The following is a 72,089-nucleotide window of genomic DNA, read 5'->3' as shown; positions in this document are numbered from 1 at the left end:
CTGTGCTGGCAGGATATGAAGGACAAGAAGACAGGAAGCACATTGAGATGCCATCTGTTGTCCGGCAAGAATTCAGAGGAAAGTGTCAATTTCACACAGACACACACAAATGATATAAAGGAGCTAGCATGCAGAAACCAAGTGTATATTCAATGTACGGATTAAAAAAGTGAGAAAATAATTCTAATGCACTGGTATAATTGGAGTTAGATAAATATTTGGACAATTTCAGACTATTCATGCCTTTATCTTGATAAATTACTCCAATTGATTTGAAATGAAACAATACAAATGTGATTGAAGAATAGATTTTGATCTTTATTCTTGGAAGTTTGACAAAAATATGGAATTTATGATCTTGGAATGGATTAAGTCCTGTATCATTCCATAATGAGAAAAAAGCCAAATTTATAAATGATTGATCGTGCCAAAAACTCTGTTAACAACTGTTGAACGTGTTCAGACAATTGCCAATTAATTGTTTTAGGAAGATACAATTAATGTTTGTAAGTTTGGCAGGTCTGGATAAAAGTATTTTTTCTTAGAATAAAAAATCATTTTTATCATTTTGGAAATGAGCTCTTCACTTGTTCAACTTGATTTTCATCCAGGTTGTGCAAAATATAGTCAATCTTACAATTATACTCACTTTGTCTTAAGCTCTTGTAAGTTCTAAATATATTTTTGTGTAACCTCTTAAAATCCAAAGGCTACATTTCTGAAATAAACACAAGCTAACTTTTCAACCACAAGCCCAATTTTTATTTCATATTATGTGCATTCATTTTACATTATTGTATAAGCTTACTAATACTGTAAAGTCCAGGAAGTAAGTACGAATATAATAATAGTGAACCACGGAACAATAGTATTGATTAAATGAGCCCAATACAATGTTTATGAGATATATTCCTTTACTTTAGCAAGATAATGACTCATACTGAAGAGGACTATATTGAAATAGATCATTAAAATTCTATACAAAAACAGTTTACAAGAAGTGATTGGGAAGTTCTATCCTTTCAGACACCAATAAACTACAAAAGAGGCACTTAATAGTATTACACAAACTCTCACATCCACATATACAGCATAGGTAATGCATCCATCCATCCATTTTCTTTACCGCTTATCCTAACTAGGGTCATATCCACATAAACAGTATAGATAATACATACAGTATGCAAAAAAGTGAACCAGTTTAGCCCATGTGAACACATTTCACCTGAAACGTTTTTTTTTTTTTTTTTTTTTTACAATTTTATCAAATGCATGGCTGTGGTCCGCCAGCCAGCAGGAAGAACACTACGGGAAGTCAATAAAGGCGTCATCTTTACAAACACTAGCATCTGCCAAATTATATTTAAAAATGAATTTGCTAAGGCCTGTCTGGCTGAGCAAAAGACACTCTTCCTGCGGTGCTCTGTCTTATTTGTAGTAAAACCCAAAAAACAGTGATCTTGCCAACCTTATGCAGAATATACAGTACATTTAGACACTCAACAGAGCCTAGGATATAAGACTACTATTTTCACTCTGGTATAAGGCGTTGCTCACGTAAAACAAATAAAATAAGAATTAAGTCTGTTAAGTTTTTAGTGCATGTTCATAATAGAGTATGGAAGACTCACATTTATGGGCTCATAGTTTACATACAATTCACTATCACAGTCAGTTTGTCATTTAGCCTTGCTGAAAACTACCTATGTGTATATTCACTCTTGAAATGGACATATATTAACTATAAATATGTGAATCCTGCAAAGTATAGCTTGCACTTGTATATACAGCTGTCTTGAAAGTATATCGGCATTTTGAAGTAATCTTACAGCGCTTTTAACGGGAAGACACAGATTGTCCAAAAAAAAAAACAAAAAAAAAAGTTCAGCACACATATTATTCAACTGTTATTTTTTAGCCAGTTGGGGAGTCCAAGTGCACCGTTTGCCTCAACAGATCTGAATGTCACATGTTCTCCTCTTTGCTACTTTACAAAGGGCCACACTGGAAATAAAATAAATGTAGAATTACAGAAAAAAAAAAAAACTGGAGTATCAAATGGGAAAAAGTTCTGTTACGAGGGTAAAATGTACGATGTAAAACAACAATGTAAGGATGGTTGGAATCTGTGCTCGCAGCAGTTCTGATTGTTTACGCTCATTCTACAACTTTATTCTCATAACATTCCAACTATTCTCTTGTAGTAATACTTTCTTATTGTAAATCTGAACTTATTGATATTGTTTGGATACAGAATTGTACGACTTTATTTGCATAATCTATTTTATTTTCAATGCAGCCCTCACACGCCATATTAGCCACAACACATGACAGACTGTAGATTTTAAAAGTACAATTGAAACTCCTCCAGTAGCAGACTTGACTTTTCTATTCAGGCAAAAAAAAAAAAGATACTGTCTATAGTCTTTGACAAAACAGAGAAACACTATTGATAATGTGTTTGTAATTAATATTTAGAGGTACTGTACAGCATACTTGACATATGAGTGTCATTATTAAGGATCTGTAAATAGTTTATGGTTACAAATTTGGTGGTTAACCCTTGTTTATTAGTTGGTTATTTAATGAATAGATAATTATGTAATGTATAATTGTAATTCGTAACAAATTTACCTACCAACTATTTTCAATCATAAAAACAATAGTAGATCCTGTAAGCCATGTACTCAAATTTTGATCTTGCGGAGATATTAAGTTTTAGATTAATCAAGACCGGAACGTGGAAAGTTTCATGAGCCGCAAAAATACATTTGGCCATTTTTGTGTCATTGACCTGCAGTTATTTATTGCATTAATCTGTTTAGAATGAAAGTAGCTAACTCGCTAAAAATGCATGGCCGATCTTAAAAGGCTATATAAATACCAGTGAGCCACATTAATCTGTCTTTACTAGTAGGTGTGCAATGTCTTTACAAGTAAGAAAAAATATAAGTTTCAACTTGCACCTACTATTTTAACAGGTCTCAGGGACAAAACCTGAGTTTCACATTACCGGTACTCTAAAATATACAGAATGGATAAAGTATTGCTATATGTTCTTAGCCTACTCAGGTTTGTTGTTTTACTGAGTTTTAAAAGTAAGAATAGAAAGGTTCTCCCTGAAATCCCGCTTCACACGTTGTTATACAAAGTAGGCTTTGTCCAGGTTCATTCTGGTCCCTACCGTGGCTCCACGTTCAGGATTTGATTAACTGTATCGATGGCAAGCACCTGCTTCAGGAGTGCTCCAAAACATCAGAAATCAAGTCGGCTAAAGCTCCAAATCACCAAAAGATATAAGGGCATCTTCAGTCTTGTGTTCAAATGTCCCTGATTTCGGCCTGAACAGGTTCACATGGTTGGGGTATTCAGTCCATAACATTTAGTTTTTCTTGTCCTGTCCTCGCTAACATTCTTGAGTACAGCTTAAATTAATCAACAGCAAATACTTTATGTCTTTATCATAAGCCCTTAGGATATTCTACTATAACTAATAATGATAAATACAATAATCTACAGTATGTCTTAGTTTTATCTTTAATAATATGGGGTCCTAAAAAGCTACAGAACAAGCAGCTTTTTCTTCACGTTAATGCCTGTATGTCTACTTTACCTTACAAAGGAACAACCTCGCTGTAATCATTCCTCCCTAGCATCATAATAAGTGCTCCCTCCAGTCCATCCATGTTGGAGCCCAGTGGTGTGTATCCATTCGGGCTCTCTCCAGCCACGTCGCGGCATACCGCAGCATCGTGAAAAGACACAAGGGTCCCGCTACATGCAGAGGAAGGGATGAAGTTCATCTCCTCCCTCCTCTGTGGTTCCGGTGTGGGAGCAGGTGCTCGGATCCCGCTGCTGCCAGCCCCCACACTAGCACCAACATCTCCGCTTCTAGGTTTGAATCTCTTAGGTGGCGGACCCCAGAGGAAGGCGTGAGCAGGCCTGTAATGTTGGCGGGCGTAGCGCAGCAGCCGTCTGCGGGCGGCTGGCCGACGGATGGTGTATACAAAGTATTCCAGGATGCTGTGTTGCATGTTGGGAAGTGTGTTGTGGTGTAGCGACTCCTCCAAGAACAGGCGGACCAATGGAGCTTTGAAGGCCTCGTAGCCGAGCTCGCCCAGCGACTTCAGAATGCGGGTAATGCGCAGGTAGTTGTGCTGTGACCTTCACAAAAGAGCGACACAAAGACTATTGCATGAGTCCATGTTTTTCGTTCTTGCATTACATGAATAACAGGGGCAATTCTGGATTTGGAGCAGGGGGGACCACAAAACTGGTCCGGGGTGGGGGAGACTATTTTTGGTTGGTAAAATTTTCAAAAGAGGGACAGAAATATTGTAGAAGTAGCAGCAGTAATAAAAGTAGGGGCAGCCATAATTGAAAAAATAAATAAAAATAAATAAAAAAATGAAATTCTGAATACTGTACTGTACTTCCAAAGGTATTAGACCAGTGACATGGTCCAACATGAACAATTACCTGGGGCCACTATGGGACTATAGTTTACATGGAGACTTTTTTTTCATTCAGATTGAAATCAATCCGAATGAAGACCTCTGGTCAACTGTTTACATATGGCGTGATCTTTTCCAATCGTGTGCTCCATTTAATCAGAACAGCTGTGTGACGTGCGCAGATCGACGTAGATGTCACGGCATTTATCAAGATGGAGGTGCGTCATCTATTTTGCACAGTAGTTGGGATTGGTTGGCTTGATAAAAACAAGTTACAAATACCATCCTTTCTCGTGTATAATGCGCATTTTATCCCCCAAAAAATTGTCAAAAGTCAATAGTGCGCATTATACATAGGTATAGGGGCGAATGGGGGGGGGGGGAACTTTCACATTTTATAAATGTATGCCGCCATCTAGTGGTTATGAAAAAGCTGTACACTTTCATTCCCACATGACAGGGGTACGTATGACTGCATATATGTACAGTTGTGCTCATAAATTTACATACAATGGCAGAATTTGTGAAATATTGTTTTTTTTAAATATGACTGACTGAACAACAATCATCATTCATTTCTTTATGGTTATGTTTTGTTTAATGATAATGCTTTTCTGAAATGCTTGGGTAATCAAACATATCAGCACAACTGTGTGTTTTCTAATTTACAAAAAGGTAGGGCTGTTAATTTCAAAATAAGAGCAAGTGAATAAAAACAGGAGTAGGTGTTCAAATAAAGTGCTAAACTTCAGAATAATTATTTGAAAAAAAAAAAACTAACAAAATACAGATAGTTCATGTTTTGATCATATGGGTAGAAGCAAAACCATGCATTGTAAGAATGAATTATATAATGGTAGAAGGGTTTTCCACAATTTTGAGGTCAACTTTGGGGGTGCGTATTATACATGGGTGCGCATTATACACGAGAAATTACGCTAGTTAAAAACAACATCTCCGTGGCATACGAGCTCTGGTCGGAAGCCGCCATATTAACCTGCGTAAACGATGACGTCACTGCGCATTTACGTCAAGACAGAGCATGCGCAGACTGCGCATCCCGGCACAATTCCGATTCACAGTTTACAATGACGAAAATGTTGTTCTGATCGCTTTGGCAAAAAGGAGAATTCGACCCTGGGAAACCTAATGAAATTCCATTCGGATTTGGCCTGTTTATTGCGATTGAGTTGTTTAAATTTTCATTCAGATTGGGCTTCTAAATATAATCGGAATTGACGGCTCCATGTTAACCCCCCTTATGTCAGGCCACCACATAGTTTACAGATTTTTGGTTCTTTAATATTTAATATTTTGAGTTTTATCCACTTAAATCGATCAAGCCATTTTATCACATTGCGTGCATTTTTTGCACATCAGGTTAAATCCTTCCCACTAGGAAGAGCTTTAACAAGATATAAAGCCCGGAAAAACTAAATATCGGCGTCTAGATCTGTACTTTGCCACTTTCACAGTCAGCTAGCTGAACTAGTACTGCTTGCTTTTTACAAAGGAGAGAGTGTGGACATTTTGAGGGGCTTCCTCGATCACCCGCATTCAATGAAGCGTGGTTCAATGCGCGCTGTGACATGAGCGAACATTGCTCATGTCACAGCGCGCTTATCTGGTTCATCCACAGGTACATTATGACCAGTGATGCCGGTAGCGTGTTACTCCAAAATTCCGCCGCTTTTTTTCCTTTGATTTTAGCGTTTTTATGATCGTGAGTGGCCAAAATCAAAATCAGGATTAAATTTCAATTAATCGCCCAATCTTAACCAGCAAAATATGAGGTAGGATGAGGGGCGGAGCTGACTTGCATGAGACAGCCAGCCACTAAAGTTCAAAGATGTTGAGACAGAAAGAAAAATGGTACATAAATATGCATGTCATTTTTTATTCTTGGGGTATTTTGATGAAAGCATGTCACAGACATGTTATTAAAAGCGTTATAAAAGCTGACATAACGAGAAGAATGATGTTTTTTTCCAGTTTTATGCCCCCCGTCTGTGGAACAGCCTGCCGGAGCACATCAGTACGCAGAGAACGTTCATGTTTTCAAGAAGAGGCTCAAGAATCACCTTTTTAACTTAGCTTTTAACTAATATTTAATTTACCTTTTAACGTACATTAGAACTGTTTTATTTTGTTGTTTTCAATGTTTTAGTATTATTTATCGTATTTTATCTTTATTTCTATGGTATTTTTTACAGTCTTAGGTCTTCATTGTACGTTTGGGTTTTATGTAGTGTGTGTTTTTATGTATGTTTATAATTATTTTAGTATCTTTCAGTCTTTCCTCAGAGGGAGCCCTCTGCACTGGGAGCCAGAAAAGACCGTGGCCATGGTCCTGTCTCATGGGGTCCTCAGTCGCCATATGTGGCTCCCCTTGCGCCACTACACTGGGGCTCCATGCTGGTGTCCCGTGGCCGCGGTCTGCTGTCTCCTCTTAGTGCAGACGCCTACCTAAGATGCGTTTCCCACTTGCTTTCTCTGTTCCGAGCCATAGGTCATTGCATTATATTCTTAGTTTTTAACTCTGTGAGAGTGTGTTTGTGCGTGCGCACGTGGAATTGAATTTAACTTTGTCTAGCACTTTGAGATGCACATCACTGTATGAAAAGTACTACTTCTACTATAAGTAAGGTTTGATATGATTTGATAAATTGTGGGGGGGAAATGCTTGATATGGTATGTCTCCTTTAAGGTTCAAGGTTCAGGTTGCGCAGGAAGTAGAGATGCTGGTGAGCTTTCTTGGCCAGTGATGAGGTGTTGCTGGTCCAGGAGAGGTCCACAGTTATGTGCACTCCCAGGAACTTGATGCTGCCCACTCTCTCCACCGCAGCACCATTGACGTTCAGGCGAGCATGCTGGGAGTGCGCTCTCCTGAAGTCCACAACAATCTCCTTGGGTTTTTCCACATTTAGGGAGAGTGGAGAGAGGTTGGAGCTGTATGTCAGTGTGCAGTCATAGGTCAGCAGGGTGAAGAGAAGGGGACTCGACACACAACCTTGAGGGGCCCCCCGTGTTCAGAGTGATGGTGCTAGATGTGTTGCTGCCGATCCGTACTGCCTGCGGTCTCCCTGTCAAAAAGTGCACCAGCCAGTTGCACATCAAAGTGTTGAGCCCCAGCTGGTCCAATTTGTAGATCAATTGTTGAGGGATGATGTTATTGTTATTGAATGCTGCGCTAAGGTCTATGAACAGCAGTGTGACATATGAGTCCTTAGAGTCCGGGTGTTTGAGGGCAGAGTGGAGGGCGGTGGAGACGACGTCATCGGTTGACCAGTTGGACCGATATGCAAACTGAAAGGGGTCCAAGGAGTGGGGTTGGGAGGACTTCATGTTGTGCATGAGTAGTCGCTCGAGGCACTTTATCAGGATGGGAGTGAGTGCTACCGGACGGTAGTCATTGAGGCAGGAGGGAGACGACTTCTTCGGTACCGGGATGATGGTGGTGGCTTTGAAGCACGTGTGGACAGCACCCTGACTCAAGGAGGTGTTAAAGATGTCCGTGAAGACATCTGTGAGTTCAGCTGCACAGTCCCTCAGAACGCGACCAGGTATGTTATCTGGGCCCGGGGCTTTTCGTGTGTTGATCCTGTCGAGAGATCTTTTCACGCAGTCCCGGGTCAGTGTCAGCACTTGGTCACCGGGGGGGGTGGAGTCTTGTGTGCAGGAGTGCTGTTGTGTGCCTCAAAGCGAGCAAATAAGTCATCTAGCTCATTTAGTAGGGAGGTGGAGCTGTCACGGGTCTGTGGTGAGGGTTTATAGTCCGTAATGTAGAATTGCAATCTAAATTGTACAGTTTAGATTACATTGGTCTCCTGAGGGGAATTGATTACCATTTGTTCGATTCTGTGTTGGGAATAACATGCTTCATGGGTTTTCTCCGGGTACTCCGGTTTCCTCCCACATTCCATGATAAGTGTAATTAAGACTAAATTGTCCGTAGGTATTCATGTGAGAGGGAATGGTTGTTTGTTTGCCCTGCGATTGACTGGCAACCAGTACAGGTTGTACCCACCTCTTGCCCAAAGTCAGCTGGAATAGCCGCCAGCACACCAAAACAATACTTTGATAATTTTTTTTTTTTTTTCAATTTTTCTGGCTATTTTATGCTCTTTACTTAGAGATCCTATTGACTTTGCAACATGTCCTGCATTAGAGACAATTGCTTCATCTACACAACAGTGTTTCCACCAGGTATAGTTGCATATTACAGAAACGTCCCGAAAGTGCAGTCAGATCCATCGTGTAGATTATGTTATAATGTGAAATCATTTGTGCACTTACTCATTAAGGTGATGGAAGCGCTCCTGCCAGTTGGAAGAACGAGCAACATTTCCGCTCTTGTCAAGTAGTTTGATGCCATAAAAGTCCAACATCAAGGAATAAGCTGCCAAGAACCTCCGCTTGGCTTCTCGAGTGCTTTGGAATTCCTGAGGAGTGAATAATGACAGTTAAAAATGGTAATTTACATTTCTGTCTACATATCAACCAATATAACCATATTAATATTCATGATCGTCATCATATCACTCACACAGGGAGATACTTTGGAAGACTTTTGTTTCTTATGAATTCCTTGAGCAATACAAAACCGTAGACATACTGCTCATACATAATGTGTTGTGTGTGTGCATGTGTGTGTCTTACTTTAATCTCATCCTGAGTCAATTCATGTGCGTAGAAGTTTAGCCCTTGTTCTCGTAATGGGAACAGCCTTCCACCCAACAATTAAAGAAAAAAAAAAAGAACATTTGTTCATAAACAAAGTACAGAATCTCAGGATGACTGTCATTAATTCCAACTTTTCTGTGGAGTTAACAATTTCAATTGGTGCCACACATATGGAAAATTACTGACTGTAAAATATGAAGTGTGTCTTACCACTGAATGTAGGTGTGATTGTGCTCCAGCTTGTCATAGTCACCCTTCCACCTTGTCAAAATCTCTTCTATATAGATACCTAAAAAGACAGTGTACATTATAATCAGAAATGGACATTTAGCTGGATGTGTGGAATCACTTCACTAATCTGCCGGTCTTTCCAAAGCAAACACAACCTTTCGCCAAATAAAACACAATAATGCCTGAGCCAACATCGCCCCTCTATATACAGTCAATAGGTCTTCTGCACATAGTGTATGTGGATATGTGTGTCTGTCTCACCATCGGGTACGAGTGGGATCTTGTTAAGGTAGAAACGCAGGTTACGGTACTCGCTGGGTTGCCGGGACTTTTTGTAATTCTGCACACACAACAACAACAAAAAGTCAAAAAGTGAAGAAATAAATTTGAGAGGGGTACTTTTGAGAGAGATAAAAGTTCTCCTCAAAAAACATACCGAAAATGTACCAAACCGTGACCCAAAAACCAAGGTACGGACCATACCATGGTTTACCTCTACCTTCCCACCTCTCATATATATATACACACGTGTGTGTGTGTGTGTGTGTGTGTGTATATATATATATATATATATATAAAGAGAGAGAGAGAGAGAGAGAGAGAGAGAGAGAGAGAGAGAGAGAGAGAGAGAGAGAGAGAGAGAGAGAGAGAGAGACACACACACACACACACACACACACATACTGTGTGGCTGGATGTAGCGTCATACCCAAGGTAATTTTTGTTGTGAAGCTCACGTGCATTTTGTCCACAGATTCTCCACGCTTCGCTTGTTAGATATGAAATTCTAAATATAGTTAAGAATTATTGTTACACCGTGTACTTTTTTTGTGAAACATTATGTGCTATGACATGGCATTTTTGATTGGCTGTTACATCTGCGACGTTGTGACACCGTTCACCTGCGATTCAAAGTTCCAATCACAGTGAAACTAGAGGCCAGCAGTCACCCACTCATGAAAACTAGTCACAGAACCCCACACACTGCGCAACAATTCAGTCCAGTTCATCCATATCCTCCTTGTGTTCAGACTTTTGCACATCTGTATGTACACTTACAGTGTATTGTGCGACATACAGTAGTTGTGTTGCGTATCTACATTCTAAAACAACCAAAAACAAAGCAACATATTCTCATTGCTGTGTTTGTGTCTGCATTTACCGGATAGCAGTGGCGGTATTTGTACAAGTCTCTGGCAGCATAAAAACTCCTCTTCATCTTTGGAAGAAACTCTGGAGAGTCAGTCAGCTGCAGGAGGAAGAAAAAGAAAAATGCAATAGAATCGTATAAAAGAAGATAATCCAGTTTCTGGGCGAATAAATGAATGACATTTATCGCGATCACAAATCTGGATAAATTTCCCGTCAATCACAGTGGTCTGATCTGTTTGTATTTCCTCAGTCAAACATGTCAGAAATGTGTGTGACAAGAGCCAGTCAGAGTCGACATTTTCCTGCTTAACTTCTGTTTGCAAACTGCGCCTCTTCGGCTTGCCCGCTCCACAGTGAGACGTCTGAGCCTTCCTCCCACGGAGGAGCCCGCAGCCCCCCCTTGCCCCAACTCCGCCACGGCGAGTTCCCCTTTCAGGCTGTCCGTTGAAAACAGAGTTTCTCCAAAAAGTACCACCATAAAATACAAGCGTCATCACAATCATTCACTAATTTATGTCAACACACGTAAGTGCTGTTACATATGTGCTAATGCTAGGTAGCATTAGCTGTTCAGCAAAACAGCAATCATTCGTGTCATCTGTCATATTGTTTTAAATATGACCATGAGGAGTATTGTGGGCAGAAGACTTTTGAGTTGAGTATTCAGTCCTGCTAATTTTTAGATCATTAAATGTATTGTGGATTGTATTATATTTTACTCTGAAACTATGTAATTGGTATTGTTATTCAAAATGATGCAAATTTGCAAGTAGAAAATGTTTTAACACCATATTAAGTATGATATTTTGACATTTATAATATTCACATTTTAAAAGGGACTAGCGGGGTTGGCACTGGGGTATGAAAATTGCTGTGATTGCAATTCAGCATGCGATTTTTGGTGGTAAGTTTGTTGTATTTGGCATTATTCACTAAATACAAGAAATAAATCATTATGTACGATGACCAACACAACATTGGATACAGCCACTACAGACAATAAACAACTCTTTCCAGCAGGCCAGAACTAAATCCATCCATCCATTTTCTGAGCCACTTCTCCTCACTAGGGTCGCGGGCGTGCCGGAGCCTATCCCAGCTATCATCGGGCAGGAGGCGGTGTACACCCTGAACTGGGTGCCAGCCAATCGCAGGGCACACATAAACAAACACTAAATGTGATGAATTCATATGAATAATAACATCTTTTTTATAATATTGAATTGTGATTCGTGGCTCGTGCATTGATGAAGAAGGTGGCTACCTGGCTGCGAGAATTAATGACAATTGCAGGACACATTGACCATCGCCATTTCAAATGTAGATCGAGATATGCTTCAAGCAGCGGCTTTGCTACCACGCAGCTGGCAAAGCCCATTAGCCTGTCTGCTTAGCCAGCAGCAGCTGGATCGAAATGTTTCACGAAGCGAGGGAGAAAAAAACTAAACCATGAACACCGCTCACACACACCAGAATGAGCGTGCTCACTTCAGCTTCTATCAGGCAGCTTTTGACATGGGTGATTTTGAATCACCAGCATGGCTGACGTGGGCAGTATTCGCTTTTCCACATCCTGTTTCAAATAGCCATTGGCGAGTTCATGGATGAGGCTTGCAAAGATGTGGCACTCACCTGGTGTGTTTGTATAATTTTTAATCAATGACACCATAATAAATTAGCCATTTTTCAGCTAGCTGTTGTTCACACGCGATAGCTGTTGTTCATATGATAGTGCAATGATATATGACAGCAATATAAACTAAAATACCAATTTGAACAAAGCAGTGTTTGGAAACTACTACTACTAACAGCTACAATATATAAAATATGAGTTCATAGTGTCACTTTAGTAAATTCCTTTGTCCACACAGACTATGCAGTGTCTCCAGTTGTTTTTTTCCCCCCCAAAGGTTGTCATTTTGGAGGTGGGGGGAGTCCTCCCGACAACGACAATATATAAAATATGACTGATTACTACCACTTTATAGTATTGTACATTAATTTTTCCACAACAGCTATGGAGTGAAGTTGGTTTCCACTTCTGCCTCTGACATCACACCAACACGGTGGCACGTCGATTTTGGCGATGAAAAGAGGGTGTTCCAAATGCAATTAGTTATTTAGCAACTGCTCCAAAATGGATTGGTATTATTGGAAAAGACTGCCATTTTCATTTTATTCAGCAAAAAATACATAAAATCAACTTGTGAGTGAAATATGGACCATTAAGACCCCATACTTCCTTAAAAGCATCTTTATTGTTTATTATGGGTCTTGCATACCTGCAAAAACACTCAGTCATGATTGTAAATTACTTCGCTGTATTATTTTATATTTGCCTACATTTGTTTTTCTGTTGGTTAAATTTTTTTTTTGTATTTTTCTATGTTCATCTTTTTCAATTTACTTATTCCATAGGCTCCAGCACGCCCGCGACCCAAGTGAGGAGAAGTGGTACAGAAAATGGATGGGTGATATAATTGAGATCGGACAATGTGAAAAAAAATCTATCGTGATCTCTTTATTGTGCCAACTCACTGAGCCCTAGTTTCTACTCAAATGTCAACCAGCTGCAATCATCCATCCATCCATTTTCTGAGCCGCTTCTCCTCACTAGGGTCGCGGGCGTGCTGGAGCCTATCCCAGCTATCATCGGTCAGGAGGCGGGGTACACCCTGAACTGGTTGCCAGCCAATCGCAGGGCACATACAAACAAATAACCATCCACACTCACATTCACACCTATGGGCAATTTTAGAGTTGTCAATTAACATACCATCCATCCATTTTCTGAGCCGCTTCTCCTCACTAGGGTCGCGGGCGTGCTGGAGCCTATCCCAGCTATGATCGGGCAGGAGGCGGGGTACACCCTAAACTGGTTGCCAGCCAATCGCAGGGCACATACAAACAAACAACCATTCCCTCTCACAGTCACACCTACGGGCAAATTAGAGTCTCCAATTAATGCATGTTTTTGGGATGTGGGAGGAAAGCGGAGTGCCCGGAGAAAACCCACGCAGGCACGGGGAGAACATGCAAACTCCACACAGGCGGGGTTGGGGATTGAACACCGGTCCTCAGAACTGTGAGGAAAGACGCTCTAACCAGTCGTCCACTGTGCCGCCCAGCTGCAATCAAATACATAAAATGTAATGTTGTAAGAAAAACACAAGCAGGCCAAACATTATAAATCATGTTTCCTGAGCTCTTGTATTATGGAGTACAGTACCTCTATACCGAACAGCCACAACATTTTGGTTGCCAGCCAAACTATATAGTGTACACTATAGCGTCCACACTATATAGTGTAACGATAACAATACAAGAGCTGTAGCTACAGTTTCACCTTTGATAAGGTAATAAACACTAATTTTTTCAATTCAAGACTGTCAAAGAGATATTGTGCTTGTAGTTTGTGGTGGTGTAAAACTGTAAAAATCATAATGATACCAGAGACCTTTTCCAAATTCATGTCTTTGAGGTACTCAAAATATTAGACACAATTACAGTATATTATAATGCAGTACAGTTCTACACCACTGCAAATTACAAAATGCATATTGTTAAATGCATAGCTCTCAGTGTCAATCAAAACTGAGCATTATTATATTTGCAAAGGAAGAATATTTGGTGCAACATCACATATATAGGAGATCAAGAGTTTGTGCAAGCATTATGTTAAAATCAGTCTTCAACCCCAAAGAAGAAATTCCTTAAGAGACCGTTATGATTTGTTTGAGAGGAATGTAATGTGAACAATTTGGGATTTTTGGTTCATATTGTAATGGGTGCCTGTCGTGTTCGGTTTCGTGTTCAGTACAAGGAAGTGCTACTATGTTATGTTTCCTCTCACGTGAAGCGAATATGTAATGTAGGAAGTTCACAACATGAGTATTGCTGTCAATAAAGAAACGTTTGAATTATTATTATGTTTTAAATATATATGACGTAATATTGAACTGCATTGAAAGATCATATCCCAGTTATTGTTCGTCTTGGTCTGCCGACTCTTTTCTCCCGTGTGCTATCGTCACCTAGCTAAACTCAGCCGTACCTTCGGGGGCGAGTCTCCATTGTTTCCGGCGGCCCACTCGTTCTGCACCGGACTCACGCTGTCGGAGATGCCGCTGTCCTCTTCTCCCGCCGGCTGGTCGCTCTCCGAGTCCGACCCCCACGTCGAGTCGCATTCCTCCACGGTGCTCGGCTCCTTGAGTCGCCAGTTGCCCAACAAATTGCCCATTTAAGATCACGCCGCGGCGGCGCCCGCTCCCTCAGGGGGTTCTCTTCTCCTAATATTACATTTTTAATATTATAATGGGCCAAACTAACATTTGTTTGCAGCTACCGAGCGCCGCCGACTTGCCTTGCATTCTCCCCAGCGTAGAAATGCCAAGGACAAGAAGATTTCAAGCCTAGCAACGAGGATGCGTGTTGATATGTGAGGGTTGGTTATTGCGCTTCATTGCCCAATAGGAAAAGGACTCGACGATCTACAATAAATCAATTTATATTTTATGATGTGTGACTAGTTACTATAGCATTATACATATAAAATAACTTAGTACTTTAGTACTTCCAGATGGGGATTGTGTGTGTGTGTGTGTGTGTGTGTGTGTGTGTGTGTGTGTGTGTGTGTGTGTGTGAGAGAGAGAGAGAGAGAGAGAGAAAGTACATTCGACACACGAAGAAAGCAATTTTGGTACAACTGCAAAAACTAAACTATATTTAAAAAAACTGACACATACAGTAGACAAGATGTTTGTTTCTATTATTATAAGATTAAATAATCCTGACCGGTATTTAACGTGATTATTATTGTTTGTCTTCCCCCCCCCCCCCCTTCAAGACGAAGATGCGATATGTAATCCAGTTTCCTGTTAAGGGATTCCTCTCCATCATCCAGCCTGCTGCTGTGTGTGCCATTAATCACTGCCTGTATACAGTAGCTGTGCAGTAACAGCAGCATCAGGACCGGCGCTGCGTCACGTGACCTTACAGTCAGCCAGTACAGTGACAGAAAACTACTCCTACCCAACCCCCACACCACAAACTCAGATTTTGGCAAATCTAACTCCAATAAAGTGCTCTCTCTCTCTCTCTTTCTCTCTCTCTCTAATTTATTTAAAACACATGTAAAGGCTTCTTGAACCTCAAGTGGTCTCAAAGTCGTTGCCATAGCGTCCATCATCTTGGGGCAGGCTGGTGACTTGACTTTTGTTCAGAAGACAGTCATTAATACCTTCCATGAAGAAGGGACCTCGCTCAAGGTTATTGCTAAAGACTAAATGGCCATGGAATTATTATGTTTGGTTGGCTAGCAAATTCAACAGACCTGAACCATGATGGTGTTGAACGCTGAGCTGAAGTCCACGGACAGGATCCTCGCGTAGGTCCCTGCACTGTCGAGGTGTTCTAGGATGAAGTGCAGTCCCATGTTGACTGCATCATCCGCAGACCTGTTCGCTTGGTAGGAAAACTGCAGGGGGTCCAGCAGGGGACCTGTGACACTCTTGAGGTGGTCCAGCACGAGACGTTCAAAGGACTTCATGACCACATATGTCAAAGCTACAGGCCTGTAGTCATTTAGACTCGAGATTGCAGGTTTCTTGGGGACTGGAATGATGGTGGAGCGTTTGAAACAGGATGGAACTTCGCACAGTTCCAGAGATCTATTGAAGATCTGAGTGAAGACTGGAGCGAGCTGGTCCACGCAGACTTTGAGGCAGGATGGGGACACATGGTCTGGGCCTGCCGCTTTGTTAATCTTTTGTTGTTTGAAGATGCGTCTAACATCCTGTTCATGAATGGTTAAGTCAGAGGTGTGATTGTGGTCGGTGGTGCGGCCGGGTGGGTGTGGGGTTTGAAAGTGCCCTTTTCAAATCTGCAGTAGAAGGTATTCAAGTCGTTGGCTAGTGTGCTATTGTTCCCAGCTTGGGGGGGGATCGTCGCTTGTAATTAGTCAGCGATTGGAATGCATGCATGTTCTCCCCATGCCTGCGTTGGTTTTCTCTGGGCACTCCGGTTTCCTCCCACATCCCAAAAACATGCGTGCGAGGTTGATTGAAGACTCTAAATTGCCTGTAGGTGTGAATGTGAGTGCGAATGGTGTTTGTCTCTATGTGCCACCAAGTCAGCCAAGCGCATATATATATATATATATATATATATATATATATATATATATATATATATATATATATATATACGCCACTGGAAGCGCATAACACCCAACAACGGTTATGCAAAGATTCTTAGATATTTCCACATTCAGTGCCAAAAATTCCAGTTGTTTACAGATGGATTCAGAAAGAACCACTGAGACATCACAATGGCAACACTGTTACCTTTTGTAGGCCTTTTCATACGATAAACATTGTAGCAAAATATATCTTCTCACAAACATATAATTGCTTTATACATGTACATATATTACACTTAGTCACACAGCTACAACACTCGCACAATATATCAACAGAGGGTACGTTGGGAAGTTCACTCTGGGCGCACTCTCTGTGACCTGGAATGTTTAGAAATTCGGGACGTTGTTGGAGTGTGCCATTTGTTACAGGAAGAACTGAAACATTCAATATGGCAGACACACTGACATCCCTGCCCAATGGCCAATACGCTCATTCGTAAATTCAGAGAAAATGGAGTGCACTCGTCTCTAAACACCGCACTCTCAATGCACAGTGAGAGCGTCGGACTGAATTTTTGTACGTACCCATGCACCAAGACGAAGCTAGGATTGATCTGTGACTGCATGACGTCACGGTAGTCTCGACTGTGACCGAAGACTTCTGGGGTCTTTTCTGCCCGGAGCTGATCAAGCTGCATGTGGAAGACCTCAGCGCTGAACGTTCACAAAACTTATTGTTTGACTTTCTTCTTCTTTTCCTTTCGGCTTGTCCCTTTAGGCGTCGCCTCAGCGCGTCATCCTTTTCTATGTAAGCCTATCTCCTGCATCCTCCTCTCGAACACCAACTGCCCTCATGTCTTCCCTCACGACATCCATCAACCTTCTCTTTGGTCTTCCTCTAGCTCTCTTGCCTGGCAGCTCCATCCTCATCATCCTTCTACCAATATACTCACTATTTCTCCTCTGGATGTGTCAAACCATCAAAGTCTGCTCTCTCTAACTTTGTCTCCAAAACATCAAGCCTCGGCTGCCCCTGTGATGAGCTCATTTCTAAAACAAACAAACAATCATCCGCACTCACATTCACATTCACACCTACGGGCAATTTAGAGTCTCCAATTAATGCATGTTTTTGGGATGTGGGAGGAAACCGGAGTGCCCAGAGAAAACCCACGCAGGCACCCGGAGAACATGCAAACTCCACAAAGGCAGGGCCGGGGATTGAACCCGGGTCCTCAGAACTGTGAGGCTGACGCTCTAACCAGTCGGCCACCGTGCCGCCCTGTTTGACTTTGTATTTTCAAATAAATTCTTCAACTTTCATCCAGCGTGATCATTGAATAATCACCTCGACCAAAATAAAAGAACAGGGAATTAGAGGTTTGGGCCGCAGCCTTCCTTTGTTGTTTTTACCTTTAACAGTAGCCTGGTAGTACTAGCTGCTGCAGGGCTGGTGGGGCTGGTAGCTGGCTGGTGCAGGGCTGGTGGGTCTGGTAGCTGGCTGCTGGAGAGTTAGTAGAAGCTAGTTGGTGTAGGGCTAGTGAGTTCTAGAAATGGTCCAGACTTCAAACAAGCCAGACACAGCAAAGCCTCAACTTGGCCTCAAACAGTCTTAAGATAAACTGATACTAAAGTATCTAAAATGTAAGTCCCAGAAACCTCAGACTAGAGAGACTGAGAATAACTTCCAAGACATCCACATTCAACACAATCAGCAAACTCTGCTTCAGAACATTTCTGCTGAAAAGAGTTTTAAAATGTAGAGACACGGGAAGATGTCATTTGAAAGGTGAGATAATTACAGTACGGAAGTCTAAAATACTAATATATTTAATACTAATATATTTAATACTCGTCTAAATACAAATAATACAACTGCTGGAAAGGTTCAGAACTGTTCCCAGTTTTCTCCATTTGGGGATAACTACTCTGACTAGGGTTTGCTGGAATCCCAAAGCCTTGGAAATCCATATTGTTAGTTTTCAATTACATCTTGTTTCTCATTTGCTCTAATTGAACATTTACATCAAACATGCAGTACAAAAAAAATGTACAATACTGTAACTGTTATCCCACACTGAACCAATATGCACTGCCGGTCCAGAAAGGAGTAGGAAGAAGTCAAACTTCTTTTACTGTTACCCCTTTACCATTACCCATAAAGAAGTGTTAGCCGAAATACATACACAACCGATAAAAAGTTCTTTTTTGTAGAATTCTTGAAGCACAGTGTAGTTCCTCAGAACAGCATTGACAGCTTGGTGCCGTGACAGCCATCACACTTCGTTCAGAGGCCTGAATGACAGTGTCAGTCTTCTTCATCAAGAATCTTTGCTAGGTCCTCCAATTTGCCCATCTTCACCGTGGACCGAGAGAAAGTAGAATACACAGTTCTAAGAAGAGTTTCCACAACTCGCATTAAAGGTACATTTTTCCAGGCATCATCAATCCCCAAGTCCTGAGCCACACAATGTTGTTCAGTTAGGTGTGGTATTTGGGTCTTTAAGAAAGCCGCAACTCCGTTGTGTTTTCCTAGCATTACTGAGGCACCAGTAATGGAGGTCAACATCACCATTCTCTGCATGTCCAGTGCATGTTTGGAGTAAAACTGAGTCATTGCCTGCAAAATATCCTGAGCAGTGCAAGCTGTCAGTTGAATGATGCCGCCAAACACAGTTTTATGGTTAACATCATTTTCCTCCCTGTATTAAATATATAGGAGTAGTATTTTGTGTACTGATATGTCTGTGCTCTAATCTACTATCAAGGTATGCCAGGGTACATTTTTAACACTGCACATAGTCTCGTTCAGCACTGTTTAATTGATTGAGTTCACAAATTCAAAGGCATAGTTTTTACTTCGCCAGCTTTCTTGTATACTTGCATACTTTGCCATGTGATCGTGTATTTGTTTAACTGACAGCATTGATGCATTCATTTCGATAGCAAGTAAAATATTGTCAATGAGAACTTTAACTTGCTCGGGGGTCAGATTTTGCTTTGTGTGACAGCTCGTTCTTTTTCTCTCTGTCTTTTGCTCTCTCCCGCAATAATGTACTGATCCACTGTCCCATCTTGAGTCTTCGTACAATTCCAACAGCTTTCAAATGAAATTTCTGCTGAATATGATGCTTGAGGTAGTCCAATCTCCATTCTGTCCACATTTTCCCCCCCAAAAACTCACTTGCTACATTGGCTTCGCTGCATGTTTTGCAGAGTACACCTTTCTCACTTGAAAAGGAAAAAAATATCACCCAGTTTCATCGCTTGTCCTTCTATTTGCACGTACTCCGACAGCCATTCCATCTTAAAAGAACCGCATGTATTTTTCACTTTGGCTTGATGAGTGGATGTGTTGCTGCCCGTTCATTTCGCCATGATAAGGGGTTAGCGTTTGTATCTCTTAACTCCGCCACACTGTTGTTAGCTCGCTAACCTGCACGGCGCATATGGGCAGGGCACATATACAAGCATTGTCAATGCTATAATTGGCTGCGTAGCATAAGTGAACCGTATCGTATCATTGGCTGGGCACCTGTAGCTCACTGAGTTACATTGCAAAATGGTACAGAAAACAATATTATTGGTCTAATTAATTAGATTATATCAGGTGTAAAATCAGACATTATTTAAAACATTTCTGTTGAATTTAATTTTTTTTGCGCGACATAGATTTTCTTGTACGCTGAGTATGTCCTAGCAGTGCGCGATTGCGCAGGCGCGCAGCTTAGAGGGATCGTTGGCACCCAGGAACCTCCAATCTCTGCCGCCCTGCTGAGCCCGTCTGTGTACACAAGACATCTAAGGGAGGCCTGAGCCACTGATCAAAAGGAGAAGCACAGGAAACCTGACTTCTCACACAGACGCTAAATTAATTACCAGCCAGTCTGAAGAATCTCATTATCAAAGCTGAGGCACAGGACACTGGTTTCTCACGCAGATGCTAAGTTAATTAACTTTTACCCACAGCCGGTCTGAAGACTGTCACTGACAAAGACGTGTCTCTGCTCAGCCACAAAGTATTTTCTCTGAGGGACCATTTGGCCCTTCTGTTCTGGGCCAGTTGAAGGAGCACAAGTGACACCCACTGGCTATTGAGAGATACTGCAAAATGTTCTCACCGAATGTTTCTGCTTTAATATTTCAAGAACCTTGCATGAATGCCCCCAGTGTCTACTACCACACCAATGTCACTAGTGATTGTATTTCTCCGAATTTGAATGTCTGCTGGTTACATTTGTTTGGCAACCGAATATGCTTGTGTTCATCTCAAAACGAACACAGAAATGTTATACAAACAGTAAGTGTTATTAGCCACTACATAAGGTCGAAACACTAATTGCATAGATTAAACAGTGCGTGTAAACAGTGTATTAGTTGGGAATCATTGTTATTTTATTACACTGGTTTTAAGCCACAAATCATCCTAACATGAAATGCGATTCTAGAGGCATGGTCTGCCTTCCGTTTGGTCAAAAGGGGCCGGCCTCGCTCTCTGAGGCCCATAAAAGGCCGAAGCTCCTCTGTCCTGGGCTCTCTGGCTCCGGCTCTCTCTCTCTCGTTTTTCAACTGCCGAAGCTCCACCTCAGCCTGGGAACCCCACCAGTCACCACGAGGTGGGTGAGGCTGAAAGAGACTGAACTTCCCCCCCGCGCTGCCAAGCGTGGACCGCGGGAAGCACCTGCCAACTCCCCGAAGCTACCCTTTTTGGGTGTGTGTTTACAGACAAGGCTCCGTTGGGAAGGAATTGTGGTGCAAGTTTTTCCCTGACCGCGTGGCAAACAATACCACTGCAAGCGCGCCGGCCATCCTGCACCTGAAGTGCGTCTTTTTCTTTTTCCTTTCTTCTTTTTTTCTTCAAACCATCCCTTGTGAGTGCTCTTGCCAATTACCTGAAAGGTTGGCCCGCCTCCCTGAATTGGTCTACGCAATGTAAGTCCAACATGCTGTTACTAAATACCCATTAGTGCATATTTGGGTCAAAGAAATAACAGTCACAGAGATTCACAACTCTCGTACAATCACCGCGCATTCTCATTCCTTTACCAATGTTAGTCTGTCCTTTGTTTTGCTTTCCTCTGCATTGTTCCCCTGTAGATTCCCCTGTTAGATTTCATTCAATTATATATAAAATTCCACTACCTGTATCGTAGACGTGGTGCCCTTTACGAGACAAAAATAGTTTGATTTGTGAAGTTAAAAATGTAAATTGGACTAACCCGGAAGTGAACGCAGGTGTTTACCTTCGACAGATTTATTGAAATAAATTATGTTTTATCCAAATGCCAATACACGCTAAACAATCTATCTATCTGTTGTTACGTTCCGGGGCTAGGGAAAAACTAGAACCTAACGGGATCTGATTCTTACCTTCTTCCCACTCCCAAGTAAGGCCAATGCCACCGATTCATACGGTTTACAATGTTTATTACAACTTCAGAGGGAGAAATATGCCAAAACAATAAACAAAATGGAACCAAACAACTCTGTCTGTCTGTGCTCAAAATAAAAATGAAAGACACAATCTTACCTCACTCCTAACCCAACACAAGAGAAAAAGAGATGAACAAAAATGGCTTCCCACCACTACCAATAGACAATGACAGTTACAAAACTGGTGGCAGGCCATGTTGGAAGGGGAAGATCAGGAAACCCACCGTACTGCAATCATCTGCTAATTCAAAAGACTTCTGGTCCCTCCTTGGCCAATCACCTGGTGGGAATCAAGTTAATGCAGCCAATCAGCAGGTCCCACCTGTTCACAATCAGGCCACACATATCCCTGCACCCACATTCACACCAAAGGGGAACAATCTCTCAAGAAAGAACAATACAACATAAAACCAGAAAACATGATCGTAACACTATCTATCTATCTAGCTATCCTAAAATAAATAAATGTCCCAAGAAAAAAAACATTTTTTTTCAGTAGCGTGTATGAGAGCGTTTGAGATTGATGTGTGAAAGGATCAGAGGATATTTTTTAATGTATTTCAATATGGTGTGTGAATGGATGTGACATACAGTATGTTTATGCAAACATATTTGACCTGGATGTGTACACGGGGTTGATGTGTGTGTGTGTGTGTGAGAATGCAATTTGTGTGTGTGTGTGTGTGTGTGTGAGCGGCTATTTATCGTATTTGAAAATGAAGTTTTTTTTTTTTTTTTTTTTTACTCCTTTTTGGGTATGTCAAAATAAAACAGACATAACCTAACCATAACAAAGTAATTACCTAAGTACAATAGTAAACCTAACCCACGCAGCAATGTTACATAGCAATATACTGTATCGTGTATACATAGATATTTATAATGTATATATGTCATGTACTTGTCGATTATTGTGTTACAATAATGCCTTTCCTAATTGAGTTAATACTGTATGTAGGCCAATCAGAAGCAGTGTACTGTATGATGCAGCGCTAGAGTCGTTTACTCAGAGTTAGACGCCATTAACCGAATACGGACACTGCCAAATAAATGTGCCTTTTGGACTAAAATGCAAACAGATGTGTGTTTACTCCTGGACTCAAGACAAGAGTTTCAACACCGTTGCATTACAATATGAAATGTACAGTGTATGTTGCTGACAGGATGGCCGGATTGAGGCATATTGACACGTTGGAGAGACTATGTCTCCTGGCTGGCCTGGGAATGCCTCAGGATCCCCCTGGAAGACCTGGATGAAGTGGCTGGGGAGAGGAAAGTCTGGGTTTGATTGCTATTGCTATGGCTATTGATTGCACAGGAACATAGTACATTTATAAAGGACATCTCATCTCAAACTCATTGTACTTAGTGCATCGTGACAATAAAAATGCATTCTTTTATTTTCATTATATTACATTAAATATGTTATATACATCAGAATCAGAATCATCTTTATTTGCCAAGTAAAGATGATTCTGATTCTGATTCTGATATATCAAATATTATATTTGATAATAAATTATGATTTTGATTATGATTGATTATTATGATTTTATATTAGTATAATACTATTTTAATTTTAATTATATTTTATATCGATAAAAATGCATTTTATTATACGACCAGTTGGATATAAAACACAATTACTGTATATACAATATACATAAGTAGGATGTCCTGCTCCAGCTTTCCACATTGGTGGTCCTTGTCTTAGAAATTGTTGAAGACCCCTAATACAGACCATGAAAAAAATTAGATTGGTTATCGGTATCGGCTTGGAGAAGCAGCAAGTTATCAGTTATCGGTGGCAAAAAAACACTTATCGTGCATCCCTATTTACAAGGTACGTAGAATAGCCAGACGGCACATTCGCAAACCTAAAAAAGAAGGATTAGCAATGCCAGACTGTTTGACATACTACTGGGCCTCGCATAACTGATTTATAACTTACTGCTTTGGTAAAAATGCGCATAGGTGCTCTTTTACTTTCTCCCTTGCCAATTAAAAAAGAACACTGTATCACGACAATGTTATAATCCATAATACTATATGTATGTTCAAACAAATTAGATTAAACATTAAAATCAAGTCCCTATCTGTTGTTTTTCCCACTTTCAAGCCATCAATCCGAGACCAAACATTTAAAATTTGGAAACAAGCTGGCATCCACAGAATTAGTGACCTGTATCTCAAGGGGTTATTTTCCTCATTTAGGCAGATCCCCTGAAAATATAGGCTTCTAGGCTTTGATTTTGACTTTTTCCCCCCTAAGGTATGTGTTGTCATTGGTTCATTATGACCTCTGCTAATAATCTGAAATGCTCTTGTAAGCGAATAATTTTTGATTTATTTATACATAAGAGTGGTGACCCAGTAGGGGAGCACGATGATAGTTTTCCATCTTGAAACTGAAGTTGCCAGCTTTCTCTTCCTCAAGAAGTAAGTCAACGCTGCATAATTTATCCGACAGCTAACTTTTTTTCATTCAGTTTTGTTTGACAGTTTTGTTGTTCTTTGAGTTTTTATATATATATATATACGACGGCTACCTTTGTTGCAATACATGTTTGAAAAACTGAGGGTCTAGAGCGCATTATTCGTTTGGATACAATACACAATATCAGTGTAGTAATTCAGGGAGTAATTCCCACACAGTGTCCCTTTAAAGTACTACATTGCCTTCTTTTTTCTCAGGCAAGATTACATAGTATCTACCCTGAGATCTCACCCACTGAGAAATGTTCTCTGTCAGAGGACACACTCAGCCATAGTTTTTGTGTGTGTCCGTGTCCGAAGCTTCACAGACATTGGGCAGACATTTTTCAAACAATGATTGAACTCCTTCACCAACAGTTGAAACCTTAACCTTTGGCAATTATTCTGGGAATATTTCCTGATATGGTAAATCTGAATGATGTACCGTGATGTTTAAAATTTGCTGTATTGTGACTGCAAAAAAAAAAAAATGCTTCTGGTGCTCTGGAAGAAAAACGACACTCCATCTCAAAGACTCTGAGGACCTAACAAACACGGTTCATTCTCTCTGATAGACTCTCAGCATTTAACAAAATATGGCAACCATTCCCTGATTATCTCCACCTCTAACACCTGTGATAGGGTTGGGAATCTCTGGCACGAGGCCGATTCGATACATATCTAGATACACAGGTTGCGATTCGATTCAAAAACGATATCTCTACCGGTGGAATGATTCGATAAGATTCGATTCAGTAGGGGAGCGATACGATTCTTGATTCGATTCGCTGCAGAAAAAAACGTGCTAGTTAACATTTGCACGTGCTAATCATAAAAAGCCTTGACTTAACTTAACTCAATTCTATAAAATGAAATTTGTCGAACATTATTTTTAAAATACAGTAAAACACCACTTAACCCTGAGCATTGTTGCTTTATGGCAGTGTAAAAAAATAATAAAATATAGATTACTTTACTTAAATATCAAATTATTTATTTAAATAGACCACAACAATTAATTTTGAAGATTTTCTCTCCACAAAATCTGCACAAACAATATTTAAAGACCCATGGGGGTCTCACTCACCGTACCATTCAAGCTAGGGCCGCCACTGCACACAGGGCCCCGGTCTCGACGGCCGACTTGAGATAAGGTACGTAACGTGACGTCGCATTCAAAGTTTACAAATCCTGGGAAACGCTACTTTGCTTTTGCCGTGACCACAAAAGTAGCTTAACTACTGAAAAGCTATTTGATGTTGAAATAGTGACGCTACAGACAAATGTAGTTCAGCTAGTAGTGTCGCTAGTCCCCAGCACTGCTGAGTTTGGTTGTAAACATAACGTTAACTGCGGAGGAAAGCTTTCCGAAATAAAAACCATAAACCTTCAGGCAACCGATTCCGAGTCTTGCGATATCATTTCCACAGGCCTACAACCGATGTATCTAAAGATTCCTGACGGATTTTGTATCGATAACGGAATCTGCTACCGATACAGTTTTATCTCTTGCCTTTACGAACGGATATCTGGTCGCAATCCTATCCTGCAATATACTTTGGGTGTATGTATCGTAAATGACCTATGTATCGGGACAGACGGGCAAAGTGGATAGGTTGTATTGTTGTTTTTGTCTTGATGTTGATATAGTTAATTCTGGATTTTCTTTTTTCCCCTTTTCATTCTGTTTTGCGCTAATATAAAACTAAGTAGATATTTTATTTATAATTGGAATTTGTACTGTACAAATAAAAAACCCGTTTACTAAAAATATCTAAACAAAAAACACCCCTGACTTTAACCATAGTCATTGAGAATTTTCCATTCTCAAGGACAGAAAGCCAAAATCTACATGCAAAAAAATATATAACACTGCAGTACGCCATCAGACTCCTGAATAAATATGTCATAACAACCTGTGAACCACACATATTTATTTATTTTGTAATCCTGCTCATTTGAACGTTTTTGCAATATTTCTGCAACCCACAATACATCAATACTTGAATGCCTGCATCTTTGCACATTATGTTTTTTTTTTTGCACTAGCAAAACTATTACTACTGCCAAACTAGAATACATTGTCCTTTTTAAAAATGATCATTGTTTTAAAATTGTTACTACATACATTTACTTCAGTAGTTATCTTCCGTTATTCAAAACGGTTCCTTTTTTAATCTTTTATATTTTTGGTAGGTGGAGGGAGAAAGTAAGAATGTCAGTGCTACCATTGTTTTTACCGTGCGTATTACGAATCTTTTCCTTCAGGCTTAATAAACCTTGAATTTAAAAAAAAATAATTCTGTAATCAATGGACAGCATATCCTTTGGTATATGGCGCTATCTATTGGTTATAATGAACAGCGCATCTTAAATTCAATGTCATTGTCGGTATGTTCACTTATTATTATTCACTTGTTTTGAGGTTAATTAAGGGACTCTTTGGAGTATATTTGACATAACACACACAGTGTGTGTATATATATATATATATATATATATATATATATATATATATATATATATATATATATATATATATATATATATGTGTATATATATATATATATATATATATATATATATATATATATATACACACACAGAGACTGTATATATACACACTGTATATATACATACACACTGGACGAAATACGAAATTATTCACACACTATATATATATACACACACAGCACAGCTGCTGAAATAAGTATTTAACCCGTCGCCATTTTTCTCATGAAATATATGGTGAAACTGTCACGTCAATATATTGAGTGAGAAAAATGGTGACCTGTTAAATACTTATTTCAGCCGCTGTATGTTGTCATGTTGTTCAATTATCACTCCAAGAAACTTATTTTCAGACACGCTTTCGAGTAGAATTTATCATGATTTTGTCTCAAGACAAGAAAATATTGTTTCACAGAATAACAGGACTATAATGATATCTAAACTACATGTACCTGATAAAGTCTCCAACATGCAGATCGAGTGGCTGTCCACATCACCTGACCTCCAGAAACAAAGTTTTGCACGGTATAATTTTTTTTATGGCTCTTGCAAACGTTTTTATTTTTAACTCACTGAAACTGGTAATGATAGTTGAAGAACAACTTTTTCTGCCTCAGATTACAGCCCTTTCCCACAATGCGAGCCAATGAATGAGGTCGGTGATTTTTTTATTTTTTTTTGCAAAGCAGAAAAAAAATAAAATAAATTGTCCCTCATGATCAGTCGGGCCCTTATTAACCCAGTTTACGGTAGTCAGAAACTGTTGACTAGGATAATGATTTAGCAAATTTCTTTAGATGCTGAGAAAGCATATTTATATGAAATTATTCACACACACACACATATATATATGTTTATATATATATATATATATATATATATATATATATGGTTAATGCCATTGCCATATACGATTTATTGTGTGGAATTATGGGGCAACGTATAAAACCAACACTGATCCAATCTTAAAGCAAAGCAAAACGTCAGTCAGAATTATTAATTGAGCTGGCTACATCGGTTTATTTAATTAATTTATTTATTTTTGTACTTCTTCTTACTCCCACTGAACATGTACATTTGTACATTTGTACAAGCCACATGCAGCAGAGAGGCCTGAGGCAGGAGGGACTGCCTGGCCTGCCGCTTGGTGCCATCCGGCTAAAGGCTAAAGGCTAAGGGGGCTCAGAGATTGTAATCCCCGGATGATGAAACCATCATGGCTGCCACTCGCTGAGCTGTCAAGCTCTCGACGAAAGAAGAGGTAAAAAAAAACCCGACACAATTATAGCAACAACAACTTCTTTGATTTGGATTTACACAACCTCGTAGCTTTAATTATAGTGTTACCGCGACGCCACGCTAAAATGTGGATTTATCGTAACTTTGTCGCTAAGTTATTTCGTTTATGCGAGCGCTCGGTGCGTCACGTTATTTTTAAACAACCAAAACGCTACTTCACGAAACATGTTTGCCTTTAGCTCGATAGCAAACGCACGAAGCGCGTTTTCCTGGGAAGTGAAAACAGTGACAAGTCTCTCTTGTTTTTAAATCGTCACTTCCCGATTTCCTAAGGGTCTGTCGCTTACAGTCTCGTCACTTTGTTGTGGTTAAGTTATAGTATAGTATAATGGCCGCCCCACTGACCGACGAGGCTTCTATATGACTGCGTTGGTTAATTTAGCGGTCCATTTGCAAATTTCGACAGGCATTTTAATGCTACTACACATTTCCACGGTATATGGTGATTAGTCAGAAAAGGACACAAAGTGAGAGCAAGTGAGCCCAACAGCAGTGGCCCAACACCTGGTTGTTGAAAGTAGTTTCGTTTTTTTTCCGCCATAGGGAAATGATAGGATTGATACACAGAACAAGTTGAACCATAGCAAGCAACAGGTGGACATGCAGCAGAAATGTTGGGCTCTTGAACGTCTCGACACTCTTCTGTTGGGTGAATGCTGTACTGTGTCTCAGCATCAACACTTATTGTGTGCCAAGGAAACTGTACATGAATGCTCAGGAGGGTGATTCTTTCGTGCTAAACATTCAAACTCATGTTTTAGCAATCACCTGCAGTCTTTCAAACCTGTGTACATTTTGTGTGCCAGATATGCATTTGTACCTCAGTCAGTGGTACGATTTGCACCCCAAAACTCTTCAACAGGCATGTAAAGCTGGTCATTTCAATTGTACTCACCCATTACTGAAGAAGATCCTTATGCTCTTCAGGGTGACAGGGAGCCTGACCCTGTCCCAACTGTTTTGAGGCAGAATACACCCAGGAGTTGTCGCCATTCAATCATAGGGCATATAGAGACAGAAAACCATTCTTACTCACATTCACACCGTCCCTCAGTATGTTTTCACACGCTAAAGTAAATTGAACGATGGGAGCGTTCGCAAAATGTCATCTGGATGTAATTGTGCCCATGCCCATGCGCTTAAAATTTAATTGGCAGACTAGCCAACCGCCTCTATATAATATTGGCTCAGAAACCTAGTTTTTGTGGCTTTTTATCGCAGCATCCAAGTTTGGCCTTTTCCTGCTCATAAAGACTTGGCTTGACTTGATCATTGCACTGAAGAGGGTGTGCGACTGGATTTCATAACATGTTTTGCACAATGAAGTATGGCCTCATGTCTTCAGCAATAAACACCCCAATAGCTTTTCTAATAGCTTAAACCCGCTGTCAGGTTGGATTGTGCAGCAAGGTTCTGCTTAAATGCTACGATGATGAGTGATTGTTGGGCAGCTTTCGTCTTGTATTCGACTTACATGACGCAAGATTGAGTGTTTTCAAGTTTCTCTTTTCCTCCACTATGCTAGCCATGACTACCGTCTACTGCTGCACTTGACTAGTGAGGATGGATTAAACATGCTGCCTTCGTGTGAACACGCAAAACCTCTTTGTTTGTTTGTTTATTTATTTATTTATTTATTTTTGCCGCCCGACACCAACCAATTGAGACGGTACGCTTGGAGTGTGGAGTCACCTCAACACATGCGCACGCCACCACTCTGGTCACCCGGGAAGATTTTAGTTTTCAAAATAACTTTATGGACTAGTCACTGATACGTCGCATTATTATTATGCAACAGTGTATCTGCAAACGTAGACATTAGGTCATATGAGCTAACGTTAGTTAATTGTGGGCTGTGAGATCCTTTCATGCTAATGCTTCCAAGGCATGAGCAGAGAGGTTTGGAGGTAGTTGCCAAACAAGATGCCTGATAGGGCTGGGCATTGTTAAGAATGTCATGGTTCATGGTTACATTTTTTTAGGTTGGAATTCGATTTGATACAAATTCTTTAAGGTTGCGATTCAATTTTGATTTGAATGCTCCAATATAAATTCAGTAAGAAGTAGAAATAAACATGAATAAATAAATAATAAACATTTTTGATGCCAAGGTATAAATATGTTGTATGTCATGTCACATTCCTTAAGCAATAAAAAAAATCTGAAAATAAAAATTTGCACATAACTTATTTGTGCACATGGAGTACAAAAGTAAAAAAAAACATGACAGTTGTATATAAACATTGAAAAGATAATTTGAATGTAACCTTAAATTTTTACTTCCTCTTGGAAATTGTAATAAAAATGTGCACAATAAGCACAATAACTTATTTGTGCTTATGGAGTACAAAAATAAACGCAATGACAGCTCTGTATTGAAAAAGTAAACTGCATGTATACTTTAAACTGCGGTATATTTCTTATTAGGTTTAGGGTTACTATTGATATTGGCTGGGTTTTTAAGTAATACCAAATTAAGTACCATGTTTGTGGCATTGTAACAATTACTGGTACATCGTCAAACCCCATTCATTCATTTATTGCCTCTCTCAACAAGTTTGCTATGTTGCTCCCGTGGAAGGCTCTAGTCTGCAGAACATTTGACACTAATTCCCACTTGTTTGAAATTAGTTGAGAAGTGATACTAGTTACGTACGTAGAGGTCAGTTGCTCTTGAAGTCAAACCATCACACGTACCTAAGTGTCACTCTTTCTGCCAACTTTGACTCCAAAACGACTGTCTTAACTGCATGTACAACTTCGGGACGGCGACCTCTAATGTTTTCATGTTGATATTGCATATCGGGGCTCAAGTGTCTTTTGTCCATTTCCTGTGTTCCAGATTCACAGGGGAATCAAGAATGAGCCCAAACGTTAGATTTAAAAGTAGAAATCATTCGGTTTTTAACTGGTGCGATGCTTGCTTATGCCTGGATTAGACTACAAGACAAATTTGGTCTTTCCCGATTGCACTATGTCAGACTCAGACTTTGCCATCAAATCTTGGCGTTTCTCGGGCAGACAGTGGCAACACCACGCAAGATTTATTCCAATAGCAGCGTATCCCATCTTTTACGATTCATGCTCTAAAATTTCGGTAAACGTTTGTGCTCGTGAATATATGTTAACGGCGCGCAAGTATGTTGACAACAGCAATCACGGGAGGCGATGCGCCGGTCACAGTACGCAATCCTATTGGTCGACGTCAAGGTGCACTGTCGGAGAGTTGTCGTTGATATATCACACTAAACGGAAGATATCCAAAAGAATTGCAATGCACTGATGAATCGATATTTTTACCCAACCCTGGTGTCTGACGTAAGCTACATGATATTCAGCACTGAACAATGCAGCCGCAAAACGCAGCAGTGATAGGGAATTTACATGAATTACCTCATCCAAAGAATCCGTCTTTTTTTCCTACCAGCTGTCCTTCAAAACATAACAAAAAATATTGTAGAATCACATACAAGGTGCATAACATGCATTACCTCCGTCAAATTTAAGGGACGGCTCTGTTCTTTTGTTGTAATGCTGAATTCAAGCTTGGGGGGCCGCCAAACGTTGCATACAATAGCTTTAAAAATCAAATAAATGGCACCTTGAACCATCATAACAATTGGAAATGAGTAGCCAAACATATTTTGAGCTCATGACAGCATGTTTAATCCCAAATGTGACTAATCTGGTGAACTAATAATAACATGCAGTAACTCTGCTGCTAATTAAGTTCCAACGTCTCTTCTTCTTTAAACCAGCGTTACACCCAACAACTTAACACATAAAAACCTCATAACATGTTATACAGCCATTCAGTGATCTAGTACTCACCCTTTCATTGAAGTACTGAGCTGAAGTAAACTTCTAGTTTGCACGCACTATAGTCCACAGACTGAGATGCATACCTGGCTTTCCTCCACGCATGTACAGGTTGTAAAACATGGCGGGGTTCTTGGGTCGACGTGTATTTTAGTGTAAAACAATAAAACACGTTTTATTTGAGTGTTATAAATTCTTCTTAATCTTTAAATTTAGAATTACATTAAAATATAGGGCTGGGTGGCACGGTGGACTACTGGTTAGCACATTGGCCTCACAGTTCTGGTGACCCGGGTGCATGTTCTTCCCGTGCCTGCTTGGTTATCTCCGGGTACTCCGGTTTCGTCCCACATCCCAAAAACATGCGTGGTAGGTTGATTGAAGATTCTAAATTGTCCGTAGGTGTAAGTGGGAATGGTTGGTTGTTTATATGCGCCCTGCGATTGGCTGTCGACTAGCATCTCGCCCAGAGTCAGCTGGGATAGGCTCCAGCACCCCTGCGACCCTAGTGAGGATAAGCGGTATGGAAAATGGATGGATGGATGGAAATAGGGCTGTGACTATCTAATCTTTTTAGAATCGATTAGGATTGCACGGTTATGGCCAAAATAATCATCACGATTTTTTTAAATCAATATTGCGATCATGATTATTAGTCATGATTATTCCTCATGTTAGGGAAAAATCTTTATTTGTATTGCTCTACTTTTCAAAAAACAATATGTAACAGTTTTCAGTGCACAATGAATCTTTAAATAAGAATAAATGATAGATAAAAATAATAAATAAATCTACCCCCAAAAAAGTGTACTTTAGCAAGGGTTAACTGAATAAATATGCTATTACAAAGTCCAATCACGAACGGCAACTTAATAGAAGCAAATACAGTTGCCTAAAACGCATTTTCTTTCAACATTTTTTTTTTTTTTACAATAATCGAGTAATCGTATGTATGCAACCCCCTGCCTTACTGAATTAAGGTTCATGCCTGCAGTACCCACTTTCTACCAGTAGAGGGTATTAATACACTGTGAAGGGAAAGTCAAAACAGTAGAATGGAGGTATACTGTATGTCGATACAGTATGTCTGTATGGAAGGTGGTTCGTATTGTACCTGCGGAGCTTCAAGGTGGAGATTTCTGTGCCAACCTATTTTTGAAATTGATTTTTTTTATTTTTTATTTTTTAAATTAATTAAATACTCATTTACTTTCTGAATCCGGATCGAGTCTCAGCAAAGGGATGCAAGAGCCGCATACGGCTCTGGAGCCGCGGGTTGCAGACCCCCGGTCTTGTCAGTAATCCTCTTCCTCCACTTGCTAATGTGTTAAATCAAGACTTTTTTGTTTTTTTTTTCTGTTTTGCGTTTCTCTATTAACAATGGTCAACTTCTTTTTTTGTGAAGGTTGTTGATAATGGTTACATTTCATCCTGAGGAATGGAATAATTCTATTGCCATTATTTCTAAAGAGTAAAATACAGTAAATGTGGAATCTGAACAAATTGAAGTTAGACTTTGTTAGACTCCATCTTAAAAATGTGTCTAATTTGGAATAATTATTTAAAATGGAATAATGGCGTGCATTTCTTCATAGCTGTCTTAATTTAAGTGGTTGTGCCTTGTGTGTTGATTTCTTGTACTCTCTTTCAGAAACATAAAAGCCCATGGATTTGGTAGATATTTGCACAGTTACTGCTGCTGCAAATAAAAAGCAGAGTGCAAGGAAGAAGAATAGAGTTTGGCACAAACGGCTCCGTCGAAGGAAGCGTGCAGCTCAGCTCCCAACTATGCAACGTAAAGCTCAAAATGGTCCAAAGAAGTTACCAGAAAAACGCGAGCAAAGGACAGATTGGCCTTCATCAACGAAGCCCCACCTGGAGGCACAGCAGAGTGAAAGCTGCACAAACCATAGTATTGATGCACTCAGGTTTATGTGCATTCAATGCAAGGACAATTTGGAATATGTTCCCAAAGACTTGGTAAGACACTTTGAGGAAAACCACAGAGGGAGCTCACCTGTTTTTTGTTGTCATATGTGTCCCTTTGATGCACATGACTTCGCCTACCTTCAGGTTCATCTGTTAAGCCACAAGGACACTTTTTCTAGCTGCATTATTTGTAATGATGATGTGAAACGCACATGGTCTGAACTGAGTGCACATCTCACAATGCGTCACTGTCAAAATGGCAAATATTCATGTGAAAAGTGTCAGGGATTCTCCACTGGCGATGTGACTGTGTTTTTAGAGCACATGTGTGCACATCATCTCGGCCTCCAAAGAGCACATGAGATTGGACTTCCCAAGGACAATACTCAATTTGGGTCTATGACAGCAAGTCAAACATTATGTTGTCCCCACTGCAGCTATGAAGCATCTCAGAAGTGGGTACTTGCAAAGCACATTAATGCAAACCATGGTTGCCATAAAGGTAACCAGAGGAAGAAGGAGATCCATTCCATAGCAACAAAATCAAACAACACCCAAATTACACCAAGGTTAACAAGGAGTACAGTGAGGGAAATGTGCTGGTTGACACAGGACTGCCTTTCTCTTCCAGGTAGAGACTTCCTGGAGAAGTACTGCCATTTGTCTGATCCCCAAACTACACTAGAGAAGACCCAGCAATTTTTAATGAAATCTGTTGCAGGCGAAAAGGGTGACCGGAAATGGACCAAGGCTCTCAAATCTGTTCTGTCTAATGTTCCTCAAGACATTAACGTCCATCCAAAGTCTGAGAATGGTATCTTGTCGAATTCAGAGGATCTCACAGTCCTCACGGTCCAGAACAAGATAACAGTAGCTCAGAATGCTATATGCTATGCTAAAAGACTGAAGATGGTAGAGAAGATGGAAAAAGAAAGTCCTACCCCTGAAAATCCTGCTGGCGATGCTCATTATGATGTTGGCCAAAAGGGATGTCAAGTAATTTTGAATGATGATCCACATTACCTTGAGACTGAAACAAAACTCCGTAAAGATTCATTAACTTCCACCCACAATGAACCACTTGATTGTGTCCAGATCATTGAAAATGGAGAGAACCAGGATTTAAAGACCAACTTCAATATTGGGACAGATGTAAGGCCTGAAAATGTGCAACTCAGTTTGGATGGAATCAGTATTTATGGTGAGCCAGTTGTCATAAATGAGAGCCAAGAGCAAAGAACCACTTATAAAGACAAACCAAAAAATAAAACTCTGAGAAGAGGGAAAAGAAAGTCCAGATCAAAAAAGGTGCAGAATGTAACCTCTGAATTAGCCTTAAAGATTGTGTTAAAGAAAAATCCTGTCAAAGAGAGGCAGTGGGTGTCACAAAGCCCTTTACTTACAGTAGATGGTCTTCCAGTGGAGGATCAATACAAAGGACCAAATTCTGATAGAACAGTGAAGGTCTCAATACCGGTGACTGATCAGCAAGACCCCCAAGAAGCCAATGCAGCAGCACATGCACCATCAAGGGCTGAACTTCTTCCACATTGCAGTGCAAATCCAGCAAGGTCTGAAAATGTTCTCATCAACCAGCCTGTTGTGTTTGAAGATTTGCTATTGCCATTTGAAAGAAAACATAATGATGCAAACAAATCGCTACAATTCTTGGAGACCGTTCTTGACAAGAGCATCCTGTCAAAGACTGCAGTTGAGGTGTGTCCTGAGAGTGCTCAGCTCTCTTCCTCCAGTGTTTTCCCAGACTGCAGTCTGTCAGCCATTGATGGAGCCACTCAAAGCAGCCACAGCAAGTCTCCCCCTCTTTCACAACCAGCTATTACGCAAAAGGGTAAGCCTGCAAATTATAGTTCCAATAGAGATAAAAGTGGGTTAAACCCTTGGCCATTTTTATATCTTTGACTTTACATTTAGGTTTCACATGTATTTCTAAAAGAGTGTCGAATTTAATCTCGCAGGTGTGATGAACTCAGGAGGAGCGAGCCTAACAGTGTCTACAGAACAGAGCGACCATTGTGTAGAAGGGCCTTCAGGCTTCAACCCAGAGCTTCTCAACAATGCCGACCCGCCGATGGAGAATGCCATCCAACAGGAATCGTGGCCAGCCTTTGTAGGCGGCCGGGAGCCTGCTCCAAAAAGCCTGCAAAGAACTCTGAAATTGATAGCAATGTACCCCACTCAGTTAGTAAGGCGTCCAGTGAGAGACCAGCCTGTTGTGGTACTCAATCACCCTGATGCAGACATCCCAGAGGTGGCCAGGATCATGAACGTGGTTGGTCGTTACAGAGGAGCTGTGCAGAAGGTCATTCTGTCACAAAGGACTCTGAACGCGCTTTCAACCGCGACCAACAGGACCCATGAGACAAACCATTATATGGCGGCTCAGACCCAAGCACTGTGGCACGGGGAGAACTTGGTCCAGGAAAGGTTTGTTTTAAAGCTTAGGCTGCGGAGACTGAGCAGGAAAAAGTATGAGGTGGTCGGTGCAGTTTCACCCAACAGGAAGGTTGCAAAGAAATTCAGTTGCTGGTTTTGTGGCAGGGTCTTTGACAAGCAGGAGGTGTGGATGGTCCACCGGCAGAGGCATCTGATGGACTGGAAAAGGCCAAACTGTGAGAACTTTTAAATGTCGCGTACACTGGAAAACAAAATACAATACAGCTAAACAATCATGGAAACAGTGACAATCATCTTTTCAGAGTCTTAATTAACCGTTGTCGCACATCCAAGACAATCTCAGGGTAACATTACCTACAATAATCTTTTGTCTTGCCCAGTTTGAGTAACTCCTTTGAAACTTCATGAAATTTCACAATAATAGTCAATAGTCACAATAATGTGATTCCTTTAGTTATTAGTACCCTTTGTGTTTGCCCACGCAATCGCTTTATTTAAATACACTGTCACATTTTAGAAAACACTGTTAATGTGTATTGCCACACAGTGAGTTGCATGGGGGTAGGCTGTAACTAACATTTGTTTTAGGAATGGGATGCCGAGACCCACGTTAGTCAAATATACCAAAAACTGTGTATTTCTAAAAGAAGAAGAAGAAAAAAAGCAATAAGCTGTTTTATTCAACATTTATTTATGATTCGTATGTATAGACTTTATTTTTGGTTCAAAGGAATATTTCTTGTAAATGTTTTGTAAATTCCAAATAACGTTAAAATCTAGTATTATCTGTGATGGATATATTTTCCTGCATTCATGTAATGGGAGCAGATATTCCTGAACACGCGCTACATTTTTATACCTAAAGGTGTGTTTTATATTTCAGCGAATGATAGACTATAGTTTTTTGAAATCTTACCTGGATTGGTTGTGTTGTTTTTCAATTAGTTTACTTTTGTTTGACTTGAAAATGATCTAGTTTTTTTTACTTGCACTAAAGGAGGAGTTCTATTTCCTTTACCTCACCTCAAGCCGACAATCTCAACAGGTGTCCTCCTGTGGTAAAACATCTCCTAAAGCAGCCATGAGATCTCAGTATTGACAGCACAGGAACTGCGGTGTGTGTGTGTGTGCGCGCGCGTGTGTGTGTGTGTTTCTGTATCATTCCACGGCCCTTTCTGTAAGTCACTGTAAATATCAAATCTTCAATTCTGACAAGAGATTTCTTATTGTACATAGTTGAGCTCGTGGTACTGTAAGAATAGTTTCCATAAAGTGCCTTAATTATTATTATTTTTTTTTTGTTATGCAACCAATCTGCATAAGCATTATTTGTTGATCAGAGAATAAATGCAAGTTGTGTGTTCCTGGTGACATGATTAAAGAGACTGAGTTACATATTGCTTTTGCTTTATTTGAAAAATACAACTTGTAAGTTACTAAAAAAAAAAAAAAAAATCCTGCTACAGCTACTGTCTCAGCCTTTTCGTTAATTTGAATACTGAGTGAACACTGCAAAGCATCTCAATAAAACATGTTCAAAGTCTTCTGAGTCTTGCTAATTTAGTGCCACAGATTGACCATGTGGGCATTAAAAACGAGGTGAGAACGCATCAAAAGTCTGGCCTTGATGTCCAGATGTGGTTGGTTGTTTCGTAGGGAAACGCAGCTTGGCAGCATCCTTGCTGTTGCTCTTGCCGTCTATCAGGACCAGAGGATTCTTCTGGTGGTTCTCGATGATGTGAGAGATGCTGTGGAAATACTAAAATGGGGGGGGGGGGGGGGGGGGTGAAATCCATTGAAGCAGTTCTTCTGACTTGATTTTCTTCTCAATAGTTCAGGGTTATAATGCCATTTTAAAATTTTATATCACTTGACATTTGAGTTAATATTCTACACCATGTCATGAAATGACAATTATATAGACATTAAAGAAAAAACCCTTTGCTTCAAATCTTGTGCAAATTTGTGTTTGTATTGTCCCACTTACTGTGCTGCCAAGTTTATGTTGGCCACATGCATCACACCGTTTTTATTTTTATATTTTTTATTTGTTTTTCACTCAGAATTAGTTTTGTAATCGTAAAAATCTTTTTATCCATTTTTTATGATGCCTGTCCTCATTAGGTTTGCGTTTGAGCTGGAGCGTATCCCATCTGATTTTGGGCGAGAGGTGGGGTACACCCTGGACGGTCGCTAACAATCACAGGTCTGATTGAAAAACTTCAGTTTTTGTGTGTCATGCCTCACCTGCTGTGCTGTTGAATGTGTGTGCGACATACCTGCATTACACTGCAACAATTCACAGTTTTACATAAAAAAATATTAATAATACACTTTCAATTCTCGATTTTAATGAAATAAATTATAGTAACAAAGAATATGCATTTAAATAAATGTTGGTTAGTCAAACGTCCATATCTTCTGTAATAATTGGCACTGCCATATGATGAATGAAAAAAAAATTACAAGTGTACCTCTTCTCCTTTCTTCTCTCTTCCCAGTGCGTACTGCTGCCTTGTGTGTATAAACCGGATTGGGATGTTGTACACTCTGCTCTTATTATAAACCACCAATGTGTAGGGCTGATGTTTGTCCTGTCCCGAACTCTTCCTCACCATGAAGGCCCCGTCCTGAAACAACCCAGCACAGTCAGGGAAATGTCAATGACTGCTATAAGAAGTATGGAAGTTGATAAGAGCCATACCTTATTTGCGTGAAACAACAGCTGGTCAGCAGTCTTGCGGTCACATTTCCCAGCAAACCATGGCTTCGCATAGACATCTGCATCCTGAAATAAAGGAGAACGAAATCAACAGTAAATGTCAATTTTAATTCAGTTTTGTGTTATGCATATTGAGCTTTGAAAGGATAACCTTATCTTGGTCTGTGGCTCCATTTTCAACAGTATCACTGTCAGTTTGTTCTGGTACACAGAGACAACTTTATTGCCAGGAAAAAATACATACAAAAGTGGCCAAAATTGTTGGTACCCCTCTGTTATTCATTCATTTATTTTCCGTACCGCATGCTGGAGCCTATCCCAGCTATCTTCGGGTGAGAGGCAGGGTACACCCTGAACTGGTCGCCAGTCAATAGCAGGGCACATATAAAGAAACAACCATTCGATCTCACATTCACACCTACGGCCAATTTAGAGTCCTCAATTAACCCTACATTGCATGTTTTCAGGATGTGGGCAGAAACTGGAGTACCCGGAGAAAACCCACACAGGCATGGGGAGAACATGCAAACTCCACATAGGCGAGGCCAGATTTGAACCCTGGTCCTCAGAACTGTGTGCTAACCAGTCGTCCACCGTGCCGCCAGCCCTCTCTTAATGAACGAAAAAACAAAAGTGGTCACAGAAATAACTTGAATCTGACAAAAGTAATAACAATTTAATGAAATAGAATAACCAATGAAAATCAGACATTGCTTTTTAATTGTTCAACAGAATTATATAAAAAAAAAAATAATCATGAAACAGGCCTAGACAAAAGTAATGGTACCCTGAATATTTTGTTGCACTCCTTTTGCACTGCAATCAAACCATTTATGTGACTTTCAATGAGACCTCTGCACCTCTCACCAGGTACTATGGCCCACTCTTCATGAGCAAAGTGCTCCAGTTGTCTTAGGTTTGAAGGGTGCTTTCTCCAGACTGAGATCAAGCTTTCTGACGCTGTGGTGGAAATTTCCCTCTAGAATACCTTAATAATCTTGAGATTGAGACCTGCGTGAGGATCCTGTTCGTGGATTTCAGCTCTACATTCAACACCATCATCACGGAACTCCTCTCCTCCAAGCTTCTCCAGCTCAGCGTCTCGCCTGCCATCTGCCAGTGGATTTACAACTTCATGATGGGCACGACACAGCAGGTGAGGCTGGGGGACACCACCTCATCCACACGCACCACCAGCACTGGGGCGCCCCAAGGATGTGTCCTCTCTCCGCTGCTCTTCTGTCTACATGAACCACTGCACCTCAACGCACCCGGCGGTCAAACTTCTGAAGTTTGCAGACGACACCACAGTCATCGGCCTCATCAAAGATGGTGACGAGTCTGCGTATCGAGATGAAGTGGAGCGACTGGAGGTTTGGTGCGGCCGACACACCTGGAGCTGAACACAATCAAGACTGTAGAGATGATTGTGGACTTCAGGAGGTATCCTTCACTACAGCTGCCCCTCAGGCTGTCCAACTACCCTGTGTCAACCGTCGAGACCTTCAAGTTCCTGGGAATTACAGTCTCTCAGGACCTGAAGTGGAAGACCAACGTCAACTCCTTCCTCAAAAAGGCCCAGAAGAAGATGTACTTCCTGCAGCTTCCGAGGAAGCACGGCCTGCCACAGGAGCTGTTGAGGCATTTCTACACAGCAGTCATCGAATCAGTCCTGTGTTCATCTATCACAGTCTGGTTTGGTGCTGCCACAAAAAGGGCAAACTCCGACTGCAACTGATAATTAGGACTGCCGGAATAATTGTCAGTACCCTTCTACCCACCCTTGAGGACTTGCACACTCCCAGAACTAAGAAAAGAGCATGCAAAATCCTCATGGACCCTCCATATCCTGGTCACCACCTCTTCCAGCTTCTCCCCTCAGGTAGGCGCTATCGATCAATGCATAATGAAACAAGCAGACATTCCAACAGCTTCTTCCCTCTTGCCATCAAATTGCTAGAGGCTAAGTGACTCATGTTTTTATGTCTCAAAGTATTTACTGTCAAAATGGCTGCCTATTGTCATAGTGGCTCCAACTACCAGAGACAAATTCTTTGTGTGTTTTGACATACTTGGCAATAAAGAGGGTTCTGTGCCTTGCCCAAAAATTCTAGTTTTGTCTCATCTGTCTCTAGAACATTGCCCCAGAAGCTTTGTGGCTTGTCAGCATGCAGTTTGGCAAATTCCAGTCTCGCTATTTTATGATTTATTTTCAACAGTGGTGTCCTCCTTGGTTGTCTCCCATCCAGTCCACTTTGGCTCAAACAATGATGGATGGTGTGATCTGACACTGATGTACCTTTAATTTCTTTGGAGATTGTTCTTGGCTCTTTTGTTAGCATTCGTCTTATGCGTTTCTTTACTTAGTCATCAATTTCCCTCCTCCTGTGGATTATAATATTCCGAATCATATTTGCAATTGTAGACACAGGATCATCAAGCTGCTTGGAGATGATCTTATATCATTTACCTTTTTACATGCTTGTCTATATATATTTTTTTCTAATCTCCCGAGACAACTCTCTCCTTCGTTTTCTCTGGTCCTATGTTTAGTGTGATACATACCATGTCACCAAACAGCACAGTGATTACTTGTCACCCTTTAAATAGGTTGACTGACTGATTACAAGACACCTGTAAGGCTAATTAGAGGACACACCTTGATTGAACATGTCCTTATGGTCAAATTATTTTCAATCTTTTCTAGGGGTACCATACATTTTGTTACATTAAAAAAAAATTGTCTTAAACGACAATTCTAAACCAATGTCTGATTTTCATAGTTAATTTTCATCATAGGCGGCACGGTTGGAAGACTGGATAGAGCGTCAGCCTCACAGTTCTGAGGACCGGTGTTCAATCCCTGGCCCCGCCTGTCTGGAGTTTGCATGTTCTCCCCGTGCCTGCGTGGATTTTCTCCGGGCACTCGGGTTTCCACCCACATCCCAAAAACATGCATTAATTGGAGACTCTAAAATTGCCCATAGGTGTGACTGTCAGTGCGAATGGTTGTTTGTTTGTATGTGCCCTGCGATTGGCTGGCAACCAGTTCAGGGTGTACCCCGCCTCCTGCCAGATGATAGCTGGGATAGGCTCCAGCATGCCCGCAACCCTAGTGAGGAGAAGCGGCTCAGAAAAGGGATGGCTGGATGGATTTTCATCATCTAAAAAAAAATATTATTACTTTTGTAAAATTTCAGTTATTTCTGTGACCACTGTGGGTGTTTCTTTCATTAACAGAGGGGTACCAGCAATGTTTCCCACGTCTTGTAAAAATGATAACCTCTCCTCTCTTTGTAAACCACAAATTCATCTGATTTGGTTGTTTTCTTGAGCGTATACCCACCAAAGTCCCATTATTACTTACTGGGGAAGGTAACATTTGGAAGAGGTATCCTGTACAAAGAGTCCAGACAAATAGTAGGTCACACGAATAAACTATAATGGGTTCACACTCAAAATACTGCATGTGCCTTACGTTGGACGTTTCATGTCCATAGTGAAGGATTTTGGAGGATGTGAGTTACGATCAGGGTAAGTTATCAGATGAATTTGCCCTGTCCAAATTCATCCACACAGACTATCAGAATGTTGTATCCATTACAGTAATTCATTGTATACCACTTCCCGCTTGCCCTCATTGGGGTCGGGTAAACTGGAGCCTATTTCAGCTGACTTTGGGCGAGAGACTGTTGTACATCCTGAACTGCTTGCCTGTCATTGGCAAACGACCACTCGCATGCTGTTCGCAATCAACCTACCATGCATGTTTTTGAATGTGGGAGGAAGCCCATGCAAGCACGAAGAGAGAACATTCAAACTTCACACAGATTTGAAACACGACTTCTCAACTCTTAATTTTGAAGACAAATGCCATGTATCAAGCTGATTAATCTTTACAGTGCGTGGAACGTTCAAAGTCAAACAATGTGTTCTGTGACGTTGTTTGAGTTTCAAGTTCTGAATGTTAGGAGAGTTAATCTGTATTAGTGTCTGCTACATGCTATTTAGGTTAGAATCTGTTTTGTAAAATAAATTGAAAAAAATATATATATATAAATTGATATATGTATTATTACATTGCTTACTACTAAGCAGTCTTTCATATCAACTTTGGAGGTTCCACTGTATTAGTGTCAACTATGTGCAATAATCTGCTCTCACATTTCCTTTGAAAAGATCTGAAAAGTAATTTGTACAATAAATAATTATGCTCTAATGGGACAACGCAATCTTTTAAACTGATGTCTGCTCATTTCTTTTGCAAATTGGCTAGACCTGATTCCAATACTTACGGTCACAGTCTCTCTGCTTTACATCTTGTGCCTGAAATAAGAGTCATGCAAGTGATTTTAGAAACAAACAAACAAACAAACAAAGCGCACGATGAATTAATATTAAAGCAAGGCAATATATTGAGTGATTCAACCTACCAGCCTTAAGGGAGGTTTCAGTGACCTGAAAAAGAAAAACGGGTCTAATGCCTCCAGCATTTAATGTAAAGGTAAAGTGTATGTTTGTGTTACTCACGCTCTCGGCAAAGGTTTGGGTGGGTATGGAGGAGCTTGCTCTGCAGGTTGATCAATAGGAAACCACAATCATAAATTCATATGATCTCTCACTGAGAACCTCGATTGCTTTTATTAAACAGTTATGCATCAATGTGTTTCTGTTGTTCCACTGGCCATACTCTAGATGGCACAACATGCTAAATTACTGTACTACTGTTTAGGTCTATAATTACGGATTACTGGTGTTTCCTCCATTTGATACCCACTATTTTCATGATCCCATATTCTCGAGTCACTTTCAGCCTGCTGGTCCTGGATGATTACAAAAAAACAAAACAAAACAAAAAAAAAAACATAAAGATGAGCCTCCAATATATCATATACTGCATGTTGAGATGGCTTGCTCATTTGTTAACACTTACAGTACAGCGTGATCTCCTCATTTTTACTCTGAAATCAAGATCAGAGCAGGGAAACGTTTACATGCTCTTATTTGGGCCCTTATGTTTCTCTTTTTCATTTAATTGTATCACTGCAGGGTTGAAGTAACGGCTAATTTCTCACTCACATGCATTACGGTAAATAGACTAAATAATATTTTAAGGTTTACCTGTTTGCTGAGACCTGTCTCAACATGGTATCCTGTGAAGATCCCATAAATACCTTTAATGAACATGCTGTAATTCTTGTCACACACAGATTTAAATGAAAAAGCCCACCTCTTTTTCTGGAACTTCATACAAATCTGGAAAAAATGTCAAATTTGTAATTTTGTTAGGTGTTCAATATATGGACATTTTTAATTTAAATTATTTGTGATTATTATTAATGAATTTGGGTGTTCGAACAATGTTTTATTGGTCTAAACACATCAACATACTGTTGACAAGTCTACAAATCATACAAGTCTTTTTCACTTCAGAGCACTGAATATTTGTAATTTATTTTTGCTCCACATTCCAAAAGAAGGATCAACTTCAACAAGGGTGAGAATGTGAGAAATGAAGGAGGATGTAACACACATGAATTGAAAACATCAAAACTTCACCAGTACCATATGCACCATCACTTTTCTTGTTTTTGCGTTTTATTATTTACAGTGACGACATGTTTAAAAGTGAGAGGCATGAGGCGTCTATGTTGTAATATTGATACTCTTTAACCTGTATGACAGTTAAGCAGAGGTAGCAAAAGTACTCACATTCCGTTGAGGTACAGATATTTGTGTAAAACAAAATCGCAAAGTAGAAGTACTGATTGCACTCCTTATCTTAAGCATGGGTCTGACTTCAGTAAAAAAGTAAATAAAATAACAAAAATAGTGTCAATTTTATACAATACCTGTTTTGATAAATTGGCAAAATGAAAAAAAAAAATCTCTGCACGTTAAATAGGTCCTCTTTTATTAACTTAAAGTTAGTTATAATACGAGATGGCCTTTCATGGTTCTGTTTGCATTGCAGAATATATCTTAGGATCTAACGATAGAGATAAAGGAAAGCATTTATACTTAGAATATTTTTGTTGAGTAGTGTTCCCATGGGCTCACCACCTGTGGTAGGGGCCCAACGGGTCGGGTGCAGTGTGAGCTGGGCGGTGGCCGAAGGCAGGGACCTTGGCGTCCGATCGCCGGCTACAGAAACTGGCTCTAGGAACGTGGAATGTCACGGAATGTGAAAAGGGAAGGAGGCCGAGCTGGTGTGTGAGGTGAAGAAGTTCCGACTATATATAGTCGTGCTCGCCTCCACACACGGCTTGGGATCTGGTACCAGTCCTTTTGAGAGTGGTTGGACTCTCTTCCACTCCCCACTCTTCCACTCCCCACGGTGAGAGGCACCGAGCAGGTGTGGGTATACTTATTGCCCCCCGGCTGGGCGCCTATATGCTGGGGTTCCCCCCAGTGGACGAGAGGGTAGCCTCCCTCCGCCTTCGGGTGGGGTCCTGACTGTTTGTGTGTATGCACCAAACAGCAGTTCAGAGTACCCACCCTTTTTGGAGTCTTTAGAGGGGGTGCTGGAGAGCGCTCCTGCTGGGGACTCCATCGATCTGCTGGGGGACTTCAATGCTCACATGGGCAATCACAGTGAGAAATGGAAGGGCGTGATTGGGAGGAACGCCCCCCCGATCACAACCCGAGCGGTGTTCTGTTATTGGACTTCTGTGCTCATCACAGATTGTCCATAACGAACACCATGTTCAAGCATAAGGGTGTCCACTATGTGCACTTGGCACCTGGATACCCAAGGTCGCAGTTCGATGATCGACTTTGTGGTCGTGTCATCGCACTTGCGACCCGCATGTCTTGGACACTGGTGAAGAGAGTGGCGGAGCTGTCAACTGATCACCACCACTGATTAGAAGGTGGGAGAAGATGCTGGTCCAACGTGGCAGGCCCGAACGTATTGTGAGGGTCTGGTGGGAACGTCTGGCAGAATCCCCTGTCAGAAGGAGTTTCATCTCCCACCTCCGACAGAACTTTGCTCATGTTCCAGGGGAGGTGGGGGACATTTTGTCCGAGTGGACCATGTTCCGCGCCTCCATTGCTGAGGCGGCCAACCGGAGCTGTGGCCATAAGGTGGTCGGTGCCTGTCGTGGTGGCAATCCCTGAACCCGTTGGTGAACACCAATGGTGAGGGATGCCGTCAAGCTGAAGGAGTCCTATCGGGCCTTTTTGGCCTGTGGGACTCCTGAGGCAGCTGATGGGTACTGGCTGGCCAAGCGGAATACAGCTTTGGTGGTGGCTGAAGCAAAAACTCGGGCATGGGAGGAGTTCGGTGAGGCCATGGAGAAAGACTTCTGGACGATTTCAAGGAAATTCTGATCCACCATCCAGCGTCTCAGGAGGGGGAAGCAGTGCACCATCAACATATGTGGTTTCGTTGACTTCATCAAGCCGTGATCTCCAACTCTCAATGGTGTGGTTCGCAGCCGAGTGTGAAGCGGGTGGGATGAAAATCAGCACCTCCAAATCTGAGACCATAGTCCTCAGTCGGAAAAGGGTGGCGTGCCCTCTCCAGGTCGGGGATGAGATTCTGCCCCAAGTGGAGGAGTTCAAGTATCTTGGGGTCTTGTTCATGAGTGAGGGAAGAATGGAAAGGTAGATCGACAGGCGGATCGGTGCAGCGTCTGCTGTGATGCAGACTTTGTATCAGTCCGTTGTGGTGAAGAAGGAGCTGAGGAGAAAGGCGAAGCTCTCGATTTACCGTTCGATCTACGTTCCTACCCTCACCTGTGGTCACGAGCTGTGAGTCGTGACCGAAAGAACCAGATCCCGGATACAAGTGGCCGAAATGAGTTTCCTCCGCAGGTTGTCCGGGCTCTCCCTTAGAGATAAGGTGAGAAGCTCTGTTATCCAGAGCCGCTGCTCCTCCAAATTGAGAGGAGCCAGATGAGGTGGCTGGGGCATCTGATTCAGCCTCCCAGGTGAGATGTTCCGGGCACGTCCCACCGGGAGGAAACCCCGAGGATGGCCCAGGACATGCTGGAGAGACTATGTCTCCCAGGTGGCCTCTGAGTGCCTCAGGATCCCCCCGGAAGAGCTGGATGAAGTAGCTAAGGAGAGGGAAGTCTGGACTAAAGCTACTGCCCCCGCGACCCGACCTCGGATAAGCGGAAGAAAATAGATGGATGAATGGATATTTTTGTTGAAGTAGCCTTCAACAACTCTGAGTGTTTTTCCCCACCCTTTACTATTCTCAGGTTTCACATTTATACTTCTTTCTTATATTCAGAAGTGTATCTTACTAGCAGGGAGGTTATCTGCAGGTTCTACATAGTTGCCATCCTCATTACTGCCATCTGGATTGATGTAGTCTCCCTGTAGAACAGCAAAAACAACACAATAAATGATGATAACCCCAAAAAAAACACTAAATTAAATATTAAATAGTGATTTTATTTATTAAGGGAAGAAACTCACTCACTCAAACTCAAGTTTATGCCCCCCCTTGTTAAATCAGGAATTAACTGTAGCTAATGACATTTTTGGAAAGCTGAGTCAATTTTCACACACTTTCCCGATCGCACAATTTGACCACACCCAAACTTGATTACCTCGAGACCTGTCCAATGAAGAAATCACGTAAATAGAACCTGTCTGACAAAATGAAGACAGCCAAAAGATCTCAAAAAGCTGCAACAAAACGCCACTGTCGAAAGAAATTCAAGAACAGACAAGAAATAAATTGTTTGACATCTGTCAGTCTGGAAAGTGTTACTAATCCATTTCTAAAGCTTTAGGACTCCAGAGAACCGCAGTGAGAGCCATTATTCACGTATGGACAAAACACGAAACAGTGGTGAACCTTCAAGGGAGTGGTTGACCAACAAAAATTACCCAAGAGCACAGTGAGGGCTCATTCGGGAGGTCACAAAGGAACCCAGGAAAACAAAGAAACAAGTGCAACCAAACCGACCCAAAATATGTCTTGTAAATTTGACTCATCACAAAAAAGTCTTAACAAGTCGGACAATGAACGAATGGATACCAAAAAAATCACAAAATATGTGAAATCAGGTTTCAAAATGGTCAAGAATTGAGACATTCTTTCAGCTTCCAGACGCTGTGGGCGTGTAGCTGAGATCTCTGAAAATCCCACCTCCCCGAGCCATATGTCAACAATTCAGTACTATATTGTTCTCAGTCTTTGCAGATCTTTTCAGCCACCATCAAACATATTTAATATATTTTAGAACCAAAACAAGAAAATGAGTTTGGTTGCACTTTAAGAACTGCGAGCATCTCTTACCTCAGTTTATGTAATGGGCAAAAATGGCATCCATTGCAGAGTTCCAAGGCCAAAACCCATGCTGACCAAAAAAGAACATAAATGGCATAAATGAAAATAAAACCAACCTCTGAAAGATTCCCAAGATTATTTTAAGGACTGACGAGACAAAAGTTGAACTTTTTGGAAGGTTTTTGTCTTGTTACATCTGGCATCAATGTAATTTCAGAAAAAGAACATCAGTCAAAAGAACAGTCAAATACTGTATGGTGGTGGTCGTGTGATGATCTGGGGCTGCTTGACCTGAATGAGTTTCTGTGATTGATGGAATCATGAATTCTGCTCTTTACCAGAAAATCCTGAAGGACAATGTTCAGCCATCAGTTTTGACCTCAAGCTGGAACACACTTGGGCTCTGCAGCCGGACAATGATCAAATACACACCAGCAAGTCAACTTCGGAATGGCTTCAAAACAAACAGACAAAATAAAAAACTAAATGAAGGTTTTGGAGTGCCCTAGTCAAAGTCCAGACTTGAATTCGATTGAAATACTGTGACATGACCTGAAAAAGGCCATTCATGCTTAAAAGTCCTCCATTGTTGCTGAATTAAACAGTTCTCCAAGGAAGAGTGGGTCCAAAATATCTACACAGAGATGTAAAAGACTCATTGCTAGTGATAGAAAATGCTTGATTTTCAGTTGTTGCTGCTGAGGATGGCCCAACCAACCATCCATCCATCCATCCATTTACTGTTCTGCTTATCATCACTAGGGTCACGGGCGGGCTGGAGCCTATCCCAGCTATCTTCGGGTGACAGGCGGGGTACACCCTAAACTGGTCGCCAGCCAATCGCAGATGGCCCAACCAGTTAAATTACTTTTTCACACAGGGCAAGGTAACTTTGAAATGTCTTTTCCTTAATAAATAAAATCACTGTTTAAAAACTGCATTTTGTTTACTCGGGTCATCTTTGTCTGGTATATATATTGTTTGATTATCTTATCTTAAACAAAGCAGGGAAACTGCAAACAAACCAAAAAAAGTGAGAAGGGGGACAATATTTTTAGTATATACTTGTGTCTTGATTTTAATCTTACGTCATTACTGTCCACATAGGTGGGTTCTGGGGGTAGTTGTTGATATTTTTTGACCCTTTTGAAGGCCTTTCTGTGTTCCAAGTTTGGTCCATTATGGCAGCTGTCTGGAAGGCAGAAGCAGAGCGTCAGCATTTGCATAATGCTCTCTTCTTAATTCCCTCGAGGTGCCGGTTTGACAGTGCTTCTATTTAAAAACTCAACACAAAGCACCTGATTCAACTTGTGGTATAAGAGTGGTAACGTATACTAAAAAACTGACAAAACTACCAATCTTATAGAAAATGAGTCAAATCATGTATGAATTTTCAATGTATCAAGACAAATGATGTGGCCTTAATCTGTTCACTACCAGTGATACATTTTAGAGGGAAAATTATGCTTGAGTGAACTTGAAAACGCTAACCAAGATAGTCCCCTGTTAGAAAAGGTGAAGAAGTGGTTCTGGTGAAGACTTTGCAGCAGGGAGGCGGCTCATAGTTGATATTGTGCCCTTGCAGTGCATTGTCATACGTATCATTATCCTGGGGACAACATGCATTGAAAGGTGTGCTACTTTAGAGGGAACTGTAGCACTGTGTAAATAATTTTGCCATATTTTTTTTTTTTTCAAACTTACATATTCCATTTCAGATAAATCTTCCGGATCCACCATCACCTCATCTGTAATCACCATAGATCATCGTATTGGAATTTGAGGAAAACATGCTTCAATTACGAAACGCCGCAAATTGATCCAATCACTTCACAGATAAATCAGTCTTGTGTGTCTGTTACGGAAGCAGTGAAACATGTCTCGCCTTCATTTAAGTACCAAATGATCTGTTTTCCATCATTTATATAATCTAGTCATCCATCCATTTTCTGTTCTGTTACTCTCATAAGGATCACTGGTGAGCTGGCGCCTATATCCCAGTTGACTTGGGAAGAGAGGCGTGCTACGCCTTGGACTGCTTGCCAGTCAATCACAGGGCACATACAGTATAGACAACCATTTGGACAATTTTTAGAAACAATTGTCAAAGTAAATAACTGTTTTGATTAAAAATATGTATATTCTTCAATAAGGTGTAAATGATGACATTAGAATACCGGCTAAAGTAACCTTCAATTTAATTTTAATACACGATTGCGTGCATAGTATGGTAGATTTATGGTAGATGGGACTGATTGGCAAAAATATTAATGAAAATTAACTACAGAACTGTCATTGACCCTAACCCTTACATGAAAACAGAAAGAATTGTTTTTAATAACACTAAAAAGCTTCTAATGGTGTTGTAGTGACCCTGCTACGCCTCAGTTTGCGCTTTCAATTGCGTCTGTTTCAGAGATGGAAACTGACTGTCTTCATTCAAGTCATTTTAGGTGTAAAGATGCAGATGTTACCTTTGTAGTCTCTCACAGGTACTTCTGGAACTGCTTTGCTTTTCAATCTGCCACATGGAAGGACACTATAAGCAGGGTATCAGACTGAAGTTATTTAACATTTTATTAGCTAACTTTCAATTTAATAACTCACTGTAGGGGGCTCGTTTACTCAAAAAAATATATAATAATAATAATAATAATAATAATATGCATATGGTTAATGAGCATTTAGAGGTGCTGCTGTATCAAAATAATTTGTCTTAAAAATTAATAGGGTTACAATATGTTTGTTTTATAAATCCAATCTATTCCTCTTTTGCTGTGGCTTAACATTTAAAATATTGGTGGTTTAGTCACAGACTTTCCCAAAAAGTGGTACGTTCTCATATATGTGGGGATGAAATTTCATTAACTGGCCAAAACAGTGAAATCGATCTTGCCTGGCCGGGAGCTCACCACCCCTGAACCTGCAATTTGTCCTCTTTTTACACGAGCAACAAAGCCCTATGCTTCCCTTGCAGGTGGTGAGTCCACACACAGTCGTTTTAACTTGGTGTATATATGCCATGAACATAAATGTACAACGTAAATGTGATTTGGATCATTCAAATGACAGCATTTGAGGCATGAGGTTGCATTGTTTCTGAACAAAAGGAGAATCTTAGAATAGTGTTAGAAGGGAAAGACAGCTTTGAACTGAACAGACATGTAAGTAAGTTTAGTAACACAAATCTTGAGTGGAGCAACTCCAAGTGGTTTCTATCCTTCAAGGGATTCATATCAGAAACAGTTCATGAGACAGAGGCCATCTGTTTTAGATATTTTTGGCTTCATAGTGTTTCTTAGTGAAATGACTGTGAAAGCAGAAACATTTTCCAACAACACACACAATCATTTTTTTATGTTCGCGGTCTGCTATTGTTATGGCCAACAAACGTTTCATTGTTTTTGTGGTTGTAGTTAGGTGGCAAGCTGTTAATTTTCCATGCATAAGTAGTCTATTATGGGTCAATTTTGACCTGGGCCAAGAATATCCTCACATTATTAAATTATGAACTACAGATCTTTGCAAAATGTATTAATAGCCTTTCTGACAGTCATAAATGGATGATTAATCCGGAATCAATGATTCAGAGTAAAGGGAAAGTGTATTTTCTATGTTTTACAGCACTAGTTTTTAAATCTAAAACCTCTTGGAAGGTAGCTTAAGCCCGTCTGCCATAACCTCAGTCACGGAAATATCAGCTCATAAAGCTTCATGAGTTTATGACCCAGTTTTGATCGAATAATTGATGGCAGGTATTTTGTTTTTGCAGGTGAATGTCTTGTGCCTATGTCAAGGCACCCTCTGACCTCTGTATGGCATCTGTTTCTTATCTTTTGTATTTATGCTCACTCATTTGCTGTTTTCCACAATGTCTCTTCAAAGACTAACATGGGGATGTTTTTGCTGGAATCTGGTCAAATGTGATTGAAACACAAACAGTTCTCGGGACATTTTCAAATTCGCCTGTGAGCACATTCCCCACTGACACATTAAAAAACTGTACATAAGATGTTTGCGATAATCCTCCAGGACATTTCAAAAACTATCAAGGGCACGTTTTTGTGGGAACCTGTTTCAAATGTTCTCGGGACATTTTGCATTTCAATCGCCTTTTGAACACCATTGTCCCATAAATAACACACACATCACAGTTTCACAGTTTTAAGATTGCCAACATTCCCGCCATTTTCTTTGAATTGACAGAGACTGGTGGTAGGTCTAAAATCTATTTTAGTAGATACGGGTCAAATTTAACCTGGAACAGGCACAGTGTACACAAACTTTGCAGCACATGTACAAAAGAATGACATTTTTAAGTATTTCCATTTTTGTTGATTTTAGAGCACTTGATGAAAAGTCATGAAATTTCAGGCTGAAAGAATGGCTATTTTTATTGGTGTCAAATGTCGAATTGGACTTGGACAGTATTTAAGTGTTAAAAGGAAATATTACAATATTAAATGTACCTTTTTAGTTTATTCAGGTAGCTGTCGTCATTTTTCTGGATGTCCTGAGCAATCTTTTGAAGATGCCTAGAAAAAAGATTTACTTAGTTGGTCAGATAGAACCCGCAGTGTAAATGTGAATGGGGAAAAGGTTGAATGGGGCTTTGCTGTTTTTAAATTTTTTTAGAATGGCAAAGGCACAGCCTTAGACTATAAATCATTTTGGTTGGTCGAGTTAACAGCTGCAACACATTCCTTTAAATGTCAAAATAAAAGTCATGTTGTAGTTCACATGGTGAGAAGAACTCACAGAACTTACCGAATCTTTGCTGTGGCAGAAGCTGCGAGTTTACCGAAAATATCCATGTTTTCACTCAACCCGAGGCTTTACATATGTAAGCGTCATTTATCTCATACTGTACTGTAGGTCTAAGTAAGTCACACCTTTGGAATTCATTCTGGTTGCCCCCCCAACCCACCCCCCCCCCCAAAAAAAGAATCACTTCTCTTTTCGATTTCTTGTCACTCACACACTTAAACTAACACTCACACACACAAACGTTGATTTGTGTGACCACAATTTTCAACACATGTCTTGCATCAGCAGGTGCATGTGCTGGGACCATCTCGTGTTGGTTAGTGGTGTTATTGCACTTCCTTATATGGGCCATTGCCATATAATTTATTAATGATTAAGAAACTTGTAAAAAAAAAAAAAAATTATAATTCAGCAATTGTTTTTATGCCGCCTTGGTTTTATGTGGGTAAATGTCTCCCATGCTAAAATAGCCACGCTTTAAGTTCTATTTTCAAAAAGTTATTGATGATTTAAAATTTTAGGCATTCATAGTAAAGGCAATCCTTATTGACAGTGCAAATGATGGTAGCCCTGGCCCATTGATATACACTTCTTTTTATAACGGTAAAGACATAAACAGCTTCATAAAAATGTGTTGCCCTTTAAATTCTATGGGTACAAGTGCATAAATGATAAACTATTTAACTCTTGTCTTTATGCAATTGTAGCGACGGTAAAGACATGCAATAGTTCAGACACTTTCACAAATGCATACATATTCATTCATATGTCAGAAATAACACCATTTATTTTGTCGTCTGCTATTTTGCGAATGCAAAATGGCTGCCTCATCCTGGCACTTCAGCTCACAGATCCCATGTCATATATTGCAACAACACAATGAGGCTCTCTCCAGTGACATTAACAATAAAGACAGCTTGACTGACAAAGAAGGACCATAATAATAATAATTCAAATACTCATATGAGTAAAAAATTTATTTTCAAAAAGACCTACATTGGGCTATGTCAACTGTATTTGATCAGATTATATATAGAAAGGACCCATAATACTTATTTGACACTATTGCAATCTGGAGGTGTAATGTAAGCACATCTTAAATAATTGTATTTTTTTCGACTCTCTCGTGGAAAACTGTAATGAAGTTTGAGTTGTGGAATGAAAAAACAATGCATTTCCAGTTAAAGTCCCAATAGGATCATCTGTTTCAAACTTTTCTAACTCTTTGTCCGCTCAGAACTGTAGGAGAACAGTTATTAGGAAGCATTTTGGATTGATGGATCCATCCATCCATTTTCTGAGCCGCTTCTCCTCACTAGGGTCGCGGGCGTGCTGGAGCCGATCCCAGCTGTCATCGGGCAGGAGGCGGGGTACACCCTGAACTGGTTGCCAGCCAATCGCAGGGCACATACAAACAAACAACCATTCGCACTCACATTCACACCTACGGGCAATTTAGAGTCTTCAATCAACCTACCATGCATGTTTTTGGGATGTGGGAGGAAACCGGAGTGCCCGGAGATAACCCACGCAGGCATGGGGAGAACATGCAAACTCCACACAGGCGGGGCCGGGGATTGAACCCCGGTCCTCAGAACTGTGCGGCAGACACTTTAACCAGTCGTCTACCATGCCGCCTGGCTACTTTCATTTATCGATAATTGCGTGAGGAATCTATTTTTAGACTTTTGTATTAGACTTCTGCATCGGGTGCCGTTGCTCCAATCTAACTTTTCCACCACTGTGACATTTAACTCAAGTTCACCAATCAAACGAGACAAGAAAGTCACATGTTCGCACACAACTCCTTCTATTGGGTGAGTCGTGACAGCTGCGTGCGACTCATGTTTACATTACAAACTAGGAATAACAACATCTTTAAACATGCAGTGTAGTTTTGTAACTGCACAAACTTTGACATTTCAGCCCACTTTTAACTTGAGAAAACACTGTGGTAAATTGCAGATGTTTTGCACTATTTTATGGTCACAACTAACTGTAAAACATGAATCATGTTCTCTCTCTCTCTCTCTCTTCTCTCTCTCTCTCTCTCTCTCTCTCTCTCTCACACACACACACACACACACACACACACACACACACACACACACACACTTTATCAATGAGTCCTGTCAGCAAACAGCTTCTTCATTTAGTCATTTTAGTGTTTAAAGCAAATAATGTTTCTTTTATGCCCTATGCATGTGTTGTTGTTTTTTTTCCACTTAAAATTTAAATGGTAGCAAGTGTGTGTGGACTCCCATTGAACAAAACTTTGAATGTGATCTGTTACTTCTGAACACAGCCACATACCAGTTATAAGAGGGAGTGCAGCCTTTTGCAACCAGATTTATTTGTATTTATTTTATTTAAACTTTATTTAACTTGGCAAAAACGGAACATCTCTCTTGCAATGGTGAGTCCAAGTCATTCAATCACATTCAAATTTGTTTCAGTTGTTTATTTTTACCTCCCCTCTCAAAAAGATATACAAATAAATCAGTTGATTTTTTTTTTGACGTTAATGCTCTGATTTAAAAAGAAATCAGACGTTACTCACTACTTACTCAGTAGAATTTTCACTGAGTACTTTCTTACTCTTAAGTAGTTTTTACTTTTACTTGACTCATTATTCTAAAGTAAACTTACTTGTGTACAATATTTGGCTCCTCTACCCACCTCTGGTGTTAAGGAAGAGATTTTCTTTTTTTTACATTTTTATTAGTTTGAAGGTGGCTAAGGTGAGTGATAAGAATATGGTCATTGTTACTTACTGCCGATGGAGGGAGCTGAACCTGCTCATGTCGCCATCTGACATGTTCTGTGCAAACAAATAGAGATCAGCTGTAAAGATCTGTTAGGTAACAAGATCACGATAGAGGTGATATTGCACATACAGGATGTCAGGCTAATTACAAACGCTAGATGGCAGTATTTCACAACCATTTTGTTCATGCCCTCAGCCTACATTATAATTTGCTACCTAAACTAACATTTAGAGGTGATACTGCGGTCACTTTAGGGCATTTCCAGGACACACATTTATTTCCATATTTTATTAAGCAGCACTTCTTTGTGATAACCACAGACTACGAGCAACAATGCAGGAGAATGTGCCCATGACTTGAGTGTTACTTGGCATTGTACAGGCATCTTATATTTGCAAAGTATGTAGCTTGTTTACATTTACACTTGATTTATGAACAATTTAGTGTCTGCATGCTGATTAAAAATACAACCCTTTTGTCAAAGTACCACATTACCATGCATCCCTCAATGCATCCATCCTTCTATCCATCCATTTCCTCCTGTTTATCCTGTTCAGGGTCACGGGTGAAATGAGGATTTTCCATCTGACTTTGGGTGAAGGGGCAACCTGGACTGGTCGCCAGTCAATCACAGGGCACATATAGACAAACAAACATTCACACTCACATTCACACCTATGGGCAATTTACGGTATTCACGCATGCTTTTGGAATGTGGGAGGAAGCTGGAGTGGCCTGAGAAAACACACACAAGCACGAAGTGAAATGCAAACTTCATCCTGAAAGGCCCACGGTGAGATTAGACAGTCAGAACCGTGTGAGGCAGACACGTTAACCAGCGGGCCACAGGGATACTATGTTATCATCAGCGTTTGGGAAAAAAAAAAAAGATCTTGTATTTTTTTTGTTGTCAAACTTTATTTCTGTTGAGCAGCAATGTCTTCGTAAATGGAAGGAAAATGATTACCATAAAATATGCAACAATACTAACTAAATTATGTATTCCATTCTTCATTCATAATTCAGTGCTCCAGGTCGTTCCATTTTCCTGCTCGCTCTCTCTCTCTCTCTCTTTCTCTCTCTCTCTCTCTCTCTCTCTCTCTCTCTCTCTCGCTTGCTCTTTGTTTTAAATTGTTCCTGTTATGGAACTCTGTGACAGTAAAATGCCATATGAACAAATGGAGGCAGGCAGTTATTCATTTAATGGGTAATAATAAACAAGAATAGTGATGTTCTTTTATCTAGTCCACCTCAGGGAGGCATTTAAAGCACCTAACATGACTTTTGTGTGAACGTGGGAAACTCCAGGTAACAGACAGCCCCAAAAATATGCACACAGTGAACGCCCTTTAAAGCAGAGTCTTGTGATTGAATCATTTGTAAATCACAGGGTGAGATTGCTTAATATGAAAGGCTTTACCTCCTTCAAATAAAATGAACTTTGACCCCACACTTCATCATTATGCGTCTTACAGTGGGGGAAAAGGTGTCTGTATAAATCAGACTTAGCCTTCTGACACAGAATAAAATATCAAATAATCCACCCCAGTGGATACTTAGGCACCGTTCCGATGTTGAATTATTTATAGGAGAGCCTGTGCTTGTTCAAATGAGACACAACTTCTCTCCGAGCTGCAGACTATCTCTCCATTGTATCACACACTGGAAGCCTTGTTGAGCCTCTTTCAAATCTTAATAACTCACCAGCTGTTAGAATAGTGTTAAATTGGCATTTGTGAACAGTTCTTTTAAGCATGACTTCTGTCTTTATACGACAAGGGTGTGTGGATATAATACAAATCTAGTGCATTTTAAGGGGAAACAATCATCTCAATAACCATTTTATCATATTTCTTTCAGTTTTGTGATATAGTTACATTTTGGGAACTGCACTGATGGCTCACACTGATAAAACCAAGTTCACATACTCTCGAAATTGGGACAATTTGCTTTGCCAGAAGAAAAGATGAAGTGCAAAATGATCAGGGTTCACGTTTGGCCTTAGTTTGTTTGGATGTTGTTGCATTTTTTGACTGGTTAGGGTTATTCATCTTCCGTTCATCTTCCGTACCGCTTATCCTCATGAGGGACGCGGGTGTGCTGGAGCCTATCCCAGCTGACTCTGGGCGAGAAGTGGGGTACACCCTGAACTGGTCGTTAGCCAATCCCAGGGCACTATTCAGGGTAATTTTATACCTTTTTGTTTCTGTGTTGCCTATTTAGGAATTATAATATTACGACTACTTTCAACAATTTTATTTATACAATATGCTACGTATTCAGAGTTGCTTTACAGAGCATAAAAAAAGAACATAATTATTAAAGATAAATAGTTAAAATGTGACGGCACGGTGAGATACTGGTGAGAGCGTCTGCCTCGCAGTTCTGAGGACTGGGGTTCAATCCCCAGCCCCGCCTGTGTGGAGTTTGCATGTACTCCCCGTGCGTGCGTGGGTTTTCTCCGGGCACTCCGGTTTCCTTCCACATCCCAAAAACATGCGTGGTAAGTTGATTGAAGACTCTGAATTGCCCGTAGGTGTGAATGTGAGTGCAAATGGTTGTTTGTTTATATGTGCCCTGTGATTGGCTGGCAACCAGTTCAGGGTGTACTCCGCCTCCTACCCGAAGATAGCTGGGATAGGCTCCAGCACTCCCGCGATCCCTAGTGAGGATAAGCGGCTCAGAAAATGGATGGATGGCTGGATGGATAGTTAAAATGTTACGGGCATTGGAAGGTGATTGTGACCAGGTGGGATTTGAGCAGTGATTTTAAGGTGGTGAGGTATGTGCAGTTGCAGATGAGTTGGGGAAGTGTGTTCCGAAGGGAAGGGGCAGCAATAGTGAAGGCTTATTGTCCCCAAGTTCTGTAGTGGTGGTTGGGGAAAGAAGGGTTAAATCAGAGGAACTGAGCCTGCGTTGGGCAGTGGGGGTTTTGGCAGTGTAGCAGGTCAGTAGGAATGGGCCTGTGATCAAGTGCTTTGAAGGTGAGGAGAAGGACTTTGAACTGGATGCTTTGAGGAATTGTGTGGAGGATTTGGAGTCATTGGTTTGGTCTGCTTCTGTCCCTCCAGTGTGCCTTGCTCCTCTGTCATCCAATCAGCTTCTGCCCTCCTCGTGGCCTTCTTACTTGTATGTTGTTAGTCTCAGTGTATTTACCGCTCGTTCCCTATGTTGTGGTGAGTCTGTTCCCACACTATGAGTGTTCTCTTCCCGTTGCCTTTTTGCATAACTATTTTTTAATTCAGTGATGACTCACCTTTTGTTTAAAAATAAATGTAAAAATACAAAAATGCTTTGGCTAGCCCTAAGCTTCAAAGAATAAAGTGGGGTACTGGTACACATACATAATTTTTTAACATCCTTACCAATTTTTAAAATGTGGGTCACCCTACACATGACAAGGAAAAAAAAAAATATGCCTGTGCCAATTGCTCTTGTATTTGTGGTGTACTCGACATGACCAACACACCACAATACACACATCAGCAATATCGGTACCAAGTACAAGCCGCCTCCCCTAAAGCAGACATCTGTCATAGTACCAAGACTGACCTGTGAGAGGCAGTAGTTTGCCACAGGGCATCCAGACTGCCCGGCAAAAAAACAAAGCAGAAAAAAGGAGTAGTAGTAGAGGAAGAAATAGAAGAAGTTAGGCTAACTCTTAGCTTATTTATACAACTCAATTGTTGTAACTCTTCTTGTTATTTGTATTGTGGTGAATGACTTGAGAGACGTGTTATACAATTATTCAATACAACCAGTTGGTCCCATATTTGTATCCGGCAACAGTGCGAAGCGTCAGGTCGGTTCCTATTTGGCTACTGAGACCATGACCCTGCTGAAGTTGGAGTACTGATTGAACAGGTTTACCATTACAGATTGTCGGCCCCCAACCATTTTCTGAACAGATCGGGGAGGGGAAAAAAATACTCTTAACACACCCCACACAATAGGCTAACCAGTTAGGATAATCGTTTAGAGACGTCAGGACTTTGGTGACTTTGGTCAGAAGTGGGGAAAAAATGCTTAATTCAGTGCCATTATTGATATGTGTGTACTCCCGCTTAAACACAATTGAATCTTCATTCAAACTAAAGCATGTTTTCGGGTTGTGGGGAAATACCAGAATATCTGAAGAAAATCTGCACAAGCACAGGGAGAACAACAACAACAACAACAAAAACCACACATCTTCAAGCGAAGACTATGAAACATGGTGATTCCACGATCCTGCTAATTGGTTAGTATACAGTGCTATATCATCGTTCATCATTTACACCCCTGCTGTAGCGTAGATTTTTAATCAAACATTTTTAATGGGTTTTTACAGTATGAGGCAAGTCAGAATTTAGAGTTGTGTGCCTTTAGTGTAGTACCACGTTGTGCCGTAACATGTCGGGCAGCAGTTAGGTTAAGCGATGCCACGTAGAGAAGCTTCCGAACTAATCTCCAGTAATAGACATATATACACAACAGAGCAGAGAGATATGCCTGTAAGCATTTTTGTATGCTCTGTTTGTACAAGTTGTTTGAAAGTTTATATTTACCGTATAAACCATGCTAATTTCTGTTAGCCAGCCTATAGCGTTTCCCATTGTATGTTAGCATTAAGCTAGTAGACTTTTGTTAAAAAACTATATGGTTTGCCTGAACATTTTGGTGTTTAAATATAGAGTTCAGTTTTTAATTGTCTTTTTGTTTTATGTTTCAGTTTTAAAATAAACTACAACTGTGAGACACTATTAAACAGTGAGAAGCAAGCACGGTGTTCCCTGTGCAAATGAGAGAGTGAGAACAAGGCACCAAGGAATACTTCAAAAAGTGTCTTTAAAACGTGGGGGTTAAAAGTATTTAAAAAATGTTTTTTTATCCTGTGATAAACAGGATTCACTATATATTTATTAGAATCATTATGGGAACGGACAAACGTTTGTATTGTCACAGAAAACATTAACTATTTGTTTATGAAACTTCAACAAAGATGTACCGGGGCAGTGATCTTTCAACAGCCTTTGTCATGTCACATGTAACAAATGTTTAAAGTGGCCTTTTCACATGGCTTGTTTTATAATTGTATTATGTAATTATTTTCCAACCTTTTGAGGCATCTTATATATGAATATCTTCATGAATATGCAAATATATACAAAAGGAGCTCTCAGTGGGTGACATTCAGTGACCAGTTATTTGACCTACTGTGCCCTTTGACACATGCTGAGTTCTTGAGTCAAATGGGAAGTTTCATGATAATGATGTGGACTCATGCATATACAGTAAACTAAGTAAAACACTTCCACATCACATAAATTCACATCCACGCATGTTATCGTCTGAACAGTATTTAATGGTTAACCTATGAACATGCATCATTCTGCATCACGTGTGTGACAAAATAAACAGCTTGGCTTTAAAGCATTTACAAGGGTGCACCAAAATGAGGATGTGATAGAACCACGAGTTCCTGACAGACAGTACACAGTGAAACAAGTGGATCGTTAGATTAACACTTAAATCATGTCTTATCAAAAGCAGATCCAAATAAAATCTGGAGTCAACTCACAGGCAACTCAAATGGCGAAAAGAATGAATTGATCTGCATTTATGTGGGGTAGAAACATAATAACTGGGCCGACTTTTAAGAATTTCCCCTCCCGTCTGATCAAAGTCAGCTGAAGTAAATTTATCGGATGCAGCACCATTTTACACCGACTTTACACCGATCTGATCGGCTTGATCGTATCGGCAGATAATTAGCATTTTATCCTGATCGGCTGTGTTATTATAATAGACATGGCGCGATCCATTGTTGTTGTTGTCGCCATGGTAACGAGTGTATCCGGTCGCGTTCTAGTTGACAAGATAATGCCCAGTGATCATAAAAAAGGGGATGTGGTGGTATCGGAATACAAGATTTTATTGCAGTAGTCTGACATAGTGCAATTGTGAAAGACCAAATTCGTCTTGTCGTCTCATCCATGCATTACGTGTTGTCTGTCTCAGACATATTGACTGTCCCACACTGGCATTTTTTTTTAAAAAATAATTTTATTGGTGGTCAGATATTTACAGTACTAAGTCAAAAGACACGCGACAAGGCTAAAAATAAAATAGCTTTTGGATTCAAATATACTGCAGACGATGGCGACTCGGAGTCAATGACATCATTGATCGGATTGGCGAATTATGACATTAAAGCCGATCAGCATAAACTGCTAATTCAAACCGATCAGATCGGTGTAAAGTCTTGTATACTGTATTTAATATTATTGTAAACCACTGTAATATTTTGCACCGGTTTGAAAAAAACTGTACTTAATTTAAAAAAAAAAAAAATTTGGATTAAAAAAAAAAAGGTTTGAGCCACTGTAACATTATGTACAGTTTGAACATAATTCAGTAATTCTTTCGCATATCACAAGATGAATAGAGGGAGCCCACATACCACGAGTGGTACTTGTTTTACAGTTTGACAACCACTGATTACAAGCAGATTTCTTTCCTTTTCATGTGTGGGGTCGCTCACATTTTTTAAATCGGTTAAGATGTTAGTAATCGGTATGTGTGTACTTTGGTTACGTCCGAGTGGTTCTTCCCACCTCCCACCAACAAAGTTAATCCGAAATCTGCAATGCAGTTTTTTTTTTTTTGTGATGCTGACCAACAAAACAGCTTATCCTTCCTTAGTTTTACATTGGCAAGAAAACTTATAGCTATCAAAACAAATACTTCATATTTGTGCCTGGTGAAGGTAAATATAAAATGTCCTCATGTTAATCACTTTTAAAGTTCTTCAATCATGAGAAACAGAATAAAAGCAATAATTAAGTTTTCCTTGCCTCAGCATTATGTGATTACTACAACTTCCTCATGATTTGAAGGTAATAATCTAGTTTTCCGAGTTTAGTTTAATAGGTTGTAATAAAACAATTTAGACAATGGGATTTTTGTAACTAAAAATTGTCAGTGATAACAAAAGCAGCAGCCCCTTAATTACACTATATTGCCAAAAGTATTGCTCTTAAGTGACATCCTATTTCTAATCCATCCATCTACCCATCCATCCATTTTCTTCCGCTTATCCGAGGACGGGTCGCTGGGGCAGTAGCTTTAGCAGGGAGGGCCAGACTTCCCTTTCCCAGGCCACTTTATCCAGCTTTTCCGGGGCGATCCCTAGGTGTTCCCAGGCCAGCCGAGAGACGTAGTCTCTCCACAGCGTGTCCTGGGTTGTTCCTGGGGTCTCCTCCCGGTTGGACGTGCTCGGAACACCTCACCGGGGAAGCGTCCAGGAGGCATCCTAATCAGATGCCCAAGCCACCTCACCTGGCTCCTCTGTGGAGGAGCAGCGGCTCTACTCCGAGCCCCTCCTGGATGACCGAACTTCTCACCCTATCGCTATCTCCGGGAGAGCCCGGAGACCCTGTTGAGGAAGCTCATTTCCATGTATCCATGTATCCTGGATCTTGTTCTTTCGGTCACGACCCACAGCTCGTGACCATAGATGAGTGTAGGAACGTAGATCGACCGGTAAATTGAGAGGTTCGCCTTTCGGCTGAGCTCCTTCTTCACCACAATGGACCGATACAAAGTCTGCATCACTGCAGATGCTGCACCGATCCGCCTGTCGATCTCCCGTTCCATTCTTCCCTCACTTGTGAACAAGAGTGAACAAGACCCCATGATACTTGAACTCCTCCACTTGGGGCGGGATCTCATCCCCCGAGGGCACTCCATCCTTTTCCGACTGAGGACCGTGGTCTCAGATTTGGAGATGCTGATTCTCATCCCAGCTGCAAAACCGCTCCAGTGAGAGTTGGAGATCACGGCTTGATGAAGCCAACAGAACCACATCATCTGCAAAAAGCTAAGATCCAATACTGAGGCCACCAAACTGGACCCCTCTCATGCACCCTTGAGGACACTGCCAAGTGTGTAGAGCTGGTCTACTGTTCCACGGCCATGATGAAGAAAACCTCCTGAATCTGAGATTCGACTTCCCGACGGACCCTCCTCTCCAGCACCCCTGAATAGACCTTACCAGGGAGGCTGAGGAGTGTGATCCCCCTGTAGTTGGAACACACCCTCCGGTCCCCCTTCGTAAAAAGGGGAACTACCACCCCAGTCTGCCAATCCAGAGGCACTGTCCCCGATGCCCATTTTGCAGAGATGTGTCAACCAGGACAGCCCCACAACATCCAGAGTCTTTAGGAACTCCAGGCGAATCTCATCCAACCCCGGGGCCTTGCCGGTGACCTCAACCCCAGAGATAGGAGAGCCTGCCTCAGAGACCCCAGACTTTGCTTCCTCATGGGAAGGCGTGTCGGTGGAGTTGAGGAGGTCTTCGAAGTATTCTCCCCACCGGCTCTCAACTTCCCGAGTCAAGGTCAGCAGTTTCCCATATACACAGTGTTGATGGTGCTCTGCTTCCCCCTTCTGAGATGGTGGACCAGAATTTCCTCAAAGCCATTCTGAAATCATTCTCCTGGGCCTCACCGAACTCCTCCCAGGCCCGGGTTTTTGCCTCAGTGACCACCAAAGCTGCATTCCGCTTGGCCATCTGTTGCCTCAGGAGTCCCACAGGCCAAAAAGGCCCGATAGAACTCATTCATCAGCTTGACAGCTGGGGGGCAAGGAGTATTCCTACACCTCCTCAGCGCCTCTCACCGTGGGAAAATCCAGAGTGGAAGAGAGTCCAACCCCTCTCAAGAGGACTGGTACCAGAGCTGAAGCTGTCTGTGGAGGCGAGCCCGACTATATCTAGTCGGAACTTCTCAACCTCACATACCAACTCAGGCTCCTTCCCTGCCAGAGAGGAGACATTCCACGTCCCTAGGGCCAGCTTCTCTAGCCTCTAGCCGGGGATTGGATTGCCAAGGTCCCCACCTTTGGCCACCGCCCAGCTCACACTGCAACCGACCCCTATGGCCCCTCTCACAGGTGGTGAGCCCATGGGAAGGGGGACCCACATGACCCTTTCGGGCTGTGCCCAGCCGGGCCCCATTTGTTCAGGCCCGGCCACCAGGTACTCACCTTTGAGCCCCACCTCCAGGCCTGGATCCAGAGGGGTCCCCGGTGACCCGCGTCCAGGCAAGGGAAACCTATATCCATTTATCCTATTCATCATAGGGGTTTTTGGGGCCGTGCTTTGTCTGGTCCCTCACCTAGGACCTGTTTGCCATGGGTGACCCTACCAGGGGCGAGAAGCCCCAGAAAACGTAGCTCCTAGGATCATTGGGACACCCAAATCCCACCACCACGATAAGGTGACAGCTCAAGGGGGGGGGGGGCATTCCTAATCCATAGGGTTCAATATGACATCACTCCACCCTTTGCAGCTATAACAGCTTCAACTCTTGTGGGAAGGCTGTCCACAAGGTTTAGGAGTGTGTTTATGGGATTTTTTTTCAACATTCTTCCAGAAAAGCCTGTGTAATGTCACACACTAATTTTGGACGAGAAGGCCTGGCTCTCAGTCTCTGCTCTAAGTCATCCCAAACGTGTTCTATCAGGTTGAGGTCAGGACTCTCTGCAGGCCAGTCAAGTTCATCCACATCAGACTGTCATCCATGTGTTTTTGAAAATTGGTTTGTGCACTGGTGCACAGTCATGTTGGAAGAGGAAGAGGCCAACTCCCAACTGTTCCCACAACGTTGGGAGCGTGGAATTGTCCAAAATCTCTTGGTATGCTGAAGCAGTCAGAGTTCCTTTCACTGGAACTAAGTGGCCAAACCCAGCTCCTGAAAAACAACCCCACACCATAATCTTTCCTCCACCAAACTTTACACTTGGTACAATGCAGTCAGACAAGTACCGCTCTCCTGGTAACCGCCAAACCCAGACTCGTCCATCAGATTGCCAGATCTGGCTTAAAAAAAAAAAAAAAAAAAAAGAAACTGCCAAACTGCTGCTTTTCCTAAAGTGAATTGCGTTCACTGCCACCATACAGTACTCATATCTCATGATATTGCTGACAAGTCAAAACAAAAAAATCGGCCGATTAATGGCTCTTATCTCAAAAAACGTGTATGTAGCGTCACAGGTATCTCAAGGCACCACTGTATATTTAACACCATAGGCGTAGTAGAACTGCACTGCAACATGCAGAGGGCTGTGTTTAATATTTTGACTCACTCATATACCTGTAAATAAAATGAACTAGGGTATGCACCAAAGATTACATACAATGTGGTCAATAAAGATAAAGTCGTGAGAGACTCATTACTTTTTACAGGAAAGTGGAAGCAGAAGTTCCAGTTCAATGTGAACAATAATGGCCACTGATGAACGTCCTCCAGTAGAAAGGGGGAAGTAATTCAACTGAATTGCTTTATGCATTGCATTTTGAATATCTCATAATGGTCATATTTACAGTGCTACATATACATTTATAATTTAAAATTGAACAAGGTAATAACCGAAGCTGAAATATGTAATTATGAACAGAAAAGTGCAAAATGTTGCACTGAATGTTCAGCATGACAAAACTGACTGTTAATCATTTTTGACAAACAGCCTCTTTAAATGTAATCAGTGTGATGTTGTAATAGCATATTCATATTGCTAGCTAGGATTTGTCCATTTGGAAGTAATTAGAATGACAAACTGCATAGCCGCAGGCCACCAATGTCACTCAGAAGATTAAAACATGAAAAAAAATGGACAATTACAGTACATTCAGGTTGGAAAAAATAAATAAACTAGGAGCTACTCCATGAGTCTCTGTCCATTTATTCTCAGTCCGTTAGCACAATCTTGCATATTGTTCTAGTGGCAATAAACAGAGAGCGCTTAACTAACTTATTAGACCACCACCCAATTTAAAATTTCTGCCAGAGTTCCCCTCAATTAACTGCATTATTCATTCATTCATCCTCCGTTCCGCTTATCCTCACTTGGGTCGGGGGCGTGCTGGAGCCTATCTCAGCAATCTTCGGGTGAGAGGCGGGGTACGCCCTGAACTGGTTGCCAGCCAATCGCAGGGCACATATAAACAAACACCCATTCACAGTCAAAATCACACCCACGGGCAATTTAGAGTATTCAATTTCCCTACCCTGCATGTCTTTGGGATGTGGGAAGAAACCGGAGTACCCGGCGAAAACCCATGCAGGCACGGGGAGAACATGCAAACTCCACACAGGCGGGGCCGGGATTTCAACCCTGGTCCTCAGAACTGTGAGGCAGATGTGCTAACCAGTTTTCACCATGCCGCCGAACAGCATTATTATTATTATATATATTATTATTTCTGTAATCGTTAATACACAAGTTTGTTGAAATTCGAATGAAAACTGTTAATGCAGATATACAGCATGATTGAAAAGTAACTCCCTATTTTTAAGTACTTGTAATTTATTTCTGAACTATAATTCTTACAAGAAACCAAAGTCGTTGGTTTGGTAGAATAGACTTGCTCCTTTAATCACGGAACATACACAAAAATATTGAGAAAAATATTACAACATATGAATATTATAAATATGTGTATTTTAAATTAGGGAGTTACTTTTCAATCACCCTGTATTGTTAATTAGTACTGTTATCATGCATATGCAAACTCACAGATTTACAAAATAGAGAAAAAAAACCACCAAAGCAAATGATCATTTCTTGATTAAGATGTCAAATTATATTAAATTATAATTAATATTTACTTGCATTCCTGAACAGGAAAAAATGTTTTAGTGGTTGAATTGTTTGCTTATTTATTTTTGACTTCTCAGAGAATCTCAGTGAGCAGGCTCAAATCTGGCTATGAAAAGGTGAATTCAGTTTGAAATTCCTCATTCTTTCTCAAAGTGAAATCAAAAGTCCATATTAAAGCTCTTCATGATGCTAGATGGTCTATTTATGTTTTTTTTTAATGACAGATATATAAGAATTTGTTAGTAACTGCTTATTATTTTTAATGCTGGCTATTACAAATTACCCCAATTTATCTCTATATACAATGGCATTTTTCATCTTTTTATCATTTATATTCTGACCAGTTAAGATGCTGTAAAGTAATATAAAAAAGCCTGATTTCCAGAGGAAATAGATCAAAGTGTCTTCTTGGCATCCATCAGCACTCTCAACATACTTCAATATTGGTGTTCTTATCGCTCACCTTCCCCATAAATAAGGCCACTTGGCTGTGGTCCCACCTCTCACACTGCTCTCTGGATGGCAAGTTCATTTCAGTCACAGCGGGAACACTCCGAGTTGAAGTTGTGTATGCCTCTGTAAGTACAGTTATAGACTGACCTGTCACATCCTGCAGCTCCAGTGTTCAGCTTCAGTAGAGAGAAGTGCACAGTGGGAGGTCATTTCATGATTAGTCTTCTACATCCTTAACTAATGGAGCAATTTATGGTGAAATACCTACACTGAGATTCCACTGATGCATCCAAGGTTGGAAGTAGAGAGCTTCTCTGTGCATTTTCTGCATTTCACTTTCAGGTCCTTATTCAATTCTGTTAATGTAATTGGTTCCCATTTCAGGTTAAACTGCCAACAAAAGTGTAAAAAACATCCTCGATTGGCAACCTTTTCAGGGTCATAAGTAACATTGTACGGTTTATTTCTATACCACATGCAGCACCTCACCCCAGTCCCTCAGTCTGATTGAGTGCTTAGATTGAGTTTTCTATTTCTAATTGTTTTTGACTGACAATTACTTTCAAGTGATTCATATCCGACATGGTTTACATTTTATGTGCGCACAATAAAAATGCATAGAAACACTACACTGTTAGACATTCCTGTAAATTCTACAGTTATTTACCACATACCATACAGTAAAATACTTTAAAGTGATTATACGTAACTGAGTACACTTTCGACTGCATCATTGGATTTTGGTTGATGTCACACAGAGAATTACTGTATTTTGTAACAGAAGCCACGTGGCTGCCAGCATGCATTGCACCATGAAATGTTGAACTGTTACCGTAATAAAGACATTAATCCTGAATGTTGATGAACGATCAGGATTAACGTAACATGTATAATGTGTATTATGTTACCCATTGTTCGTTGAATGTGTGTCTTATTTAACTGTTGCATTTATGTTGCACTTTCATGAAACCCTGGCTGTGGGTTGTGTGCGATATAGTGACATCTCGGTTCGTTCAGTTGTATGTTAAGTGACGCTAAGCTAACTATTACCTGGTGACTTATCAGCTGCGTTAGATAGAAGTGTGAATTTCCTTGTGATTGCTCAATTTGGCCACCCCACCACCACAATGAATAATAACATTTATTTTGTTTTTAAAAAATATAGCTTCTGTTTATAGTGTGTGACGTCAACCAAAATCCCATGATGCAGTGGAAACTATTTACTTAAATTATAATCACTTTACAGCATTTTACTGGATATGTGGAAAATAACTGTAGAATTTACAGCAATGTCTATGTGTACTGCAATAAATGTTCCCAGTTTCCATTGCCATATTTATGGCTCCACATAGTGTTTAGGCATTTCTGTGTAAATAAGACATGTATATAACAAGAGTCACATGCAAAAAAAAAAAAAAAAGACAAGAAAGAGAATGATCGTAAAAATCTATTGCGTAGAAATATGGGCAGCTGTGGCCCAATGGTTAAGATCATCGCCTGTCACCATGGGGGAACTAGGTTCAAGACCCCAACTGGGCCATCCGCCAACATCTCCCGGACTCACTGCTGTGGTGCCCTTGAGAAAGACACTGATACCCTGAAATGCTCCCCGGGTGCTTCAGCTACCCCCTGCTCCAGTGTGTTCCACTAACTTGTGTATGTGCTCACTGTGATCGGTTAAATGCAGACAACAAATTTTGTGTGCATGCATGCATATTTATGACAATAAAAGGTGATTCAATTCTATTCTACTGACCACTAGCAATGTGGCCACCATTGCAGAAAAGCATTGTTGTTATCCTTCTATTATATACATGTGGGTTTTTTAGTAGCAGTATGCTTCCATGGGAGGAAGGTCATTGTAGAGGTCAAGAGATAGGAGCGGCGGCACGGTGACCGACTGGTTAGAGCGTCAGCCTCACAGTTCTGAGGACCGGGGTTCAATCCCCGGCCCCGACTATGTGGAGTTTGCATGTTCTCCCCGTGCCTGCTTGGGTTTTCTCCGGGCACTTCGGTTTCCTCCCACATCCCAAAAACATGCATTAATTGGAGACTCTAAATTGCCCGTAGGTGTGAATGTGAGTGTGAATGGTTGTTTGTTTGTATGTGCCCTGCGATTGGCTGGCAACCAGTTCAGGGTGTACCCCGCCTCCTGCCCGATAATAGCTGGGATAGGCTCCAGCACGCCCGCGACCCTAGTGAGGAGAAGCGGCTCAGAAAATGGATGGATGGATGGAATAGATAGAAGCCAATTGCTGCTTTCACATAGTGTCACCTGATTCAGGTAAGCTAATCAACTTGTATTGAGTAAATAATGATTCATAGCTGCTGTATGAATATGATGTATCAAGTGGTGCATGACTCCAGAATCCAATTCAGACTACACACCTCCCACTTTTTAAGTATTGTTTTTTTTCAACAGTAACTGTCATGATTGGTAATTATATAATATTGGACTGGACCCAAAAGCAGGCGCAGGGGAAGGAAGTAGATGAGAATGGTTTATTTGGTAGAAGCTTGGGGGGGGTAGGATATCCGAGGAGTGATGGTGGTCTGTTGGAACAGGGAAGGTGCAGGTAGCGGGAGCGTGGGCAGGTGGAAGAGCTTTGCCCGCATGGCAGGAGTGGGCAGCAAAGTGGGAGACACGGAAGGTGCACACGAACGAGCGTCAATACTCTGTCGCTGGATTCCTGGATCTGACAGGCTTAAATGCAGGCAGTGATGAGTGGTGATTGGGAACAGGTGCTCAGGCGAGGGGATGGTAATAGCTGGGGAGAGAAAGAGAGAGAGAGAGAGAGAGAGAGAGAGAGAGAGAGGGGAGGGAGGGGTGCAAAGCGCCACCCAAGCTCCAAAAGAGGAACTGCAGGGCACAGATCATGACAGTAACTTACTGGCAACAGGTTTGCCAGTATGTTACTGTAGATTTAAGTTTACGATTCAAGTAAACTTGAATTTACAGTAACATACTGGCAGCAGTGGTGCCAGTAAGTTATGGTAAAAACCCGATGCAATGTCTAACAGTGTACAACAGATTATATTCTGTTACAGAAGTGTGACAAGAAGTACAAACAAGAAAATGATTTTAAAAAATCACATACCATTTAGTTGGCCTAGAAACTTCCAACAATATACAGGTCTCTGGTTGCTTTTCCACATACTTGATTAAGGCTCACTCATCGAGGATGTCTCGATTCCAGACGTTTCTTTACGTCTTAACATTGACATGACCAATATCGGAATTGTGCCACAAAGCACAAACAAATTGTGTGACTTGAACCATGGAGAGTAAATCCAGCTATAGAGGAACAGAAATGAATTTCACCATTGTTAACAATTTGGCAGAGGTCTGCACACTTCAATTGTTTATTTTGTGTTTTACTGTTGTAACAATAGAAAGTGGCAGTCCTTCCCAAGGATCTCAGGCATTTTGGCTTCTGTCTAACTAAGGTCTATCATGAGTTTGAAATACTGTAAAGTACATCCATCTGAAGTTTTCTAATCTTGTTGAGGTAAAAGGTTCAGTTCAACTGACTTAAATCAGAGATTTTTATGCTTTGCCCTAGAAATAACCCTAACTATTTTTGAACACTGTGATTACAGAATGGTCAACAGTGGATGGATGGTTAGCACATTTACCTCGCAGTTCTGAGGTTGGCGGTTTAAATCTGGGCAGAGCAGGTTGTATGTTTTCCCCGTAGTTTTTTGTTTGTTTGTTTTTCAAGTACATTCTTCCCACATTCCCAAAACACATCTTAGGTTAATTGAAGACTCAAACTTGTTCCTAGGTGTGAATGGTTGTTTGTATGGCAACCACTCCATGGTGCACCCTGCTTCTCGTTCAAATTCAGATGGGATAGGCTTTAGATTACCCGCCTTATTAACGGCTGGCTGGCTGGTTGGATGGCTGGATGGATGGACACACACTTTTTCAGTGCTGTTCCGCTTG

General features: G+C 40.9%; 3 protein-coding genes across 8 annotated transcripts; 1 reads left to right on the top strand and 2 right to left on the bottom strand.

Moving 5' to 3' along the window:
* Positions 1-753: 753 nt before the first annotated feature.
* LOC133410033 (opioid growth factor receptor-like protein 1) lies at positions 754-15,207 on the bottom strand. Its single transcript, XM_061690756.1, has 7 exons — positions 14,575-15,207; positions 10,531-10,617; positions 9,630-9,708; positions 9,348-9,426; positions 9,114-9,180; positions 8,751-8,896; positions 754-4,164 (listed from the first exon to the last, which is right to left on the bottom strand). The coding sequence occupies exons 1-7, from the start codon at positions 14,758-14,760 to the stop codon at positions 3,615-3,617; spliced, it is 1,194 nt and encodes a 397-aa protein (XP_061546740.1). The 5' UTR covers positions 14,761-15,207; the 3' UTR covers positions 754-3,614.
* Positions 15,208-28,198: 12,991 nt separating this feature from the next.
* Positions 28,199-38,286, top strand: LOC133410080 (zinc finger protein 518A-like). Of its 3 annotated transcripts, none has more exons than XM_061690823.1 (4): positions 28,199-28,339; positions 33,848-35,974; positions 36,102-36,755; positions 37,538-38,286. In XM_061690823.1, coding segments are annotated over exons 2-4 (2,769 nt in total). In that variant the 5' UTR covers positions 28,199-28,339; positions 33,848-33,861; the 3' UTR covers positions 37,540-38,286. The 3 variants fall into 3 exon arrangements, with proteins under 3 accessions (XP_061546807.1, XP_061546808.1, XP_061546806.1); XM_061690824.1 differs by having other exon boundaries at positions 33,848-34,176; positions 34,757-35,974; positions 36,102-38,284; XM_061690822.1 differs by having other exon boundaries at positions 28,201-28,339; positions 36,102-38,284.
* Positions 37,955-68,253, bottom strand: blnk (B cell linker). 4 transcript variants are annotated; one of them, XM_061690825.1, is made up of 19 exons: positions 68,154-68,253; positions 56,054-56,100; positions 52,982-53,047; positions 50,987-51,051; positions 50,217-50,260; positions 50,004-50,121; positions 49,601-49,704; positions 47,518-47,590; positions 44,493-44,518; positions 44,384-44,415; positions 44,196-44,223; positions 44,040-44,085; positions 43,793-43,832; positions 43,696-43,720; positions 43,558-43,588; positions 39,414-39,463; positions 39,245-39,328; positions 39,015-39,170; positions 37,955-38,299 (listed from the first exon to the last, which is right to left on the bottom strand). In XM_061690825.1, the coding sequence occupies exons 1-19, from the start codon at positions 68,220-68,222 to the stop codon at positions 38,129-38,131; spliced, it is 1,275 nt and encodes a 424-aa protein (XP_061546809.1). In that variant the 5' UTR covers positions 68,223-68,253; the 3' UTR covers positions 37,955-38,128. The 4 variants fall into 4 exon arrangements, with proteins under 4 accessions (XP_061546809.1, XP_061546810.1, XP_061546811.1 ...); XM_061690826.1 differs by having other exon boundaries at positions 50,987-51,033; XM_061690827.1 differs by lacking the exons at positions 56,054-56,100; positions 68,154-68,253 and adding an exon at positions 53,280-53,343.
* Between the last annotated feature and the right edge of the window lie 3,836 nt (positions 68,254-72,089).

The sequence above is a fragment of the Phycodurus eques genome, chromosome 11 (assembly GCF_024500275.1).
Source record: "Phycodurus eques isolate BA_2022a chromosome 11, UOR_Pequ_1.1, whole genome shotgun sequence".
Lineage (NCBI taxonomy): Eukaryota > Metazoa > Chordata > Actinopteri > Syngnathiformes > Syngnathidae > Phycodurus > Phycodurus eques.
Note: the sequence above shows the minus strand (reverse complement) of the source record. Positions and strands in the feature narration are given on the sequence as shown.

Coding starts and splice junctions, on each gene's coding strand:
- blnk (XM_061690825.1), bottom strand. CDS start 68,222: ATGAACTTGCCATCCAGAGAGCAGTGTGAGAGGTGGGACCACAGCCAA. Junction 44,519..47,517: donor TGCAGATAACCTCCCTGCTA/GTAAGATACACT, acceptor CATTTTTTCCAG/ATTTGTATGAAGTTCCAGAA. Junction 39,171..39,244: donor TGTTGTTTCACGCAAATAAG/GTATGGCTCTTA, acceptor GGGTTGTTTCAG/GACGGGGCCTTCATGGTGAG.
- LOC133410080 (XM_061690822.1), top strand. CDS start 33,862: ATGGATTTGGTAGATATTTGCACAGTTACTGCTGCTGCAAATAAAAAG. Junction 35,975..36,101: donor ACCAGCTATTACGCAAAAGG/GTAAGCCTGCAA, acceptor TTAATCTCGCAG/GTGTGATGAACTCAGGAGGA.
- LOC133410033 (XM_061690756.1), bottom strand. CDS start 14,760: ATGGGCAATTTGTTGGGCAACTGGCGACTCAAGGAGCCGAGCACCGTG. Junction 10,618..14,574: donor ATGGAGACTCGCCCCCGAAG/GTACGGCTGAGT, acceptor TTCCTCCTGCAG/CTGACTGACTCTCCAGAGTT. Junction 9,427..9,629: donor GATCCCACTCGTACCCGATG/GTGAGACAGACA, acceptor CTGTCTTTTTAG/GTATCTATATAGAAGAGATT.